General features: G+C 32.5%; 6 protein-coding genes and 1 pseudogene across 9 annotated transcripts; 6 read left to right on the plus strand and 1 right to left on the minus strand.

Moving 5' to 3' along the window:
* Positions 1-5,251: 5,251 nt before the first annotated feature.
* Positions 5,252-9,431, plus strand: LOC114915988 (uncharacterized). Of its 2 annotated transcripts, none has more exons than XM_029271675.2 (6): positions 5,252-6,035; positions 6,475-6,704; positions 7,305-7,439; positions 7,534-7,665; positions 7,877-8,275; positions 8,942-9,431. In XM_029271675.2, the coding sequence occupies exons 4-6, from the start codon at positions 7,568-7,570 to the stop codon at positions 9,078-9,080; spliced, it is 636 nt and encodes a 211-aa protein (XP_029127508.1). In that variant the 5' UTR covers positions 5,252-6,035; positions 6,475-6,704; positions 7,305-7,439; positions 7,534-7,567; the 3' UTR covers positions 9,081-9,431. The 2 variants fall into 2 exon arrangements, with proteins under 2 accessions (XP_029127508.1, XP_082916698.1); XM_083060572.1 differs by having other exon boundaries at positions 5,256-6,035; positions 7,534-7,669.
* Positions 9,432-15,900: 6,469 nt separating this feature from the next.
* Positions 15,901-17,570, plus strand: LOC145949583 (secreted RxLR effector protein 161 pseudogene; annotated as a pseudogene).
* A 61-nt stretch (positions 17,571-17,631) lies between these two features.
* On the plus strand, positions 17,632-21,854 carry LOC109799156 (protein LIKE EARLY STARVATION, chloroplastic). The gene is made up of 4 exons (XM_020359690.3): positions 17,632-18,179; positions 19,135-19,832; positions 20,132-20,322; positions 21,248-21,854. Exons 1-4 carry the CDS (start codon positions 17,735-17,737, stop codon positions 21,681-21,683), a joined length of 1,770 nt encoding a protein of 589 aa, XP_020215279.1. The 5' UTR covers positions 17,632-17,734; the 3' UTR covers positions 21,684-21,854.
* Positions 21,855-24,378: 2,524 nt separating this feature from the next.
* LOC109798185 (2-methyl-6-phytyl-1,4-hydroquinone methyltransferase, chloroplastic) lies at positions 24,379-27,794 on the plus strand. Its single transcript, XM_020358438.3, has 4 exons — positions 24,379-24,844; positions 25,081-25,398; positions 26,005-26,311; positions 27,295-27,794. Exons 1-4 carry the CDS (start codon positions 24,597-24,599, stop codon positions 27,448-27,450), a joined length of 1,029 nt encoding a protein of 342 aa, XP_020214027.1. The 5' UTR covers positions 24,379-24,596; the 3' UTR covers positions 27,451-27,794.
* A 3,855-nt stretch (positions 27,795-31,649) lies between these two features.
* On the plus strand, positions 31,650-34,312 carry LOC109796426 (calmodulin-1). Its single transcript, XM_020356104.3, has 4 exons — positions 31,650-31,837; positions 32,281-32,438; positions 32,563-32,643; positions 33,861-34,312. Exons 1-4 carry the CDS (start codon positions 31,762-31,764, stop codon positions 33,996-33,998), a joined length of 453 nt encoding a protein of 150 aa, XP_020211693.1. The 5' UTR covers positions 31,650-31,761; the 3' UTR covers positions 33,999-34,312.
* An 11,360-nt stretch (positions 34,313-45,672) lies between these two features.
* LOC114915942 (uncharacterized) lies at positions 45,673-51,468 on the minus strand. 3 transcript variants are annotated; one of them, XM_029271468.2, is made up of 7 exons: positions 50,981-51,468; positions 50,791-50,850; positions 49,430-50,692; positions 48,931-49,134; positions 48,315-48,518; positions 47,779-48,125; positions 45,673-47,685 (listed from the first exon to the last, which is right to left on the minus strand). In XM_029271468.2, the coding sequence occupies exons 2-7, from the start codon at positions 50,831-50,833 to the stop codon at positions 46,339-46,341; spliced, it is 3,408 nt and encodes a 1,135-aa protein (XP_029127301.1). In that variant the 5' UTR covers positions 50,834-50,850; positions 50,981-51,468; the 3' UTR covers positions 45,673-46,338. The 3 variants fall into 3 exon arrangements, with proteins under 3 accessions (XP_029127301.1, XP_029127298.1, XP_029127299.1); XM_029271465.2 differs by having other exon boundaries at positions 45,674-48,125; positions 50,981-51,466; XM_029271466.2 differs by having other exon boundaries at positions 45,675-48,122; positions 50,981-51,464.
* Positions 51,469-58,142: 6,674 nt separating this feature from the next.
* LOC109797154 (uncharacterized) lies at positions 58,143-59,498 on the plus strand. Its single transcript, XM_020357093.3, has 3 exons — positions 58,143-58,296; positions 58,374-58,502; positions 59,092-59,498. Exons 1-3 carry the CDS (start codon positions 58,227-58,229, stop codon positions 59,322-59,324), a joined length of 432 nt encoding a protein of 143 aa, XP_020212682.2. The 5' UTR covers positions 58,143-58,226; the 3' UTR covers positions 59,325-59,498.
* Positions 59,499-71,717: the final 12,219 nt, after the last annotated feature.

Here is a 71,717-nt window from a genome sequence, read left to right on the forward strand (position 1 = left end):
GGTGCTTCAACGCCTGGAATGCCATCTTTCCTCTTGAAGATCCATTTGCAGCTTATGACCGTTTTCCCTGTTGGCAAACTAACAAGCTTCCAAGTCAAATTCTTTTGTAGAGACTCCATCTCTTCATGTACAACCTTCATCCAATCTTGTGCTTCACTGCTTTCCATAGCCTCCTTATAAGTCTTTGGTTCAAATCCTTGCACTTCATTTGTAGTATTAAGAGCATAGCAAATAAGGTTAGCATAACCATATCTGCTAGAAGGTTTAGGAACTCTCCTTGCTCTATCTCTAACCAATTTATAACTTGATATATCCTGATTTCCAGCAGCTTCACCTGAACTTGAAGCTCCATCAGTGGTTTCTTCAGAATTTTCAATTTGATTTATTTCTTAAGAGTGTGTGGAAGACTCCACCTCAAACTGAACATGATCTTTGTTAGAGCTCTCTTCCATTTGTTGTTCTTCAAGTATTCCTAATTTGGTCTCATCAAAGGTAACATCCCTACTGATTATGCATTTTTCTCCACCTTTTTCCAACTTCCATAGCTTGTAGCCTTTTACTCCATCTGGATATCCTATGAAAACACATTTCACAGCTCTTGGTTCTAACTTACCCTCTTTCACATGAGCATAAGCTAGAGATCCAAGCACTCTCAGATTGAAGTAATCTACTGGTTTTCCATACTAAGCTTCCATATGAGTTTTATGGTTCAATGTAGAAGAAAGACACCTATTTATGAGATATGCAGCAGTGGTAGCAGCTTCACCCCAGAATTTCTTTGACAATCCTGAACCAAGAAGCATGCATCTAACCCTTTCCAAGATAGTTCTATTCATCCTCTCAACAAGCCTATTTTGTTGAGGTGTATGAGGGACTATTTTATGTCTTTTAATCTCCTGGTTCTTGCAAAACTCAACAAACTGCTTTGAAAGAAACTCTAGGCCATTGTCAGTCCTTAATATTTTTAACTTGATTTCAAGTTGGTTTTGGATCAAAGTATACCAATCCTTGAATTTTTATATGTTTCAGTTTTATCTTTTAGTACATACAACTACACTCTTCTAGTAAAGTCATCAATGATAGTGAGAAAATAAGAACCTCCACCTAGAGTTTTAACTCTAGAAGGTCCCCACAAATCAGCATGAACATACTCAAAAGGCCTACTAGAAACATGTATACCAGTTCCAAACTTTACCCTGTGAGACTTACCTAACACACAATGTTCACAGAATTCTAACTTATCAAGCTTATCACCCTTGAGCAGATTTTGTTTTTTTAGTTCAATTAGGCCTCTCTCACTTACATGTCCTAGTCTTAAATGCCATAATTTTGTTTTTATTAATGTCATTTCTAGCTATAGATGCATGAGCCATAACCGTAGATCCATCTAAGACAAACAAGCCATTATTCTTATCTTACCTTTAGCAATCACAAGAGACCCATTCAAAATTTTAAGTACACCATGTTGTGTCTTAGTAGCATAACCTAGACTATCAAACATGCTTATAGATATAAGATTTCTCTTGAGATCAGACACATACCTCACATCTTTAAGGATGTATTCTCTGTTGTCAAACATTTTTAGCCTGATTGTGCCAATTCCTTGTACCTGACATGGATGATCATCTCCAAGCAACATTGTCCCTCCTTTCTTAAGCTTCAAGGTTTCAAAATAGTCCTTCTTGGGACACATGTGATAAGAACACCCTGAGTCCATAACCCAGTCTTTTTGTGTTTGTGAAGTTGTGACTACAAGAACATCAGCACTCTCATAGCCATCAGATATTGCAGCTATGTCAACAGAATCAGCTGATGATTTTTGGTCCCTATTCCTCTCAGGACAGTTTTTCTTGAAATGACCAACCTTGTGACAATGGAAGCACTTGAATTTTGACCTGTCACCAATTTTATATTTTGATCTAACTTTCTTTCCTCTCTAACTTTGTCCCTTTTTCTCACTTCTGCCTCTTGACATGTTCAAACTCTCCCCATTATCATCTGTCTTGTTATCTTATTATCTTTGTAACTCTTTAGTCCTAATTGAAGTTTGCACTTCATCCAAAGTAATGTCCTGTTCTTTGCCATAAAGAATGGCATCCTTGAAGTGTTCAAAGTTCCTTAACAGTGAGTTCAAAAGGAGCAGAGCCTTGTCTTCATCTTCCAGTTGTACTTCTATATTTTTCAAATCATCCAAGATCTTGTTGAACTCAGCTGATTGATCCACAATTGATTTTGTTCTGTCATCTTGAATGAGTACAATCTCTGTTTCAAACATAATCTGTGAGCTAATGACTTTGTCATGTACAAAGACTCCAGCTTAAGTCACATAGCTGCAACAGTTTTCTCTCTAGCAACCTCCTTGAGAGCCTTGTCACCTAGACATAGAATTATAGCACTCTTAGCCTTCTCAATCATGTTTGTTTTCTCCTTTTGAGTTAAAGAACTTGGCATTTTTTCTTCTCCTTTTATAGCTTCTGCACACCCTTGTTGAATCAAGATTGCTTCCATCTTGATCCTCCAAAGCCCAAAATCATTCTCACCAGAAAACTTCTCTATGTCATACTTTGTATTTCCCATTCTTGATGGTGTTTATTCCGATAGACGGCGCCACTTGTTGGTCCTTTAGCTTCTAACACCTAACAAGAAGATTAAAAATAAAAGAACTACAAAATATTGGTGCACACATATGCACATAGATGCAAGAATGTTTATAAAATGCAGAAATTAAAAGATGAGAGAAAAAGAAAGAAGAACACCAAGCTTTACGTGGTTCAGCCATGAGGCTTACATCCACGGGAAGAGCAACATCAATTCACTATGATCTTTAAGCAATACAAGTTACAAGTCCCACAAGAACCTTCACCATGTTCTACCACTCCTTGTAAATTACATACAAGAGAGAAAGATAAGAAAAGGAAAATATATACAAAATACAAAAGAACCCAAGATTAAACCAGAATCATAGCCAACTAACAAAAAAGAAGTTAGTTGAGAAACTATTTTTATTTTATTTTATTTTAGAGTCACACAGATCAACAGGAACAAAAAACCAATAAAGGAAAACAAAATTTTCAAAAGCTATGTAATTTTTTAAGAATTTCTAAACTTGTATGCTGGTCGTTTATTTGTCAAATTTTTTGTATCTTTCTCAGTACAATTACAATAACAAATAATTAATGATAAAGTAAAGAATGTAAATCACCTAATGTACGCAAGATAAACTAATGGTATATCAAAAGCTCGTAATTAAAACTAGATTATGTTGACTGCAGAAAAAGTAATTAAAACTCGCAAGTTCTTTTGCATTCTTTTATAAAAGGTATAAATTGGATTAAAAATTAGATAAGTTATCTTTTTGATGTTCAATATGCAATTAATTTAATTCATATTAGTGGTCTTAATGAGTGAAGAACTCAAAATTATCTCCATCATTTACATGCCTCATTAACGGATACTCAATCTCTCATTTGCTTTAAATTGTTTGTCGTCTTAACGTTCAAATGTTATGCAAATGAAAACCAAGTATAATTTAATCTGCTTTGATTTATTCAATATGGCTTTGAATTCTCACATTAGTAATCTATCTCATTTTTCATTATAAATTTCTCCTTTTGCACACATATTACCGACAAAAATTAGTTATTGTCAATAATTTATACTACTAATAACATAACTATAAAGAAAAATACAACAATTGCAATCACTTGTGTTTGTCTATGAATACTGTATCTGATATTTTCCTATCATCAATGAGAATCATTGTTCATGGGTCAGTCTTATTCATTTATCTACAATTAATTCATTACAGATTATAGGCATACTTCCTCCTTTTTTTTTTTCTCTAATTATTTTCTTGTGACACGTTAGGCCTTGGATTTTACCTTGAAAAGTAGGCAGAACTATTAGCTGATTGAGCTGACAATGTTTCAGTATGTAACTTATTTTTCAGTGCAAACACGTATACACATGTACAGTATGAGCTTTAGGCATACATGTATGATAATTTAACATCTTAGAAACTTTCTAAACTTTTGGCTGGTCCATTATTTGTTTTTCACCTGTCACAGTAATGTCCTTGTTTGTTTTCTTTTTGAGGAGGCATGTACTTGTATCATTTTGAGACATGAAACATAGTACAAACTGTGTAATTACAAACAGAATCAATCCAGATGTTTAGTACATCTACTGTAGCAACCAAAAAATAAACATCAAACATCAACTAAGTTCTTATTCTTTAACTTTATTTTTAGCTTTATAATTAAAAATAGTTTATTTTAATTTTTTACATATTTTTTTTTAGTTTATAGAGTTTTATAAATTTTATTTTTTAATCTTTATAAAAATAGACGATAAAGATTAAAAAAATAATATGTATTAAGACTAAAATAAAATATTTTTAAATTATAAAAATTAACAAATAAAATTTATAAAACTATAAGAAAGAGTAATTAAAATTAAAAATAATTTTTAAATATATTTCTAGCTCTAAAATATTAATTTCTAGTAACGTGATTCTAATAAAATTTTGTAAATTTTTTATTCAATTTTATTTTTATAATTTGAATATAAATATAAAAACTTTCAATTTATCATGATTCACTATAAATAAAAAATATGTTTACTAAATTGAAAATTTTCGTATATATAATAAAAATTTTAAGAAAATATATATTGAAATGAAAAATATAAACATGTTAAAAATAAAAAATTCTAAATCAAATGGTCAAATATATTTTTTTTAAAAAAAAAGTTTCAAAACCCTTTAAATATGTAAAGATAGTGTAGAATTTCTCTTCTAAAATTGTTCATATGGTTAATAATATAAACATGCAGTTATTTCTTTTGTGAATTTACTTAATATGGTGACAATCTTGAGCTTGAAAACATGTGAGAGTACAATGCTTGAAATTTGAAAACATCATGAATCTCCTAACTCTGAATCATAGTAAAATTTAGCTTTCCAAGTGAGGTTTCATGAAAAACAGATGGGTCTCTTCTTAACTCTTTACGAGTGAAGATGTGAAAAAGAAAATGGGCCTACGAGGTAATCACTATGGGCTTGGTAAGGGACACAGCTACATGGGCCTCAAAATACACCATCGGAGTCTAACAGTCTTCATGTTAGAAATCTTTTCGATTTCTTTTTTTCCTGTGCAAACCGGTCTGAACCCGCCCGAGATTTTTATTAAAATGAAAACGGCGCCGTTTTGCTTAAAAAATTAGAAAACAAATAAATTTGAACGTCACACATAGGTTAGTGGTTGATTCAATTATAAATTATCAATTAACGAAGTTATTCTGTAATTTCTGTTGTTAATTATAAAATTTTAATTGTAGGTTGTTGCCTGCTGTATTTTGTTGTGTCATGTTTAACTGTTGTTGCCCCAACGTAATATGGCACTTATGTGTTTTTTATTTGTTTGGAACTTATGTTTGCAACTTGTTTTATTTGGTTAGAAGTTAGAACTCATGAATTTGCTACTAGTGTTTTCACTCTAATTTCTTTTGTCTTTTCCTGTATATTTTATTTTCACCCTGCACAAACCGGGTTACAAATTATGGTAAACTTACACGTGACAACCTTAAATTCCAATGTTTGTAGTGACTTTGCTAAGACTTAATGAAATGAAATTTGTGACTGAATGACATGCACATAGTTTTGTAATTTAAATTACCAAAACTTGGACACGCTTTCTCAATTTTTTTACTATGGAGAAAGAAGAAAGCCACGGTTACTTCATTGTTGTTTTGGTATTTTTCTGTGAAATTGATTTCATTATAAAATCTAATGCAGGGCGTTGTTCCTAGTATTATAGCTGGGGTTTGACCATTCCTACTTGGAATGTAAGCTTGTTATCTTTTATGTTTCATTTCTGAATAATGTCAACTATTTATTTTCTTAAATACTTGAGATCTAGAATATATGGATAATGGAAGCTTTAGACAGACACGAGATATGGAATGGACATGCAGTTTACATGAGGCAATTTGAATTACCTTTCTACTTTTGAAATTTTAGTGCCTGCGATTTCTTGGTAAGGAAGAACCTTAGTCATCTTTCATTTATAATAGCAAAATCTTGATTATTTGCTTCATGTTATGTATTGTATGTTATTGATTACCTTTTGCCTTATTTATGTCAATAGAATTTTTTTTCCCATTCTTTTCTATATGTATTTATTTCGTTTATATATAGAATTTGTTCTAATGGTTACTGATTACATATTCAATTACACAGCTATGACTTGGACAATACCAAGAAGAAAGAGATGCTAGCAAAATTGTTGTTGTTACTTTACATTTCTAGTATGAAATGGGTGCATAGTTTAGTTGAATTATAATTGATCATGGTTTTTCAATTAGCAGGCGATTCGATAAATTTTCTTATCAATATGTGAAAGTTTGTGATGTGAGTAATTGTTGCTAAGTTTCTCATCAGAATCTTTTTTACTAATTGACTTTTGTTTTTTGCAGGATTGGTAAAGCATCATTGATGAATTAGTATGTGCAAATCTTGGATTTACATACAACTTCTTGGGAATATCTACGTAGGTCTTGGAGCTGGGAAGGTTTGTGTTGGTACCTGTGTTAGAAGGAACGCGAAACAGAGCAAGGTCTACTAGTGGCAGGGACTGTGGGTGGAGTTTGTTGATTCCCACGAGGGCTTCACGTCTGTCTTTGGTTGAATGTAACTTCTTGGTTTGGTATGAGTTGCTGTAGTTCTTAGATTTGATGTGTGATTTTGGATGTAGGAGTAATACTGGATATGGGTTTGGAAAAATTATTACTATAAAATGCATGCATTATTCATTAGTTATTTAGTGATAATTGAAGAGGATCAAAAAGTATTCTAGTGTTGATCGATTATGCTTATTTTGTATTCACTAGGTCTCAAAAAAATTTGTGTTCAAGTATGGTTTAGTGTGTAATCTAGTATGGCTTGTGAAAAAAAAATATTTTGTGGTCGTTTTAATCTGCCAAAAATTGTTGAAAAAATATATACAAACATGCTTTGGGGGTCTAAAACCTGCCATGATATTATATGTAAACAGAACTAAAATGTATTTTGTGGCGTTTTTGAAACCGCTAGAAAATGTTTTTTCCTAGCAGCAATATATGTCTATGCCTTTTCTATATCTATGGTTTTTCTTTTTACGCATATGTAATATATATAGGGATAATTCTGCATTTTAGGTGGGGACATTTATGATTTTTCACCCCCTCCTGATGTTGCTGCCAATGATCCTTACAATTGTTTTTGGATTTTGGTCCTCCGTTCAATTGGTTGATATTTTAAACTGCAGCTTTTGATCTATGGAACACAAGACGTGGGGATGTTCTTCAAGTGAAGATAGTGATGATGAGGTCCACTTGCAAAATGCAAGTGATGAAGAAGAGCTTCACTTTTCATCTGGTTCTATGCCCAAGTTGCAGTTCAGGTCAAACATCTGTACACTGAAAATTAGTTACATATCTGTTTCCCCTGCTTAAGTAAGGTTTTCAAAAGTGGAGATTTTGCATTTCGTTTGCCAGTAATGTGAAATCCAAAAGCTGTTGAATTGAAGAGATGGGAATGGGAGAAGTCATCGAGAAGAATGGCAAAACGTGGGTATCAACTGGAATAGTTCGCAGTGGCAAGATTTATTCTTCGATTGAGGAGACTTTGTAGGTGATATGCCGTCTTTTTATATGCACTATGTTGTGACATTTAGAAGTAGGAAAGTAGCATAATTCTTAAAGCCGTAGCTTTATGTGAAATTGTGAATAATAAACAATGTAAGTAGGCAATACACTTGTTTGTGTTAGAAAGTAGTATATCTCAGAATTTGTAATGTGTTTTGAGAACTTGTGACTTATGTAAAGGCTGATTTGGCAGGTATCTTATGGAACTAGGAGCCTTACATCTCTTGGATAATGGTGGTAGAAACATATCTCTAACAGAAATGTATGAAAAGGTCTCTAGCAAGAAAAGTGGGTGTTGTTGGAAGCTGTTTGAGGTTTATAGGCATCTCAAGTCTCTTGGCTACATAGTTGGGCGACATGGTGTCGCTTGGAGTTTGAAGAGTATTAAAAGTTCACATAAACCTGTTGACCTTGAAGTTACTGAAGAAAGAAAACTAGTACACATGGGTTCCAAATCTGAGCTTTCCATTAATAAGTTATTTGGTGAGTTGCAGATTAATGATTTGAGGCCAGATTTTGATGTTTATATTCCAAACAGCAGGTTTAGAAAGTTTTCCCCTGGTGATCCGAGTTTTCTGCTGTACTTGTCTAGGTAATTACTTCATCTCTCATTGCATGATATGATCACTTTAGATTTAGAAATATAATTGGCAAGTGGTCTTTATACTGTTATCCAGAAATTTATGGAATAATCAATAATCGAGAACATTTCTCAGAGGAATTTTAGCATATATCATGACTTGTAGTTTTTGCACTCCATTGTATCAGAGGAACTCATGCTGGCACAGGCATGCTGATGCTACTTAATTGTGTTTGTGTGTGTTTTTAGAATTTTGTTGGAGTACAATCAAAGTTTTACATGAGTTTTTAAACACATGTCATAATATTTGTTCACTTTGGATTTAAATCCTCGTAATTATTTACTTATTTTGATGATGTGGGTCTTTGATTGAACTCAACATATTTAAAAGTAATGACAATGGGAAGATGCGGTTTTATCTCTTAAGATATCTTTTGTCATGATAGGCATTTGGACATGGAGGAATAGGTCTAATTCCTGGGTGAAGAAGAGTGAGGAACTAGCTGTTGTAGACTTGTAGGTATTTATCTATTAGGATCACTTAGGCACACATTATACTCATTCATTTTAAAAAATGAATTGAAAATGAACCACACTGATTATGCAAATTTTTCCTTCAATTTTATTATCAGTTTATGGAAATCTACTTAATCAATTATAACTTGTATCTTCTGTTAGGGGTCATCTACCATCTAGAGCAGAAATTGAAGCTCTTGAAAGACAGTGTGGTGGCATTCCTTTGAAAATCTGCCTGGTCGCAGAGGGAAGGGTCAGTTTCTTTTCCTTTGACAAGGTGGAACTTCCCGTTCTACCTTGAAACTTTTGGTAAAAATCCTACATTTCCACTGAGTTGAGGTGAAAAGGAAACTAAGAATTGTAACAAGAGAATGGGGAGTTGTAGCTTGTTGGATCCTATGATATGCAATAAACCTGCAACCTTTTTCTGCAAATGGGCTTAGTGATCACAACCGAAGGCCCAATCTTGACTCTTGTGAAACTAATCATGATTCTGATGTGCAGGGACGGAGCCAGGATTTCAATACTGGGGGTGCCATATAGGGGGTGCCATATAGTAATATACATATGAGTTTATATTAAAAATATGAGTTTATATTAAAAATAGGGGGTGCCATATAGTAATATATATGTATATAAAAAAAAATTAAAATTGTTGGGGGGGCCGTGGCACCCGTAGGTCCCCCCTTGGCTCCGTCCTTGCTGATGTGGGAGTATGCTATATCGTTGATCATAACAAGACCCTGAACGCAGTAACTTAGCAATACATGCATCACTTTATCTAAACCTATAGAGAACAAGAAAAGCATTCTGTTGGATTGATTATGTATAATCACTGAAGGACTTGTGATTAGGGTAACAAATAGGATATTGCATACGTCATTCAATTGAATATTTTAATTAAGGGACAATCTTATCTGCTTTCTCACTGGTTTTAGAAGATTTGAAATCTATAATCACTAATGTAAAATATTGTGCTTACTTTTTGTTTCTTAAGTGAAATCCACTTTATAAAACATAACACATTAGATAGTATACGTAAATCAAGAGAATGTGATGACGGGATGCAATATGATACACACATTTTTCTCCGATTTTTCTTTGAGTAAAACAGACAAACAAATAAATATCAATCAATAATTTGTACATTCATTTAATGTTTTAAAAGGATAATTCATAATTCATTTATTGTGCTGTTAGAGTGTTAGGTAAACTTGATTAAAAATTTATTGAATAAGTAGTTACTTATCATAATCATTTTTATATAAATTGTTTTCATAATAAAAACGAGAAAAAAATCAAAGTATTTTTTATCATGTATGTTCATGTATAAATAGAGTCCATCACTTACCTTTTTAAAAATTGAATATTTTTAGTGGAATTACGGATTGTGTAACTAATTGTGCCACCTGTGTTAGACAATGTCAGATCTTTACAATGAAGTGCAGAAGAAAAAAAAAATACTGATTTTTTTTAGAGGATAAACAATAATTTACATGTAATTATAAGGATAAAATAGTAAAAATAAATGTATTAAAAAATATTCCTTTTATTATTAATATATATATATATATATATTAAATACGTTATGAAACACATTATTTTATTATAGATATTAATCTAAATTCAAATATAAAAATAAAAAAAGTGTATGCCTTTCGTATTTATTAATTAATATTTATTATTTATTTATTTTTAAATTCTATTATCAGTCTTTCACATATAAATATAATACTCAAATTCCTTTTTTGATTTTTTCATTATATGAAAAATAATTTAAATAAGTTAAATAAAAATTCAAAATTAAAAACCCTAAACTGATAGTAAATTAATATATAAAAAAAAAGTTGAAAGGCTAAAAATAGAAAAAGTTAATAAAAGAAAATTAAAAGAAATTCGAAAAGATAAAACTTTGATTTGAAAAGCATAAGTGACAAGTTTTAATAAGGGCTTTTGTATTACAGATAAATTGATAGATGTATATAATAATTAAAAAAATTGTAATTTATATATTGTGCAATGCATGTGATTATGTTCTGGAATTAGGTCATGGGAGAAGATTATGACATTTTAGACTTTGCTAAATATGAATCCTTACAAAGCTTTGAAAGTTTTGGACAACTATCCTTCATTAGATTCCTCTCCTTCAAAGGCTGGTTGCTCCAGAACCTTCCCTTCAGCAACTTGGGGCTGGGCTTCAAAATCCCAGCCTGCAATCCCAATCAATCTGGAGCCCATTGGGCCCTTCCTCCAAAATCCGAATCCTATTATCGTAATTCGTAACACTCCCTAGTGGGAAGTGGCGCTAATAATTAATAATTAATACTCATTCCCTTCTCGTCTATTTTGTTTGAGAATTTAGCAAAATAATTTATGAAATGCAATATTTATTTATTTATTTTATCTTAATAATTTATGGTGAAATGAGAAATTATAATACGAAACATGAAAACTGGTATATTAAAATATTGCAAAAGCTACACAATAATAGTTGGTCCAGTGGGTGGCGTTCTATCCGGCGGAGTAGTCGGTGGCACAATATCCGGTCCCGGGGGACGCGGCGGAACCACATCCGGTGGGCGTTGCGGCAGCGTCTCCGGCGGCTTCGGCAGCGGCGTCTCAGGACCGGGTGGGGATAGCGGCGGTTTTGGTGCATCTGGTTTGGGATTGGGGTACGGGTCAAAAGTAGGATCCGTGACTATTTCGGGTGGCACTCTGGGTTCTATTTCCGGAACCACGAGTTGCTCTTTTGGAATGGGAGGAGGTTCGGTTTTGGGCAGCGTCGGGACCTCGGGTGGGCCCTTTCCCGGGTATTCGGGTACATGGTTCGGGTCACGGCTCATGGAGAGAATCGTGTGGGTTGGAGTTTTGGAAGTGAAAAACGAGTTTATGTTTGTGGGAGAGAGAGGGATGGCGCTTCTCTTCACTCTGTGGAGCGAGCATGAGATTAACGTTGTCACTGACGACATTCTGCTATTTGCTTCTTCGCCAATGCTCATTATCATATGCTACCAAATTTAATGGGAATTCGTTGCATGCCGCCAACACTTGTAACTTATACCACACTCCAACATCTTTCTATCAACACGTGCCAAATCGAATTTCCACGTGTCAGACAACATCACTCATACCACATGATTCATCCATTCTTCAAATCATCGTTTCTCTCTAAATCTATTATTAGTTATTACAACATCTTTACAATAATTAATTAGTAGGAGATATAACATTACTAGCGTATCAAAATCTACAGTTTATATATCTGCATGTATGCAACAAATCAACAACCAAATCGGATTACGAATTTTTTACTGAAATAAAACTTTTTTTAAAAAAAATTTACCAAAACAGCACCCGATCTAATTTATTTACAAAATTAGTACTTTTTACTGTGCATACTCAGAATTTGGTTATGTGGGAATCGAATTCTGAGTAGTGTTTAATTTTGTTTTTCTTTTCTGTTTGTAGTTCAGGTTGTGTGTTAATGTTGTAATTAGAATGGTCTGTTCTCCAAGTAGAATGGGTCGTTCTGCTTGCACGTATAATTTGTTAATTTTGAAACTGGAACGTCCAAACAGAACGGTTTGTTTTGATCCATTCGGCATATGTGTATTTTTGCATTCGGAATGGCTTGTTCTGAAAGGAGAACGGGTCGTTCTGGATCCACAGTTTTATACCATGCTCAGATCCAAAACGCAAAAAAAAAAAAAAAATTTAAAAATTTAACAGCTCAGAATTCGGTTTCCCAGGAACTGAATTCTGAACGTGAACAGTAAAAGGTGCTACTTGGGTAAATAAATTAGTACAGATGCTTTTTTGGTAAATTTTTTTAAAAAAATTTTATTTTAGTGGAAAATTCTCGGATTACATTCCTTGTGAAACTCGCCTGCTACTAAGGGTATCTGTAAAAGAAGCAACTTATTTGAGTTGTTTCATACATTAGAAAATAAAAAAAGTGATCTCCAATATATCATGTCAGCATTAACCCACTTTATTATATTGTCCAAAACAAATGTTTTTTTATTATTATTTTACATTAACAATTTTTAATAAACACTTTTAATTTATTTAATTGTGTTATGAATAATAATTAATGGTTTAATTAGTGAATGTCAATATTCATTATCAATCATTACCATTTATATGTCCGTTATGTATTATTCCCTTTATTGTGTAATTGTTCAGTTACCACATATACTTATAAATATGTTACTTCTCTCCCAAAGATAATACACCAGTCAGATTCTATTCTCCATCTCTTATTATCTTGTTTATTCTCTCAACTTTTTCTTTCTTTTATAACACGTTATTAGCACGATAGTCTTTTATCTATTGGTGTTGCAACTACAAGACAAAGCTGTGAAGAATTTTCTTGAAGAAAGTCATATTTTTCAAGACAAATATTTTAAGAATGGATATTGACCATAGCATCAATATTGAAGATATGTGTCTCGTTGATAGTGCAACGACTCACACAATTCTCAAGAAGAATAAATTCTTTTCAAATTTAGTGATGCAAGAAATCAAAGTTAGTACCATATCTGGTACTACAAATATAATTGAAGGTTCCGGAAGAGCTAATATATTGTTACCGGGAGGAACGAAGTTGCATATTAAAAATGCATTATATTCTTCTAAGTCTTATAGAAACTTATTAAGTTTCAAAGATATTCGTTTAAATGGGTTTCATATTGAAACAAACAATGAAGAGAATGTAGAATATCTTTATATCACGAAAATCCACTTGAATAAAAAGGAAGTATTGGAAAAATCACCTGCTTTCTCTTATGGACTGTATTGCACGTATGTTAATACAGTTGAAACAAATATTATTGTAAACCAAAAGTTTACAAATCAAAATAAATTTGAGGTTTGACATGATTGATTGGGTCATCCTGGGACTATCATGATGCGAAAAATAATTGAAAATTCATGCGGTCATTTATTGAAGAGCCGGGAGATTCTTCAATCAAATATTTTTTCATGTACCGCTTGTTCCCAAGGAAAGTTAATAATTAGACCATCACCAGCAAAAATTGGGCATGAATCTATCTTGTTTTTAGAACGAATACAAGGTAATATTTGTGGACCAATACACCCCCATGTGGACCATTTAGATATTTTATGGTTTTAATTGATGCATCAACAAGATGGTCACATGTTTGTTTATTATCAACTCGCAACCAGGCGTTTGCGAGATTATTAGCTCAACTAATTAGATTAAGAGCTCATTTTCCTGATTATCCAATTAAGAAAATTCGTTTGGATAATGCTGGTGAATTCACATCTCATGCTTTTAATGAGTATTGTATATCCATTGGAATTGATATTGAACATCCAGTAGCACATGTTCATACACAAAATGGACTTGTAGAATCATTTATCAAACGTTTAAAACTAATTGCAAGACCATTACTCATGAGATCAAAACTTCCAATGTCAACTTTGGGGCATGCAATCTTACATGCCGCAATATTAATTCTCATCAGGCCAACAAGTTATCACAAATTCTCTCCTTTACAGTTGGTTTTTGGTGAGCAACCTAATATTTCTCATTTGAGAATCTTTTGGTGTGTTGTATATGTTCCAATTGCCCCTCCTCAAAGAACCAAAATGGGTCCTCAAAGAAGGTTGGGAATATATGTTGGGTATGAATCCTCATCTATAATAAAATATCTTGAACCATTAACAGGCGATTTATTTATAGCTAGGTTTGCCGATTGCCATTTTAATGAGTTGATTTTCCCAACATTAGGGGGAGAACAAAAACAGTTGGAAAAAGATATTAGTTGGAATGAATTATCACTATCTCATCTTGATCCTCGTACAAAACAATGTGAATTAGAAGTTCAAAAGATAATTCATTTGCAAAATCTAGCCAACCAATTACCAAATGTATTCACAGATCCAAAAAGGGTGACTAAGTCATATGTACCAGCGGCTAATGCTCCAATAAGAGTCGAAGTCCCTATTGGACAACTTAATACTACAAACGAGTCACAAATACGCCTGAAGCGTGGTAGACCAATTGGTTCCAAGGATAAGAATCCTTGAATAAAAAAGGGAGCTAAAGAGCAAAATGACCAAATTGAGGATGTAAAAACTCAAAAAGATTCCTCTGACATAACTCATATTTCAGTTCCAGAAGAAACTCAAGTACTTGAAATTATTGAAAATGAAGAGATCTCAATAAAGTATGTCATGAATGGAATATGATGGAATCGAAACAATGTCAATATTGATGACGTGTTTGCATATAATATAGCGCTAAATGAAATAAATGATATTGAGGATCAAGAACCAAAATCCATCAACAATTGTCGACAAAGAAATGATTGGCCAAAATGGAAAGATGCAATTGAGGCAGAATTAGACTCGCTTGCTAAACGAAAAGTTTTTGGACCAATACTACGTACACCAAAAGGTGTAAAACCAATTGGATACAAATGGGTTTTTGTGTGAAAACGAAATGAAAATGGTGAAATTGTGAGATACAAAGCAAGACTAGTTGCTCAAGGTTTTTTACAAAGACCCAGTATTGATTTTGAAGAGATATATTCACCTGTAGTGGATGCAAACACTTTTCGATATTTAATTAGTTTGGTTGTACATGAAAAACTTAATTTACATCTAATGGATGTAGTTACAGCATATTTATATGGCTCTCTTGATGCTGACATTTGTATGAAACTCCTAGAAGGATTTAATTTGCCTGACGATACAATTTCTAGAGAAGATTATTTGATTAAATTAAATAAGTCCCTATATGGGCTAAAGCAATCAAGTCGTATGTGGTATAATCGACTAAGTAAATACTTGTTACAAGAATGATATAAAAATGATCCAATTTGTCCGTGTATATTTATTAAAAGATCTCAAAATGGATTTGCCATAATTGTAGTTTATGTAGATGACATAAACATTATTGGAACTCCTGAAGAGCTTTCAAAAGCAATAGATTGCTTAAAGAAAGAATTTGAAATGAAGGATCTAGGAAGGACAAAGTTTTGTCTAGGATTGCAAGTTGAATACTTAGAAAATGGAATTGTGCATCAAGAAGCTTATATAACAAGGTGCTTAAAAGGTTTTATATGGACAAATCACATCCATTGTGCACTCCCATGGTTGTAAGATCTTTAGATGTTAATAAAGATCCATTTAGACCCCAAGAAAAGGATGAAGAAATACTTGGTCCTGAAGTACCATATCTTAGTGCTATAGGAACACTAATGTACCTTGCTAATTATACACGACCTGATATAACATTTGCTGTTAATTTGTTAGCAAGATATAGTTCTTCACCTACACGAAGACATTGGAATGGAGTTAAACAAATACTTCGTTATCTTAGAGGTACAATGGATATGGGGTTATTATATTCAAATGTTTCCAAACCAGAACTAAATGGTTATGTAGACGCATGTTATTTGTCGGATCCTCATAATGGTAAATCACAAACAGGATATTTGTTCACAAGTGGTGGTACAGTCATTTCATGGCGATCTGTAAAACAAACCATATCAGTCACTTCATCTAATCATGCTGAAATTTTAGCATTACATGAGGCAAGTCGTGGATGTGTTTGGCTAAGATTTGTGATTCAACACATACGGGAAACTTGTGGTTTATCTTCTAGAAAAATGACATCGACGGTTATATATGAAGATAATGCTGCATGTATTGCACAATTGAAAGATGAATACATAAAGGGAGATAGAACAAAGCATATTCTACCAAAATTCTTTTTTACTCATGATCTTCAAAGGAATGGTGATATAAATGTTCAACAAGTCCGCTCAAGTGACAACCTAGCAGATCTCTTTACAAAGTCACTTCCAAGAAAAGTTTTTGAATAGTTGATACACAAGATTGGACTCCGTCGTCTTAAAGATTGTATGCATGAGGGGGAGAAATAAATATTTATGAATGATGTACTCTTTTTCCTTCACTAGGTTTTTATCCCACAGAGTTTTTCCTAGTAAGGTTTTAACGAGACACATTCTAAATATTGGACATCCAAAGGGGAGTGTTATGAATAATAATTAGTGGCTTAATTAGTGAATGCCAATATTCATTATCAATCATTACCATTTATATGTCCATTATGTATTATTCCCTTTATTGTGTAATTGTTCAGTTACCCATATACTTATAAATAGGTTACTCCTCTCCCAAAGATAATACACTGATTAAAATTTTTTCTCTATCTCATACTGTCTTATTTCTTCTCTCTACTTTTTCTTCCTTTTACAACAAATTGTATCACTTTACTTTTTGGTTTAATCCTACTTTATGTTCTGAACTTATTTTTTACGAATTTTACCCTCAAGTTTATTTTTATTTTTTTTAATATATATTTTCTTTGTCTAATTGTCACCGTCCATCTTCTTGGATGTCACGTACCTCATCTTCTTGAAAACCGTTAAAAGTGGAAAATAATCGGAGTTCCTGTGCTTGGAATGGATCTTATCTCACCTTTAAAATCTTAATCACAAAAATATCTCATTCGATATGTTTTAATATAAATGTAAATTTAATGTAACAATTATGAAGCATTGGAAGAATGATATGATATCACCATCTTACAGTAGTTTTCACGAAAAAAGAAAAAAGAAAAAAGAAAAAAGAAATCTCAAGGTACATAAATAAATAGGAAGAAACATTTAGTTGTAAAAAGAGATGTATTTGTCTGGTTCCTCCCTTGCAGGCGAAGAAAATGTCCCTTCCCTTTTGTTTCGAGAAAGAACCCTCCGCGTTGGGCCTTATTCACGTCACTGCCACTGGCCAATGACTATTTTACCCTTCCCATTTCTAGGAACAAAGCAGCGTATAAATACTGGGAAGCGTCACATTTCACTTTCACACACTGCTATTTTCATTATCACGATCCTCACTCCTTAGTCACACACTCTCACACACACTGTTGATTCCGCTCCCTTCTGCTTCTGCTTCTGCATGAACCTCGGAACATGCGCCGCGGGTGCACCGTACCCATGGGTGCACCTTCTGCAGCAACAAGGAATCGGAAAGAGAGGATGCGCGAGAGTGAGAGTGAGAGTGAGAGTGAGAGTGGGAGCGAGAACGAGCGGAGGAATAGAAGGAGAATCCTCGTACCTGGACATGTGGAAGAAGGCGGTGGAGAGGGAGAGGAAGAACACGCAATTCAACACAATCGCCGACCGCGTCGCAGCGCCGCAGGACGACCACGACGCCGATTTGGACAAGAAGACCACCGAGTTCCAGAAGCTTCTCCAGGTCTCCTCCGAAGAGCGCGACAGGGTTCAGCGCATGCAGGTCATTGATCGCGCCGCCGCAGCAATCGCCGCAGCCAGAGCACTTCTTCAGGAGCGCAATACCGCCGATCCCGACGCCGCCACCCGCGACGGCGACATACATCACGGTAAAACTCAATTTCCTCTTTCGATCTCCTCTTAGGGTTTTCACTCTGCAAATTACGCTATTCGCACGACAATCGAGGAATAAGTACTTCTGCTGATTAAGATCCTCTGCAGAGTCTTTTTCAAGCTGCATGCATTGCCTTTCGAATAATATATTAATTATAAATAAATGTGTGCATTTAGTAAGTAAAAGGTGATGAGTCTAATTATCTAAACTGCACAGGGTGCACGGTGCAGTACATTTTTCAACTCTACAGGATCCATTTTCACTTCTGCTGACACTTCCTTTCCGTAATGAAAAGAAGAACGGAAAAGGAAAAATCAATATGAAATTCAATACTTCTATTGTTTTATTTTGTTTTTTGCAATTAAATAGTGGCTGCCTTTTTGCTTTATTTTATTCTTCTGTCAAAGTTTGTAGTCGTTGTTGACATATCGATACTTTCTTTCGAATTTTGATAATCAAGAACGGAAAAACAATAAGGAAATCAAAGTTTCTATTGTTTTATTTTTTTTGTGCGATTTAGTTTTGGCTGGATTTATGTTTTATAATTTTGTTTTTTTTTTTTTATATCAAAATTTGAAGTTACTATTGACATTGAGGTTACATGGTTTACAAATTGCGTGAATTTTATAGTTTCTAATCACACATGCTTTGAAGATGCTATTGCTGAGTTTACTCAATGTTTTAAGAACAGTCTGGACTGCGATTTCAGCTGCAATGTCAAGGTTTTATCGGTTACCGTGACTGCATGGACAGTATTTGTTTGCAATTTCCTAAGAAACCACATTTTAAAACCTTGAGTTTACTTGTGGATTCTATTCCTTATGAAATTGAATGGCTTTTTTACTTTCTTTTTTTTTTTTTTTTTGTAAATGGATGTTGTACTTGGGAGATGTTACTGTTAGTGTTGATTTTTTATGTATTGATGTATTCTTGTGTTTGATGTGTGATAGAATCGGATTCAGGAATGGGAGTGCAGAATAGGGGTATTCTTGTGTCAGAGTCGGAAAGTCAGATAAATGGTGTGCCTGGCCCCGATTTTTGGTCCTGGACACCCCCTGTGGATAGTGGCGTTCCTTTAGATGATAGCAGTGGGTTGCGGTTAGATACCAAGTCTTCTGTTCTTCCTACCTTGCCCAGTGCACTTAAAGAGAAGGAATGGACACCACAATTTCTCTCTATTCCGTTTGAGACTGTACTTTCCCAAAGCAAACATAGTGATTCTCTTCCACCCTTTGAGTCATTTTTAGATGTTGAGGAAGTGAAATCTGCATCCGATCCAGAGTCTCTTTCCGAGTCACCTTCCTTGTCACTTCCCTTGGAAGAGGAACAGATACACGATACATCTTCTTCTGACTATGCAGCAGAAATAGCACGTGCCCTTAGTGAGGCCAATAAAGCGTCACCTATTGGAGTGAATCCGGATGGAACAAGATGGTGGAAAGACACAGGAATTGAGCAAAGACCTGATGGTGTGCTTTGCAGGTGGACAATGATCAGAGGTGTTAGTGCTGACAAAGCTATTGAATGGCAAGAGAAGTACTGGGAGGCTTCTGATGATTTTGGCTATAAGGAACTTGGTTCTGAGAAATCCGGACGTGATGCAAATGGAAATGTTTGGCGTGAATTTTGGAGAGAATCCTTCAGTCTGGTTAGCAAAATTTGACACATTTTAATATGCATTTAAATGCCTTTCTTAATATAAAGTTTCATTTAGCGTGATTAGCATATTTCTAGTAGTTAACATTCCTGCCTCCATTTACACGTATTCTGCTGTGGAATTGGGCATATTTTTTGAGTTCTTGTGTAATTGGTCTCTAGTGTATCTTGCCAATCATTAATGCATTATCTGTAGTTAGCCTCAACATCCATAGGTCTGACCTATAGAGTCTTGGATTACAGATTATTTCATTTCAGTAAAATCATACCAAGAATGGTTTTCGCTTGCAGGAAAATGGGGTTATGAATTTCGAGAAAACTGCAGACAAGTGGGGAAAAAATGGTTACGGTACCGAGTGGCAGGAAAAATGGGGGGAACGCTACAATGCCTCTGGTCAAACAGAAAAATGGGCATACAAGTGGTGCAGTATTGACCCAAACACACCACTTGATCCTGGGCATGCTCATGTTTGGCATGAAAGGTAATTGTCAAGAAAACTATATTAGAATTTGAATAAACTTTTCACAGCATTTAATCCTTACTGTTTTCAAATGTTTGATAATCTTTTAATGTGTATGTTTGTTTAAGATTCCTTTGTCTGCAAATGGTACTTTGCATGATTTTTGAGAGCATTTGATATAAAGAACTGAAAGTTTCTCTTGTCTAATGCAGGCTTGCATTAGAAAATAAAATAAAATAAAACAAACTGGCCATAAGCCTGTAACATGATGACATAGACTGAATTATTTTGAACTCAGTTTATGATTTTCATGCTACCAAAACAAAAATATTTAAGTCTTCAATATAGTTGTATGAACTCAAGGAAATATGTTTACGGTCAAGATGTCTACTCTGTCTAAACTATGAATTCCATCAGAGTATTTTAGAAAATTTTATATGTATATATTCAAATTCGATGCTCTTATCTTTTGTTTTGTTTTTTTCCTTTAAGATTGATTTTCTCAAATGATATCACTGGTGAAAGGATGTAATAATAGTAACCTCTATTCTTTGCTTGCATTCAATTCTGTCTACTAGCTGGTCTGTATTGTATTAAATTTGAGAATTCCATCTTGATATTTTGATAAAAACAAATGGAATTTTTACAAAGAAGTTGCGAGTGAATGAAATTTTAGCTAAAACCTGTTCGGATATTTCTATAAAAACACTTCTAAGAAAGCAAACTAGGAAGGAAAAATTAAATAAACTTTTTCAAAAACTAAAATTAGTTAATGCATAAACTAATTTCTAAAAGTTCTCAATTATTAACTTTTTCAAAGTCTTATTTTTAACTGATGCGAAAATTAGTTTGTTTATGGAGAAATTTATTTTGATTTTGTTTCTCCAAACATGCCCCTAATGTTGAGCAATAAATAGGGAGTAACTGTGTTTTTTATGTTTGGCAGGTGGGGTGGTACATATGATGGGTATGGTGGGAGCATAAAATACACTGACAAATGGGCTGAGCGATCAGTGGACGGTGGATGGGAGAAATGGGGTGACAAATGGGATGAGAATTTTGATCCAAATGGTAATGGTGTGAAGCAGGGAGAGAAGTGGTGGGCAGGGAAGCATGGAGAACGATGGAACCGAACATGGGGTGAGCACCACAATTGTTCTGGTTGGATTCACAAGTACGGCAAAAGCAGTTGTGGGGAACACTGGGACACACACGTAAGAGAAGATACGTGGTATGAGAAATTCCCTCATTATGACTTCTCTCACTGCTATGAAAACTCCGTCCAGCTCAGGGAAGTTCCTAAACCATCTGAAATGCAGCAGCAAGTTCAGGAACCTTCCCTTCCAAAAACATCTGAAATACAGCAAGTTCAGGAACCGTGATTTCCATCGTCTTGAGTTGAGCATGGGAATACGCTAACTTGTATGATGAATGATATGATCATATCTACAAGTTTAAGGACTCAATAATAAGTTCCTTCTTTCCAATATAATAGTTATTTATATACGTATCTATACATATGTATTTCATCAATAGATGTTTTTTCGATTTCACACTCTGGGCTTTAATCTCTTCGGCTTAACACCTCTCAACATTTCCGGAGCCCCTGGGCAAGGAAGAATATAAGTTTTAGTGAGGAAATTTCTTGTTTGGTTTGGTTCGGTTCGGATCAAAAGGAGGTGAGGGAAGACTGGATTTTTTGTTAAAGGGTCTATGTCGGAATTTCCCACAACCACAGTAAGTCGCAATATTAAAGGAAACACTTGCAGGAGTTTATTTTAAGGTTTTTTTAAGTATTTATATAAGAGAAATTTTAAAATTAAACTTTTTTATAAGAAAAAATTAGTTTATGTATAAATTAATTTTTTTTTATTAATTTTTTAAAATTTTATTTTTTATTTTTAAGTATGTATAAGTTAATATTAATTTACATATATATATATATATATATATATATTATTTTTTAAAAATTATTTTTGAAAAAGTTTATCCAAATAAAAAATATTAAATTAAGCAACATTTACTCATTTAATATTCGAATAATAATGTAAAGACATCAATTAAATTTAGTTTTGCCTCTGAAATCTGAATTGAACAAATAGATTTTAGATTTTAAAAGATTAAGATCCATATATTCAATATATTAAATTCAATTTAGGGTGAAAATATTTTTATATACTTATAACCTAAGCTTGAATCCATGAGTTTTGCTCATACGAGTTAAACTGGGTATTTCCCGTCAAAGTCGGGACGGGTTCGGGTATTACTCGCGAGTACGGGTATGTTTGTCATCCCTAGTAGTTTCTCCTCTCTTTCACTCTAAGAAGTTTATTAAGGCTCATTTTGAAAATGAATCAATAATATTGATCTATACAATAAAAGGATGTATATCTTGTGTATATTTTTTTTAAAGTCTCTTGGAAACACTTTTAGAAAATAAAATATTTTTTTTTAATAATTTAAAACTAATTTATACATAAACTATTTGTAAAAAAAAACTTATTAATCCTCCAAAAAATTATTTTAAATTTATAAAAAAAATTATTTCAAATTTTCTTCCTATTTTTTTTTCTTTTAAGAGTATTTTAAAAATAATAATAAACCTTAAACCATTTTGTCTCCATAATTACTTCTTATCCACTTTTTCTTTTTTATCATTTTTTATTTAATTCTTACTTTCTGCCTTCTCTATTTCTTGGTAAATTTCTTTTTCAAACATCTCACTTCCACCGAACAAAAAAAAATCTCACTTTTTAATGAACTACTCACTTCATTACCTCTTTTATTTATTATTTTTATTTTCAAATAAAGAAACACAAAATATTTTTTTCTTTAATAATAATAATAATAATAATAATAATAACAACAACAACATAATTAAGATAAAAAAAATAGCAGGAAAAATGTCGTAGACTTATAACCACACTTAAAGAATTAGGTTTAATGGAATATGTTTTTATGATAAATTGATAAATATATTTAATAAAAATTACAAATTAGAAAAAAATTATTTTATCTATCATTTTTAATAATTTTTTTATAAATATATGATTTAGTCATTTATATTAATTTATAATTTTTTTAGTATCATGATATTTTATATTTTATATTCTATTAATTTAAGATTTTTCTATTCTAATTGTAAAATTGTTATATCATGAAAAAAAATATGTAAAATTGTTATTGATAATATATATTATTATATTTTATTAAAAATTTAAACTTAAATATTATATTTAGACTTTTACATGCACTTTAAATATTAAAAATATATAAAATGATGATTTGTTTTACTTTTAACGTTATTAAATTATGATATTATAATATCATTTTATGTATTATTTAATTATCATGATTTTTATTAATATCAATTTAGCTATGATTCAATTACGTTTAAATGATTGAATTTTGAATCAATATTTTGATCATTTTAATCATCAAACTTATTTTAAAAATATTAATTTTTATTGTTATCACTCAAATATCAACTGATCTAAATTTCATTGATAAACATTCTACTTATTTTTCACGCAAGTTAATTAATACATTTATTGATAAATTAACAATACAAATGAGTAAAAATTTCCTTTAAATCAAGTGTAATGCATTACCATAATTACTATCATTTAATTTTAAAAAAATACTTTAGGAATAAAAAAATATTGTGATATTATTAATTAAAATTTATTATTATTATTAATTAATGAATTAGTTATTTTTTATATAAAGAATCGTATTTAAAATAAATAAAATCATAAATAAAAATAAAAATAAATGTTTAATTCAAAAGAAGTCACACAAGTTAATAGGAAACAAAGTGACTTAAAAAAACTTTTTTATCCTCTTAAAAAAATATTTTAATTCAATAATAAGAATTTTGATTTATAATATAAACATAAATTTAAGAAACAAGACTCTATTATTGTAAGAAGTCACTGCATCTTATCTAGTACTAGTACTAGAACTAAACTAGTATATAATGAAAATCCAAAGCTCTTCCAATTCATGTGATGGGATGGCCACAAGTGGCGATCATCAACTAGCGCTAGGATTATGTGGTGCATATCCACCACCAATTTCTCTCTTTCTCTCTCACCGCATAATCCTTACTTGCACCACATTACCACTACCACCCTTTTCCAACACTCTTCAATTCATCCTGTTCCTGTTCCTGTCTTGTTTTCATGACATAAACTATCAACAGTTGCTGTCCATTTTGGTCACCGTTCCACATAATGTGCCATTTATTGCAAGTCTAACATTATAACCTTTCTTCATATTATATATAGCATTCCATGGCCTCCTTAATGCTCAATGGAGCTCAAAATCTAAACCTCATTAGTGGCATAGCTCCACCTGGTTTAGGCTCAACTGGTCTTACTCTTAACTTTAAGGACAAGTGCTTCTTCAAGAAGGGTGTGTTGTCTCATAACAAGTTAAGGGTGAGAAAAAACATGACCCCAACATGCAGCATCTCAGCCTCTAGGCCTAGTTCTCAGCCTAGGTTCATCCAGCACAAGAAGGAGGCCTTTTGGTTCTACAGGTCGATGAGTTTTTGCTTTGTATTTGTTTGAGGAGATATAGTTTTTCAAGAATAGCATTATATGTTGTTGTAGGTCGGGTATTCACACGTCTTATTGCCCTCTCTATACTTAAACACTCATGGATTTGCTTTTATTCATCAACTAAAAGACCTATAATGAAACATTGTGTGTACTTATAAACTATGCCGATTCTCTTGTTCTAACAATGGGAGACTTTATTTGTATTTCAAAAAAGGTTTCTGTCAATTGTGTATGATCACATCATAAACCCGGGGCACTGGACTGAGGACATGAGGGATGAGGCACTGGAGCCTGCTGATCTCTATGATCGCAAGATGAGAGTGGTGGATGTTGGAGGAGGAACTGGCTTCACCACTCTTGGCATAGTGAAACATGTGGATGCCAAAAATGTTACAATTCTTGACCAGTCACCTCACCAGCTTGCCAAGGCTAAGCAGAAGGAGCCCTTGAAAGAATGCAAGATAATTGAAGGGGATGCAGAAGATCTTCCATTTCCAACTGATTATGCTGATAGATATGTTTCTGCTGGAAGGTAACAATCATGGCTCTGCCATTTTTTGCCTTTGAAGGGCTTTTCAGTTTTTTTCTCTTGCTGTTCTGCACTTAGGAAATTTATCTGATCTAAGGCTGCCAATGAGCTTTTTGGTTTGGATATGGATAATATTGGTGGGAATTTGGTCTTTAACCGAGCTCACTAGAGTCATGTGAATTGTGATCTATATAGTAATTATCAACCAGTGAGATAAGAGTTTCTTGTTGTTAGAAATTTCCCAATTGATGTTAGTCAAACTATAAGTACATCTTATACTTGATGATCACTAAGCAAAAAAGGAATAGTTGAGAAATGGGTAAACCTCCACTTTGATCTGAAACTTTAATTTTAGTTGCTAACTTTACAAAATGTTGCAAAATATCATCCACCTTCGTCTTAATGTTAGTTAAAATAAACGAATAAATATACATTTTGGTATCTAAATTTGAAAGATTCTGTTATATTAGTCTATAAAATTAAAATGAATAAAACAAAGGATTAAAATGAATGATACATTGTAACATATTACAAACTCAAGATTAAATTTCGTTTGGCAACATCAAGGACAAATTGATAAACACTTATAATAATCAATGTGTTGTTCAGTATTGAATACTGGCCGGACCCACAACGTGGCATTAAGGAAGCATACAGAGTGCTAAAGATAGGAGGCAAAGCTTGTGTTATTGGTCCTGTGCACCCAACATTTTGGTTATCTCAGTTCTTTGCAGATGTGTGGATGCTCTTCCCAAAGGAGGAAGAGTACATTGAATGGTTTAAAAAGGCTGGTTTCAAAGATGTTAAGCTCAAAAGGATTGGTCCAAAATGGTATCGTGGGGTGCGCAGGCATGGTCTCATCATGGGTTGCTCAGTCACTGGTGTCAAGCCTTTGTCTGGAGACTCTCCCCTCAAGGTAATGCATTTTCTTTCTTCTCCTTTTCATCTCTATATTCATATAAGATTACAGGTTTTGATTTTGTCAAAATAAATGCATACTCACTATTCTCAAATAGTGAAACACATACCAGTGGCTTTGTGTAGTGTTGACTTGGGAATTGGACTGTTTTAGACAATGTTACATAGAGTTAGAACCTTGGTGAAAAGAATTTCTTTGCTCTAGGCATATAGGCTTTTACTAATAATTTTTGCTCTGTTTTGCCAAAAACTCCACTTTCATTAAGAATCAAGGTCAAGTGCAGTTTATACACACCCTTCTCTCATTATTTACTTGAGTGCCTTTTAAAAGACAATCCTGTAAAGTTTTAAAAGCAGACGATATCTTGGATGCAATGAGTCTGATGTGCACATCTTAGTTTTTTTCCATTGTACCTCCATGTGTTAATTAGTGCAATTACTCCCTTATCTCTTTAAACTTGTATCTTTTTTTTCAAAAAATAAAAATTCAATTACTCCTATTCCTCAAAATAGTGGTGGTGAAGGTGGCAGCAATAATTGTGGTGTTCCAATGTATGTTGCTCTATGTTTCAAGAAGGGATCCATGAACCATGGATAGGATAATGGGGCAATTTGAAAGATGCGAAATTTCTCAAGGGGCAAATTCGTCATCAACTAAGGAGAAACAAAATTTATAACTGAGTTACTGATATTATATCAGTACACACTAGCCCCAAATCCATTAGTTTGTTTAATAAACCATCAAAATCACATTCAAGGAACCAAAGTGCAATAGTATACACATAATTTAATGGAGGCCGAACAAAAGGAGTATTATGGAATGGATAACTAGTAAAACATCCCCCAGTATTCCCTATATATAATGGACACTAAATTAGTATCCACATAGAAGCATGCATAATTTACTCTATTTGGAAGACTGTTCTCTTGTTCTAATTTGAGTACAACTTTTGAAGTATTGTTTGATTTGGGTTTATGCAGCTTGGTCCGAAGGTAGAGGATGTAAAGAAGGCTGTGAATCCATTTGTGTTTCTTTATCGGTTCATTCTTGGTGTAATTGCATCCACTTACTACGTACTGGTGCCAGTTTACATGTGGATTAAAGACAAAATTGTTCCAAAGGGCATGCCCATCTAAGATTGGAGAAAGTGCCAATTTGTGAGCAATTGATTCTTACTTGCATTTTGCCAACATAGTAGGAAAGAGTTACTTGAGGATGACATTCTTGCTTCAGAAACCATTAGCTTAGTTTTGTTTTGTGCAACTGCTAGCTTCATAGAATGTGTGCCATTGTTGCTTTGGCAGAGAAATGTAGAATGTGTGCTGGATGCCTCTTGTTTGATGAACCATGTCAGATCAGCAAAATATCTTGCTTCTTTTGCTTTTTTTTTTGTACCAAATGCACATTTTTTTAGTCCTTAATATATCTATTGAATCTTAACAAGAATTGTTCAATAAAGAAGTGCGAATTATAGTTTGTACATGTTTGCTTCAGTTTTTCTATGTATTGCTATCTTAATTCTTGAGAGAGAAGTAAGATCTGTATGCTAATTATTAGTATAACCATGATGCTTTTGTTTTGAAAACCTTAATTTATAATAACAAACAGCATTCAGGAGACATATTTAAATATTTAGTATTTAATTTTTTGTAAAAGTTGTACTAAGAGTTTTTATTTTTATAATAATTTTTTGTTTAAATATGTGTATTTTAAATTTAAGATAAATTTGTTTTTAGTTTCTCAATTTTAAAACTAGTTTTTTTAGTCACTAACATTTGATAACATTTTGTTTTATTCCTTATGATTAAATTTTGTTAATGAATTTATAAAATACTATGAACAAGTATTTTTATAAGTGAAGACATCACATTAAATTCAATTAATGTTGAATTATTATTCTAATGTTATTGTTAGATATATTACTAATTATTTAAGAAATTAAAACAAGTTTATATATATATATATATATATATTATAAGAACTAAAAAGATAAAATTTAAATTTAAGAGACTAAAATCAAATCTATTCTTAATTTAAGGAATTAAAAACATATTTAAGTTATAATTGTTTAAAAATTATATATAGGCTCTAATTTGTTCCACGGTCTATTTTTTTTTCATTAATCTTATTAGTGGAGCATAAAACTTATAACTTTAAATCGAATATTTATTTTGCAACAATTCGTATGAACAATCATGAATATTAGTTAAATTTAACTTCCATCCGAAGTAACATGTGATGAATGTATAATTAATAATCTATTTTCTTCTTAATAATAAATAGTTACAACATATATGTACAAGAAAATATATTATTATATCTTAAAGTTTTCATTAGTAGTGTTTTTATTCTAATTTCTATGAATAAAAAAATTAATAACCAATGGATGAAGAAAATTAATCACTAGAGAAGAATTATTATCTCCGGCTAATTTCTAGCACACATTGAACCATTTTCCCCCTAATTTTCGGAACTCACGTGTGAATCATAATTGAATCTGGTTAATATGTACTTACGAAGAGGAAGGCTCAATGTTTTGAGTTTAAGTAAATATATACACTAAAAATAAATAATAAAAAAATCTGTAGAGCTTACAACTAAAATAGTTTAATTAAAATATTGTGTAGTGTATGACAGCATTTTATCATTAACATAAAATGATAGTAGATTAATTTTTATTAAATAATTATGTAAAAATATGTTACATGAAAATATAAATAACGCATTGTTATGTCACTTCTCTTTTGAGTCAAAGTCTCTTCACATGAAACCCACGCCAAACGGGTTTATGTTTATCCCTATGAAATTTTAATAGGGTTTATTTTGGTACCTAAATCCAATGAAAATTTAATAATATTTAGGATAAGGTGAAATTGATACCACTTATTAATGTAATATATTAATTTAAACATTATATCTAATTAATTGTAAAATTAAAATATTAAAGTTAGTGGCAATTCTGGCCACAGGTCAATACAACTGTTTAGAACCTTATTGTTGGAGGATATAAAAATATTATTTAATGTATATAATATAAAAATATTATAAATTAAATTATTATAAATATTTTGAAAAAAATAAATTAATTATGAATAATTAATTTTTTTACCAGTAAAAAAAAGCCTATCAATAATTTTAGGAAAAATAAATTGGTAATATTGATTTAGTTAATTTTGTGATTAAATCAAAATTTTAATCAATTATTTAATTTAAAAAAAAATTATATGCATATCTCTCTTCCCTGTTTTTCTTATATCAAACACTTTTATTTTTGTTATATTTTTCTCTCCTACTTTTTGTTTACGTACTCTATTTTTTACTTCTTCTTTTCATTCTACCAAATACATCCTAAGTCTAAAATTATTAGAACATTTTACAAACTCATAGCTATCCTTCATAATTTTATATGTAGAAAAATTGAAATGATGTTCCTCAAATAACTGTATCAAAAATAATATATGTATTTTTCTATATAATTTATGATTATAAAACATTTTTTAAAAATTATATACACACTAATATACTTTATGAAATAAATTAACACTACATGTTCTTAAAAAAATTAGTGAAAATAAAAGTATAAATAAATCAATAAAGTTAATGTTCAATTTGATCATTCACTCTGGAACTAGGCCATGAAATTAAGAAAAACTCAGGTAAAACTTTTTCAAGATTTCATTTATGTAACTTAAACTAACCACTTTTTTCTTCTTTTTTTTTTTTTTTTTTCATTTTGATCCCTAGTCCCAGGATGTTCTAAGACTTATTAAATTTTCTTTTAAGTTTAGAAACTAACATGAAAATGAGTTACAATTTTAAAGATCGAATTAGTCATTTACACGAATTAATATTATATTTCTTGCTCCATTTTTTATATGAAGGAAAGGTAAATCAACAAATTTAGTGAACTATACACAAATAATAATTAATTATTATTACATTTTTCTATCATAATAAATCAAATATGAAGAACTAAAAAGTTGCATATAAGTGAATAATGTCTTGAACTTAGAATTAAATTGTTTGAAAAATATTCGAATTCCACATATTTCTTTTTTAAATTTAATTTAATTTTTAATCAGATCAGACTAATTTAAAACGAAATCTTAGTACACCAATAGAAAGAAAAAAAAATCGAAATCTTAAATCAAAGGAATCAAATTAATTAAGGCACTCCTTCTCGAGTCTTGACCCCTTCCAATGACAGTACATTCTTCACACGTACAAGGTTTTTTTTTTTGTTTCCTTTGGAAATTAATTACAACACAGCGTGTTTTTCTAATTCTCAAAGCGCGTTGACAGTGATCTATCAATTCAATATCAAAGTATATTCATACGATCCCAAAAAAATATAGTATATGCATACGATACTTTAGGAAACCTAACATTGAGATATATTATATCCTTAAACAAATGTAAATTTATCAGTAATATATTCCAAGACTTAATGGTGATACCAAGTGTAAAAAGTTTTACAAGTCAACCAATTAAAATTGTAACAATTTTAATGTAATTGCTACAAAAGTTAATAAAATTTATTATTTACATAGATTGTAATTGAATAATTATATAAAATTATTTTAAACATATTTATAAACAAAAAATTTAGTAAATGATATTTGTAAAGAGAACTAAATCGATTATTTTAAATATGACCTTTTATTCTAATTATTTTTTTTATTATAATAGATAAAAAAAAATAACACTCTCAAAATTATCAAATAGAAAATCAATAAAATATTAGAGATTCTTGCACAAAACAACCATATTTCTTTTATTTATAAGATTCAAATCTAAAACTTTATTTTAAAAAATAAAATAACTTCAAAGGAAGAAATTGTTAAAATCTTGTGATATATTTAATGTTTAGAATTGTTCAAATGAATTTCTAAATTCTAATCCTTTCTTCTAGGTCTTATAGCCATAGCATGGTCTAGGTGGGTGATGTTGATTTGTTGAAGTTTGAAATTGATGAAAACAGAAGACTGTGCACACCTCCCCATAGTTCTTAGTCCATAGTTCATAGTCCATACCCTTTCTCTTCTCTCTTACCCTTTCAATTAATGCCAATTTTTGTCTCCTGAACATTAAACCCTTCCAGCTGTCCAAATTTCATCCCCGATATATTATATGCTCAATATATTAAAGAAATATGAAGGGCATTAAATCTGCATGCCCCACCATCACCTTCACCTCATGTATTTGGATAGAGATCATAGGGTTGCAATCTGATTCTTTTCCCATAATAAAGCCACAACTTATCACCAAAACACAGTCATAAGCGTGGTTTGACTCTTACACATTTTAAATTGCAATTCAAAAAGAAATATTGTTGGCCCTTTCACACTGAAGCTCTACAAATACCCCCCCAGCTAAGATTGAGCTAGCTATATACTCAGCATACACATTTCTCTCTCCCTCTCATTTCAAGCACGACAACACACACCATGGCAGATGTTCTCAGTGAAGAACAGATTGGTGAGATCAAAGAAGCCTTTGGCTTGTTTGACAAAGATGGAGATGGTAATCAACTTTTCTCCTTTATTCACCATCTATCATTTTCTATAAAATAAGATGATATGTAGACACCTCTATATATCAAACAGGATAACACTATTTATATTTCTTTCTTTATGTCTCGTCTTATCACATCATATCACACCACGTCAAATATGATACATATTTTTCTCCCTCTTCCTCTCTAAGTTTTAAATAGGATTTGGAGTCCATAAAATATTTTTCTTCTCCCTAAATGGGTCTCCCTTTTTTTAGTTGAAATCATGAAATCCTTCTGTTCTATGATTAGTTATGCCAATGTCCTTCATGCTTCATTTATCTGTGAAGAGATAACTTTTAATATACCAAACTCATTTTTTTCCCCTCTATTTATGTACAAATGCAACTTTTCATTTGAGAAACATAATAAAGGTAAGTTATATGTGTAACTTGTGTGTATGTTTTAATAGGGTGCATTACTGTGGAAGAATTGGCCACGGTTATTCGGTCATTGGATCAGAACCCCACAGAAGAAGAGCTTCAAGATATGATAAATGAGGTCGATGCAGATGGCAATGGAACTATAGAATTTGTTGAGTTTTTGAACTTGATGGCCAAGAAAATGAAAGTAAAATATGCTCTTAATCTTATTCCTTCATTGTTTATTTAATATACATGATATGGTTTATTTACTAAAGTTCCGAAGCAATGATTAATATCTTAATTCCTACTATGTTTTCTATCTCATTTAGGAGACTGATGCAGAGGAAGATCTCAAAGAAGCTTTCAAGGTGTTTGATAAAGATCAAAACGGTTACATTTCAGCTAGTGAGGTATATAATTATATAAAACTCTATTACTTATAATTTCTGTTCACTTTTTTATTGAAATTTTCTTTCTTTGACGGCAATGACAATTCAAAAAAGTATTCACAATTTCTGACAAAGTAAGGGTTTCTTCAAACTTGAATAAAGCAGGTAGGGTCAAGATGTTGCAAAGTGCAAACTAGATTACAACTCTTGAATCTCTTCTCTTTTTCCATTTCTTAGTACTTTTTTCTACAATGGTGCATTTACTTTTCTGGCTACGTAATAGAGGCTGCAAATTCATTTTCTTTTTCTTATGAAATTTCTACTTCAAGTTTCAACCGATCTTAGTCAATTTTCCTCCTTGAATTATTCATCTATATGTGTTTTCACTTTCTATTTTGAATTATTTTTATTTAACATAAGTTCTCTGTTTTAGGATTGGGATAACTCATAGATGAAATTTAAGCATGCATATACCTGCACTTATTTTGAGACATATGTACGACTCAATCAATAACAGAATTATTATTCATGAAAAAATATTTATTTAAATTTTCTTAGAATTATTATCTATTGACACTAGGTATAAATATAAATAATAAGTCTTATATATTTAAAAAAAATTTATATAGTACAAATTTAACTAATTGAATCATATGATATTATACTTAATATTATATATATCAAATTTTACTATATATATATATATATATATATATATATATATATATATATATGTGACTAAAGACCAAATCTAATTAATGTACTCAGATCAAATTTAATTATTTTAAGTAGGAACATGTATAAAAATAATTTAATTAAATTTAAAATTTGTAAAATATCAATAATCTTAAAATAAAATATCAGTCATAAATAAAATTTTCATTTCATTATTATTAATAATACAACATTTTCCATAGTTGCATATGAAAAGTGGAATGAAAGAGGTGTGTACATAAATTCATATATGGCGATGAAAAAGGTACAACAATTTCACGTGCACGTTCAGGACAGTACTTTATACCTTTCCGCATCCTATGAATAATAGCTATTTGATTTTTTATAAATAAAAAAAAAAACATTGGAGTTTGACATTTGAATAAGAAGAGGAAGAGAATCTTACTTTTTAGCTTTCACTCTCTTAATTTATTAGTATCAAGTAATGAGTACGTATATGCATTATGCAGAAAGACATGCACATGTGCCATGTATATATATTAAAATGTTTGCGTGTTATGCAGTTGAGACACGTTATGATCAATCTTGGGGAAAAACTAACTGATGAAGAGGTGGAGCAGATGATCAAAGAAGCAGATTTGGATGGTGATGGTCAAGTTAACTATGATGAATTTGTCAAGATGATGATGAACATTGGATGAAACTTTCAACCAACATATTCTTATTCGAATTCCTTTGGATCCCAATTTCCCTCCCAACAAATAAGTCTTCCTATTAATATGTTTGTTGTATTTTATTTGTAGATGATGATGATGATATGAATGGCCGATGCATTAGAGTGGCTTCTCAGCCAAACCGTTTGATTTGTTCAAACTCCAACCCATAATTATTCTTTCAGTTTTAAATTAATTAGAGTTCATTTCTAAGAACCTCTTAAGTTAGACACTTTCTTTCTTGAAAGATTAATGTATGCTACAATTTATTTTATTTCATTATAAATGTCTCTTGATATTAACTTTTTTCTTTTACTTTATCTATTAGCAATTACTTTTAAGTTCTTGTATAAATTAACTTTATTTAAAAGAGGAAACGAGAATTCCCGATTAAGTTTTATAGTCAATATATAGCATGAATAATCAAAACATTATTTCATCTATTAAAATTTAAAAATAATGATATGTTTAAAATTATGGGTATCACACGATAATTATGGATAAGATCAAAATAATGTATATAAATAAAGGATAACTATCACCTCAAGCTGATTTTGTAGCGTTAAACTTGACCTAAACCCTTATTCTAATTAAGATAATATGAGAGTCTATCTTAATGATTGTTGTTGAAAACATTAGGTGATCACTTACTACCTATGGATATTCATTATTAATCACTCATGAGTATTTAGTGTTGCAAGCTTCATGCTCAAGATGTTTAGACCTCAACATGAGTGGTGTATCCGAGATTATTCATCAACTAGTAATAAGTAGGGATGAAAATAGGTCAAATTGTTCAACCAAGACCTATGACCTACTTTATATCAAGTCCGAGCCAAACTTTTGTTTTAGAAAATATGGGTCAAGTCTTTTATAAAAACTTATTTAGTTAAAGAGACCAAGTGCTACGTCATTCAAAAAATCTTTTAGGCTTAACAAATTAACCTATTTAAATATAAATAAATAAATTTTTGTTGTTGATATCGTTATTGTTATTATTATTATTGTTATTATTATTATTATTATTATTATTATTATTTGTGTTATAATATATTGAAATTATGAATTTATTTATCTTTTTAAATGTTAAGTGTCTCAACCTTAAGTCTACTAGCATCATTAGAGTCACTAAGCTTGAGATGTTGTCTATTTTAGCACTCACGAAGTCATTATAGTTTTTGTTGAGATTTCCGTTGAAGTACTCTTATTTATAATTATAGATTAGGTTACTTCCCTCAACGGACTCAAACACGGCAAGTATACCGGCCGTACAAGTAGTAAAAATATCGTATCCACAGGGATTAGAAGGTAAACTAAGCATTCATTGGCTACTTGTGACTTGAGAACAATCCCAATAAATATGAATATGAATTTAAGAACAAAACTACTGGAATTGTTAAAACACAAATAAATGAATTAGAAATGAATTGGGGTGAGAAATGGTAAAATGGACACTTGAAGTTGTGGGGGTTTGATTTCACCAAAGAAACACTAGTGAATCCTATGTCTCTTGTTACATTCATTGTTCAGTCAACCATAAATTTACTCAGACCTAATTCCTTAGAGAAAGAGCCTAGGTGCAAAATATTGAATATCAATCCCTTGAGTACTCAATACCTCCACCCGCATTACCGGTTAGGGTTTTAAGACTACTAATGGGTCAAGCCCTATCCCTAGGTACAATTCCCACTAGGCATATGTTCATAACTAGTTTCAAGGATATTTCCCAATACTCAATGAAACCTTAAATCATGCAAAGGGTGATCAAGCCAAAGCAAGCATTAAGCATAGAATCATACACAACAAGGAATGAAACAAAACATATATATCATTAAACACAAAGGGATTACAATAGAGTCTGTTGGTTACATCAAAACCCCAATACAATGGATAGAACCTCTCAAAACAAAGAGGGGAAAACTAAAATAGAGATGGAAGAGGAAAGGAAGAACCGAAGGAATGATCCACCGTGGGAGGCTTCCGAAGCCTGAGAATCCCTCCTGCAGCGCTCCTGGAGGCGCCCCTGGGCGAATGAGGGAGAAGACCCTCGACATTTTCCTTTTATGCAGCCCGAGGAGACAAATTAGGGTTATTGCGCCCGGCGCGTTACACTTCGCGCCCGGCGCGGGCTTCCCCTGATGCTCAATGTGCTCTCGGCCTTGAATTGAGCCCGGCGCAATTATAAATTGCGCCCGGCGCGAGGTTCCCAAAGGCTGAGAGTACTCTATTTTATGCCCGCCCGGCGAGATTAATACGGCGCCTGGCGCGGTTGCCTGCTCTGCTCCTTAATTCTTTTGTTTTCCACTCCTTTAACCCTTTTTTTCCTCAATTCTCTACTTGAATACCTGCATATACAAAAGAAACCAAAATGAGAACAATTATATGCAATGATACAAAGAATGGAAGAATTTGATCATTAAATCTTGTATAAGTCTCATCCAAAAAGAGGTAAAATTGAGACTTAACAACTCCCCCAAACTTAGAACCTTGCTTGTCCTCAAGCAAAAGGTAATTAATCAAGCAGATAACAAGCAATGCATGTGTGTCAAGTTCCTTATTCTTGGTTCACTTACAATTTCATTTCACAAGCATGAACCTTAAACGAATTTTCAGCCACAATTATTGCAATGGAACATGACAATGTGCAAACAAAAGTTTCAAAAGAGATCAAAGAACTGAGAAAAGCTAATGACTATCTATGAATGCATCCTCACTAGGAAAGTGTTTCTCTCATATGCACACTAGTGTATAGGGGTGAGTGTTTCTCTCATATCTACTACTCACGCCACAGGATTCAACTTTGCTCTTCGTTTCCAAATGAAACCAGTGGTAAAACAAATGCAGACACTTATCACAAGGTCTTTATTAGGGCAATCTGGGTCAAGCAGGGTCAAGCGGTAGCAGTTTTATGGTTTTTCAAGGATTGAAGGTGCTATAGCTTAAGAGAGCAAATAAGATTTTTCAATGATGTCCCTCTCCATACCCCATTACAACAATTAAGCACATGCCCTCAACCAATTCCAGCCATTAGCCTTTATATGATGCATCTGTACACTTTTGCATCTTATTTCAATTTTTTTTTTTTTTTTTTTTTTTTTTTTTTTTTTTTTTTTTTTTTTTTACTGACCACATACTTCTTCTTTCTCAAGTTTCTTCATTCTTCAACTCCCCCAAACTTATTTGATGTCATCAATATACTCTCTTAACCAAAACAAGGATTTAAGGTTAATTTTTCAAAGTTGGGATAAGTGGAAGGTTGAGTGTTTAAGCTTAGGAAGATATGGGTCAAAAGAAAAATAAATATGGCTTTTTTGGCTTAGATGGTTATCAAAATATAGAAATGCCTTGATCATGTAAATACACTACACTAGCAAACCACCTGGGAAACTCAAGCAAAGTCTATCATGCAACATAAGTGTAGTTTCTCTCATCAGTATTTAGGCTCAGACCTCACTCGGTTGGCATCCACAGATTATCACACTCAGCTCAGTTCTATGATCAACATTGAAACCCGTATGCAACTAATCATGAACTAAAGCTCTAATATGACTTGAAAATGTCTAAAGTACACACACCATAAACATTAAGCAAACCTCAATCCAAAATTGATCACATACAAAACAAGTATTCAACAAGATTAAAAACCATGCTCTAGCAGGATATTCAAAAAGATGTACCAACCAGAGTAATCCAAAAACAATTAAAATACTGAAAATAACAACAGAAAAATAAATTGCAAACAGAGGTGAACTAAGGTGAGCTTCATCTATTTCCATCAAATTTGGTCATCTTCCTCAGTAAGTGCTCAACCGCATCTGCATCAGCAGCTCCACTCCCCCACATTTAGAAGCCTGGTCCCCAGGCCAACCAGTATATGCCTGCAAGTCCTAGTAACCAGAAGTTGTGAAAGAGTATTCATGAAGAACATGGTGAGCATAGTATACAATGATGACCATACAATTATATCAAAAATGAAGAACAACCTTAGACCAAAATTAACCACAAAGAAACATGCTTGAAAACAGAGAAATATAGGTTCAGGAGAGTGCTCGCGCCGGGCGCAGCACAAACTCGCGCCAGGCGCCATCTCAGTAAAAGGCCAACGAGGTTCAAATTCTGATACCGCGCCGGGCGCAGCACAAACTCGCGCCGGGCGTGGACTCTGAAATGGTTACATTTTGCCTAAATTTGCTTTGAAGGGAACCTTGTAACCAACCAGAACCAGAATTACCTCATATCTCACACTCCAAACAAAGTATAACCTATATTTACTCATTTCAAACATGATTCACACACTTAACAAATAACACAAACAATACATAACACAAACAACATATAACACAAAACATATTTACATATAAACAAGCAAGTCACAAATAGCTATAAATACTCAATTTGCCATTCTAATCCCCGGCAACGGCGCCAAAAACTTGTTGAGATTTCCGTTGAAGTACTCTTATTTATAATTATAGATTAGGTTACTTCCCTCAACGGACTCAAACACGGCAAGTATACCGGCCGTACAAGTAGTAAAAATATCGTATCCACAGGGATTAGAAGGTAAACTAAGCATTCATTGGCTACTTGTGACTTGAGAACAATCCCAATAAATATGAATATGAATTTAAGAACAAAACTACTGGAATTGTTAAAACACAAATAAATGAATTAGAAATGAATTGGGGTGAGAAATGGTAAAATGGACACTTGAAGTTGTGGGGGTTTGATTTCACCAAAGAAACACTAGTGAATCCTATGTCTCTTGTTACATTCATTGTTCAGTCAACCATAAATTTACTCAGACCTAATTCCTTAGAGAAAGAGCCTAGGTGCAAAATATTGAATATCAATCCCTTGAGTACTCAATACCTCCACCCGCATTACCGGTTAGGGTTTTAAGACTACTAATGGGTCAAGCCCTATCCCTAGGTACAATTCCCACTAGGCATATGTTCATAACTAGTTTCAAGGATATTTCCCAATACTCAATGAAACCTTAAATCATGCAAAGGGTGATCAAGCCAAAGCAAGCATTAAGCATAGAATCATACACAACAAGGAATGAAACAAAACATATATATCATTAAACACAAAGGGATTACAATAGAGTCTGTTGGTTACATCAAAACCCCAATACAATGGATAGAACCTCTCAAAACAAAGAGGGGAAAACTAAAATAGAGATGGAAGAGGAAAGGAAGAACCGAAGGAATGATCCACCGTGGGAGGCTTCCGAAGCCTGAGAATCCCTCCTGCAGCGCTCCTGGAGGCGCCCCTGGGCGAATGAGGGAGAAGACCCTCGACATTTTCCTTTTATGCAGCCCGAGGAGACAAATTAGGGTTATTGCGCCCGGCGCGTTACACTTCGCGCCCGGCGCGGGCTTCCCCTGATGCTCAATGTGCTCTCGGCCTTGAATTGAGCCCGGCGCAATTATAAATTGCGCCCGGCGCGAGGTTCCCAAAGGCTGAGAGTACTCTATTTTATGCCCGCCCGGCGAGATTAATACGGCGCCTGGCGCGGTTGCCTGCTCTGCTCCTTAATTCTTTTGTTTTCCACTCCTTTAACCCTTTTTTTCCTCAATTCTCTACTTGAATACCTGCATATACAAAAGAAACCAAAATGAGAACAATTATATGCAATGATACAAAGAATGGAAGAATTTGATCATTAAATCTTGTATAAGTCTCATCCAAAAAGAGGTAAAATTGAGACTTAACAGTTTTGTCCTGAAAAGTTGCCCCAATGAATTTAGGAAGAAGAGTGTTTATAAACAACTATTGATTTCGATTTCTAAGTAATGCGAGACTTTTTGACATACCAAAACAAGCAACATGTGCAAAAAAATTTGTACAATCAATACATTCTTGTTGTGAGTAACCTTGTGCTTCAAAACGAGTTTTGTTTCTCACACTCTTACCTATTTCGTCCAACTTGATTTTGAAGATCAAGTGAGTTCCTATGACTATCTTGTCTTCAAGTATAAGAACTAGTTTTCATACATCACTATGTTGAATTGCTCTAGTTCTTTCTTTCATGGTGTTTATCCATCTTTCATCCTTTAAGGCTTCATCTATAGACTTTGGTTCTATTTTTTAAATCAAAGTTATATGAGATCTTTCTTTAAAAGTTGACCTTGTTCAAACTCTATCATAAGGGCTTCCAATATTTTCTTATCTAGCTAGATGATAATTCTTCATTTCCCAATTGTCCAAAAAGCTATCATCGATCATTCATTGAATGATCATATACATCATCTTCAAAAACTTCTTCTTCCTTAGGCTTATTTGCATTAGGAGCAATCTTTAGTGTCATGTCCTTGGGAGCAATCTTCAGTATCATGTCCTAAGCATTTGAGGAACCTATAATATATGCATTAAACAATCCTCCCCCTCAACCTCAAAGGTTTTCCAAGATCAATTCCTTTCTCCTGAAACTCAACATTGTATACCTTGTTCAAAATTCTCCCTTTGAAGTGTCAAGGGTAGTATGGTCATGGTAATCAAAAAATGGGTTGATACTCCAAATATGGTTGCTTTATCGACCTATCTTGCCTTGATTCAGGCTTTCTTTCTTGCTCTCCATTTTCTCTCTACAACTTAATAGTATTTTCATAATTAATATACTTTTTGGCTTTTTTAAAAAATTCTTCCAAGGTAATAGTGGTCGATCATGTCTTGGTAATGGATGTATGAAAAAGAGTTCTCTCTCGAACTTCATCTTTGGCCAACATCAAAACAATCCAAGTAAAAGATTGCTTGTCATCCTAACCTTTTAGTTGAAATAAGCAACATATTCATGAAAAGGCTAACCCATACCCTAATGAATTCTTTTGTGATTTGTTTTTGGTCTTTAGCCAAGCCTTACTAGTTATGAAAACAGCTCTAGACAATTCTCTAAAGTTGACCAACCTTGACTCTACAGATTGCAAGCATTTCAAGATGTTATGCTTCAAAGATAGTTGAAAAGCCCTACACATCAAGGGATCTATTACTCTTTTGTAGGACAACATTAACATAAACTTTACTATATTGGATAGGTCATTCGACATCCTTAGACGCTGAAACACCCTTAAGACTCCAAGTACTCCCCACTTGGCATCTTAGAATGCCAAAGCATCTTTGTTTGTATATCTAGGCATTCCCCATTCGACATCCTCAAATGTGGAAGCATCCTTGTTCATTCATCCAGGCATTACTCGTCCGACATCCAATGATGCTGACACATCCTAGTTTGCATGTTCAGGCATGCTTGTTCAAAGCCTTGCATCCATTTGGCACCCCCTACTGTCAACTACCTATGTATGCCCATTCAGGGCTTTGCACCCATTTGACTCCCTCGACTGTTGATTGCTTGTGTCACTGTCCAGAGTGAATGATTTCCCATTTCTTATTGAGATAATTAAAATGATTAAAGTCCAATCACAGTACGAAGCATATTATCAATGTATTACCTAATTGGTAATCCTAGGTTGAGGCCCATTAGAATTTGAGTCCATCACAATTAGTATAAATAGTATCGTATATCGAGGTAAAGTTACTATTCACAATATATTTGTATTTATTACTCCAAGTACAATATTTACTTGAGCATTGGAGTACCTTTTACGAGTACATCCCCCTCGATGTAACTAAGCAACCAATTTAGAGAGTGACGAGTAGAGTTAACATTGAAGAAAGAGAATTAAAAGTATCTAGATATAGGTACATTTACCAAATGAACATTTAATATTACTCTAGAGTTGAGAGTTGTTAGAAATGCTTTATTCATAACCCTAATAGGAGAAAAAAGGGTGAAGTGATGAAATTATCTCCTCGCCATTATGAATAATAACCATAACCATTAGAGCAATGGATTGCACTAAGGGAATAACACTTCAAGAAAAACTAACGTACAGGTGGACACTAGTTGGTAAGGATGATAGAAGGTTATCTCTGAGGAATAAAGATTTCAAATTGCCCCTAATAAGGTGACCTACTCCTAATGGTGGACTAGAATGGTCCTCTCTTTTCCTTGAGCTCTTCAATCAAATGTCTTTATTGATCCATGGTATCAATTATTGTTGAAGCAATGTAACACCCTCAACCATGAAAATAAATGACAGAGTAAATGGTAAAGCTCTTACCATAATGGGGTTCATTGGTGAAACAGGAACTGAATGATCAAAAGTAACAACATCTACACACATTATAAGTAGAATAAGGGAAAGTATGGGAGGAGCCACACTCTCCTTTGGTGTTGTGAAAGTCTCCACTCCATCCTTAGGTAGTAGAGGAAGGAAGGGCATTGGAACATAACAAAATAATTTGGTGATCGTACAAATTAACCATCCTAACCAAATAGGAAAATTGTTTCTCACAAACAACATGTTCAAATAGGAAATATGACAAGTATCTCAAACAACAACTCTAATGAAGCAACATACCCAAGCAAGGATGGGCAAAGCTAGAAACCACCTGTAAGCACTCCAATGCCTAAGTCACTTAGAGAATCAACAAAGTGACAATATATTTGAGTATCTAGAAGAACATAACCAAGCATGTTACATGAGTCTTTGTTTATAGCATTTAGAACAAGAATGAGATAGTTTGTTATAGAGTGTGTTTGGTAACATCATGTGATCAGCTACCAAATCTCAATCCCAACATGACTGTGTTAGCTTAAACATGGTTAAGTCAGTCTGGGATGTATGACTAAGTCATTTGTTTTGTGATTATGTATTGGTTTTTGAGTGACTATGTCAAAATGCTTATTCACAAGTGAGTTGATATGATAGATAAGATTGATTGCTAAAGATATTTTTAGAATAATTACTCCCCAAATATATATAAAGCTAAAATTTTATGTCAATTTATTTGAGTTTGATCTTAAGATATTTATCATTAACTAAAATTCTTGAACTTTAATCTTAAAATAATTTAAAAAAAATTACTAAACATAGCTTGATTAAATGTTACATTATAATTATGAAAATCAATTGCGGGGTTTTAGCATATCCAACATTTTTGAATGGGAAGTCCTTCGGCTCATATTCTTGGACTTTGACCTAAAAATCACTTGTTGGGTTGGAGTTGGACAGACGTGATTTATTATCAGAAACAGAAACCTTATGGTGTGAGTTTTTCATTTTCTTGACTTTCAGCAACAACGGACTTGTTTCTTTTTTCCATCTTTATGGGGTAGAATATTAAACTAAACAAGTGCTCATCAACCAACATTGGCTTCTCAAAGATAAAGATACGTATTTTTTAATCAAATTACCTACGATTCGAATTTTGAAATTGAATATGAAATAAATTGTATTAAAAAAATTATTCATCTAGTGTATATTTACTATTTTCAACAAAGATTATTTTCAACATACATATTTTATATTAATATTATAATTTTAAAAAATAAAAAGTCTCCATCATATAAGTTGTTACACTGTCTTTATGTTTACGATCTTTCTACAAAGTAAATTAATGCATATATACAAATACAATTCTCAATAAGTGGTTATGTATGGTGCCCTCTTTAAAAAAGAAAATTCCAGTTGAACTATAGAGAGTTTGCAATTAGCTGTCCTTAGCTAGGGCACACCTAAATAGTCTTCTCATATGTGTCATTAACAGCAGAGGCCACTTATATATATCTCACACTTTGTTGCCTTTGACTCTTTTTTGGTCACTACCTTTTTATTTTTTGTAGCATCCTAAATTTTAAAAAATAGATGAAATAAATAAAACTATGTTTTTGAAAAGTAATTAAAAAAATTGTTAAAATGAGAAGGGTTTTTGAAAATAATAATTACAGTATGTGTTTTTAAATTAATAAAATGTGTTTTCTAAAATAAAATAATATTTAAAATAATTTAGTGTGTTTAATTAATTAAGAGAGTTATCGTAGGTTGGCACAAATAGTCTAGGATCCAGTTTGACTTTACGTTCTCTATGATATAAGTTTGACACCCCTATGACCATAAAAATCCTATTTTAATGAGGATACTTACCGAAGGAGATCCTTTAGCGTCAAAGGTGAAATTTCTATAGTGAGTCTCTATTAACCCTCACTTCAACAAGAAAGTCCTCAGTCAAATTAGGCACTATTTTCAGCTAACCAATAAGTGGACGATAGTGTTTAATATGAGGATCTCTAACATATCATTGATCCCTTGTTCGGTGGTCATGCAAGTGTAATCCCCTATCCAGCATTTTTAATACTAAAAAAATTATTGAGAGAAAAGCTTTGAAAAATTATAATGTTTATTATATAATTAATGGGAGAGATGTGTATTTTATTATAATGTATTTTGTTTAAATTAAAATATGAGGGAAGTGAAGTTTGAACAAGGTTTGCCTTTTAACCCAAAGAATTAGGTGTTGGTTAGGAAATTTTTTAAATAAAGGTTAAGACTACGGTTTTTTTCTACATTTTGAAAACTCATGCTTCTTCCGTTCTCTCAAAACTCAAGAAACTCTTGAGGAGAATGTAGAGGCTACTAGCTAGAGTGTATCCCAAACATTTATGTCCTTTGTCAAATGTCTATCAAGATAGAGGGAGTGAGTTATCTCACTCTAGAATGTAGGGTAATTGTTTGGGTAGCAAGATTGGCCTCCTAATCTCTTTATTGTGATTTTGTTGTTCTATATGGGGACCTTAAGAGCACCTTATTGGTTTGAGATAAATACGAGAAATGTTTGGTGCCATCTGTTGCTCTGGAGGGAGACCTTGGGAACCCCCTTATTTGGTTATTTGAAGGAGATAGTTGTTTTTTTGTATTGAATTATTGATCTTGATGACATGTGAATACCCTTGAATGTATGTTTGACTTTATGCACGGGATATCATGAATCTTTGTGAAAACCCTTAGGTTCTTGTAAGAGACCCAATCTGCAGAGCAAGATAGAGATAGAGGAATATGACTTATGGTTGAGTAATTGGTGGGTAATTCAAGTTATTAATAGTTAGTAGAAATTTATTTGATGGTGAAAATAATATTACTATGTGAAATTTTTGTATGAACATACCTTAATATTTACATTATTTCTTTCTATGTGATTAATCAAATAGAGTTTTGTTTGTTGGGATTGAAAAGTAGGCATTTATAGCTACAATTTAGACTCGAAAATCAAATAAAAATACTAATAAATTTCTATTGACAACTAAGGTAATGTAAACCATTAGAAATGACTCAATTGCATCACTTTAAATGATCATACTCACATATGCATCATTTATATATGTAATTATTAAATGAGATATATTAATTTTTATCCGATAAAGACATTTACATATATATTGATCTATCCAGATTTAATTATTGATGTCTCGTACATAACAATCCTATTGCTTCTCATTATCATAATCTCTATTATGAAGACAAGTCTATAATTTTAATCAAAGACTTTATCAAATTATCTATTTATAAAAATAATAAGTATGTAATGAAAAATAATAACACTATTAAATCTTATATGATTACGTGATGAATTGGATCTTGATTATACTTAATTATTCTCCAACAATTATGTGAGTTAGAAGATAAGTCTCGCATCTAATGTGTGAAAAGTAACTTCTTTACATTGTAAGGCTTGTGAGGAGACTTGAATGACCGAATTAAGTTTTGTGATAGTATGAAGAGTTGTATTATTGTATGCGAGTTTCAATGGCATTGGAATCACCCAAAAAAGAGATCTAAAAAGAGATCTACAACTCAATGTATGATCAAATGTCAACTTATCAAATTTAAGCTTAAATGTTACGATTTTATAATTTCTAAAAATAATCATTGAAGTTAAAATAAAAATTATATATAATTATCTTAACTTTCTAATAAATTTAAGATCAACTTATATCATAAGTATAATTTTATAAATTATGTTTATACCACTCTTGGTCATAAAAGCTTTAAGATAGAAAAAAAGTTTGAGTTATAATGGTGAGCTTTAAGAAGCATGAGAAATTGGTCTATTTTTTGTTGGCACAGGGACGAAAATCAAACACCATAATGAGTTTTTATCAGTATAAATCTCCAAGTTCACTGTGAAAAAACAAAATAAACAAATGTTGCAACATACAATAAAAGACAGAAAAGTTGCTCTCTCTACATTTGTGAAATCTCTCAAACAAGGAATCACTTCATCTTGAACTTGCATCAGAAAATAATCACAGAAACGAATGATCATAGCTGATGCAGTGCACTCACTGTTGGTTGAACTAACCATGATGCCAAATTGACGATCAATATTCTCCAGATCAAAACTTCACTTTCAGATTAAAACCTTGATAAATTAGGAAGGAACTCACAACACAAAGGAGAAAAGTAAAATAGAATGGTAGGTGTAATTCTCAAGGTACAGTTGCACAACACATGCAGCTGCTGAAGAAGGAAGACCGAGGCTTTCGCTTCTCTTTTCTTTTAGGTGAAGTAGATGACACTGCATTCTTTGTGCCAACATGGTTATCTTGTATCTGTGGCGTGTCTAGAAGATGAGTCTCTTCTTCTTCTTTTAAGAGAGCTATGAATGGAGCTTTAGATTTCTTAGAGTAACTTCTCTCCATGGTAACTATTTTCTCTTCCACTGGCATTTCTTCACTATGTAACATGCACTGCTCATATTCATCATGAGGCATTGACTTCATGAGATTTAGACCAGTCTGTTTTGACAAGCTTTCGTTTTCTGACTTATCATGTTGAAGCAATGGAGTTTGATCTGATTCTTGTGGCCTTGCTTCCTTTCTGAGGTTGAGATTGAAGCTTGGTGACTTTTGTATCTGACAAGAGATGTTAGGATGATCAGGGTTTGATTCAGTACTGAGCCTTGATACACTGTCCCTTGTTTCATAACCACCATTTGCAAATATATAATTGTTTGAACATGGTCCAATGGACTTGGTAGCTGTTGAAATTGTTAGTTCTGTCGCTTCAGATGAAGCTTCTTCTGTGTGTTGCGGACATTCTTCTCCTTCTTCCTCAAGTGATTTATTGCCAACCAAGTCCACAGATGGAACTGTTAACTTAGAAGAATCAAATGTGTTGCTCTCATTTGTTTGCTTCCAATCTGACTTAGGCATGCTGGTAGCAGTAAAACTTTTGGTCTGCTTTACATTGTCCTGATGGCAATCACAGATATGCAACAAAGAGGAATTATTTTGCAAGGGAAAAGATTCTTCCTTATTTATAGCTACCAGATCAGAATTGCATTGGTCTGACATTTCTGTCTCCTCATAAGTATTCACCATGACATGTGAAGCTTCTGGCTTTTCATTTGTTTCTTCAATTTTATTCTTATAATTCTCTCCCTCCTCATGTCTGCAATCAGCAACAGTTAACCCTGGAACAAGAGAAATCCTTTTGGCTTCTGAAACCACAGAATGTTTTTCTCCTGAAGCACCACCACTTTCCTCTGAAGCCTTGCTGGAGTTGTTTACATAAGCCTCGTATGGGACTCCATTCTCAGTGACTTTAGGTTCTTCACTTTGATCATTGGTGACAAGCCTGGAGACATCAGAATCATGTAATATATTTCTTCCTCCATTGCAGTCTCCATTAGACCCTCTTGCCATATCACATGTATACACCATGCCAGACTTATATTCTTCCAATGAGTCTTTCATGCATTGACCCGGCTTGTAATCATGTGAATTCTCCTTTGTTGATCCACGTCTTCTCAATATACTTTCTTCATAAAGTACCTTGCAATTTTCCTCATGATCTAAGTTAAGTGGATTATCCTCAAGGAAAGATTCAATGAATGAGTTTAGGGAATCCTCAGTAGCATAATTTACCTTGCTCAATGAAATACCATTAGTGTTGTTGTCAATACTTGAGGAATCAGGTGTTGCTCCAGAAGAATCTATCAAACAGCTCCCAAACTCATTTCCATCTTTTCCATCTAACTTGTCATGGGATTCCATTTCTTTTTCTAGACCATCATCCTTAATCTGCTGACAATGAGAATTAGTATCTAGCAAATTTTCTTCTAGGACTGATTCTGTGCCAAGGAACGATTGTTCAGAGAGAAAATTGACTGCCTCATCATGATCAGAATGTACACTTGATGACTCTTGAATATGTATATTATTTGACATGTTCACATCATTCATCATTAACACCGTTGTTTCCTCTTCATCTGCTAGAATTCAAAACAAGACAAAGAATAGATCTTAATTCTTAATTTTTTCATCATGTTTACAATCTCTTATAATTTAGAATCATATTTTTTAAATTAAAATCTAATAACGTTTCAACAAGTGGATCAAATCTGAGACTAATCAAGTAAATGTGGATAAGACTATCAAAATATTAACAGAATTGTACTAACCATGTTGAATTGAAGGCTCGTTATTAAGGTGATGATTATATGCTACTAATTGATGTTCTCTCAAGCATGACTCTTCTTGCTTCTCATATTCTTCAGTGCCTTCTAATGAGGAACTTGACAAATTCTCGGAGTTTCCATCTTCAGCTTCAACTGGTCCAGCATTTGGAGACTTTTCAGGTTGACTGACTTCAGTTATTTCATCCCCTTTAAAACAGAATTCTGAGTAATTTTTTTTTATATAAAATACTCTAAAAATTTGGACTTAGGTCCTAACTGAAAACAAGTTTGTAAAGTGAGAATTTCCCGAGCCCCAAGCCTCATAAGGACTATATTGGTTATATCTCTAATCTATATAGGATTTCAACACACCCCATCATGGCCAACATTAGACATATGGAGTGTACACAAATGAGAGTGTTCCAATCACAGCACTCTCTCATAGGATTCAAAACAAGACAATGGATAGATCTTAAATTTTCATCATATTTACAAGCTCTGATAATTTTTAGTCTTAATTTTTAGAACTAAAATCCAATAACGTTTCAAAGTGGATCAAATCTGGCATTAATCAAGTAAATGTGGATAAGACTGAAAATATTAATAGAATGATCCTAACCTTGTTGGATTGAAGGCTCGTTATCAAGGTGATGATTATAAGTTACTACTAGATGTTCTATCAAGCATGACTCTTCTTGCTTCTCATGTTCTTCAGTGCCTTCCAATGAAGATTTTGACAAGCTTTCAGAATTTTCATCTTCAGCTTCAACTAATCCAGCATTTGGAGACTTCTCAGATTGTCTGACTTCAGTTATTTCATCCCCTATAAAACAGAATTGCAAGTAAACTTTTTATAAATTATTGATAAAATAGAACTCCTTATAAGTACTATATTGGTCATATCTCTAATCTATGTAGGATCTCCACATTCCCCTTCACACTCTTTAGAATAAGCTTTGGTACCACCTTAAAATTTGAATTTAAGGTTTAACTCAACTTACAAGATCAGCCTGTAAAGTGAATATTAAGGACTATATTGGCCATATCCTAGTCTATGTGGGATCTGAACAGTTGCTAATTGTTATTTGATGAGTATCATTTCGAAATAAATTACTGACCTGCACCTTCAAAAGAACTTGTCAAATTCAATGGATCATCGGATACGGAGATGGTAGTTGTTCCTTCATCATCTATACCAATGTCGACAGGAATTACTACATTTCCATCTTGTTTATCTTCCTGCAGTTTATCTTCAAATTCACTTGTTTTATCATCGAAATCCAACCTTGCTGCTACGTGATCATCTTTGCCTTCAACTGTTTGATGCTTTTGATGGTCTACAATACCATCATTCTCGTGATTATCTCGTTTCAATAAATCATTTTCAAATGAAATTCTTGTGCAGTCAGAAGCCATCCCTGTAGCTTTCTCCTGAACATCTTCAAATTCAGAAGCTGGATGCATTTTATTTTCCACATTCATGTCGCTTTTGCTAGTATCTTCTCCCAACAAATCATTTTCAAATATGCTTGCTGTATTGTTAGGATTGAGCACTGAAGCTTCCTCCTGAACATCTTTGGCTTCATCTGTTGGAACCATTTCCATTTTTTCTTTCACACCATCTACTTGACTATCTTCTTGCAGTGTAACTCTTTCAATCTCAGCTGTTGCATCCTCAGAAATCACTCCTGCAGCTTTCTCCTGAACATCTCTGGCTTCATCTGTTGGAATCATGTCCATTTTGTCTTTCACATCATCTGCATGACTATCTTCTTGCAGTGTAACTTTTCCAAGTTCAGTTGTTGCATCTTCAGAAACCACTCCTGAAGCTTTCGCCTGAACACCTTCAGCTTCAGCTGTTGGAAGCATTTGATTTTCCATATTTTTATCACATGCATGACTATCTTCTTGAAGTCCAAATTTTCCAAGTTCAGTTGCTGCATCCTCAGAAACCACCCCTTCAGCTTTCTCCTGAATATCTTCAGCTTCAGCTGTTGGAAGCATTTGATTTTCCATATTTACATCAACTGCATGAGTATCTCCTTCCATTGAATCATTTTCAAGCATGCTTGTTGTATGGTTAGAAGCAAACCATATAGCTTTCTCATGTGTGTCATCATCTTTGGCTTCATCAGTTGCAATTGTTTGAGTTTTCCCTTTTACATCTTCTGAATGACCATCTTCTTGCCATGTATCTGGGCCAAGTTCATTTGTTATACCACTGGAAGCTTTTTCCATAACATCTTTGGCTATAGATGTTGGTATATTCTGATTTTCTTCCTTGTCATTGCCTGCATGAATATCTTGTGACACCCCATTTGCAAGTTCACTGGTATCCTCTTGGAAAGTCTTTCTCTCGGCTTCACTTATGTTATCTTCCTCTGAAAAATGGCAAATGAAATTAAAAGAGAGAAGGAAAGTTAGAAAAAAAAAATAGAAATCTCAACCAAATTTTCTTCAGCATTCCAATATCGTGTACCTTTGATAGCTGATGTATTGTTATTACCCATTTCGTTGCCCATGCTCAGCTTTCCAAATCCTGCAATATAACCAATCTAAAGAGATTATGCTATAATTCCCACACTATTGATTTGCTTATAATAGAACAAGATATATCAATGGAAAGGCTTAAAGTTCAACTCTCCAAGAACAACAATGCTGTGCCATACCATGATAGTGATACTGATGATGTTATTCACATGCTCCTATCTTTAGTCATTTGAAGACAGCTTGATTTCTGTGACATTGCCAGAGTGTTTATACTTGATCCAAACAGCCAGTAACATGGTCTTGCTTACTCCATATGCCTCATTTTGGGTCCTTTGTCTTCCTAATAAGCATACCCTTAAAGTAATTGAACATATATAATACATCATCTCTTTTTCTTTTCTATCTGTCGTTGCTAACTTAGACCATGTTCTTCATAATCTAAGATAATGTGACCAAATAATGTTCACTTTCGGTGAGTCCATGATTATTAAGTAGCCTTAGTCTACCATTGGCCTATACTTATGAATATGCTTTAAAATGCTCTTAAACTATTGTTTTGTTATGCAGGAACCCGTGATGGTTTGGCTTAACCCTCCTAAAAGAAATTTGCACACACATAATTGAAGAGTGGGGGCATTACAATTTAACAACTTATAAATTATAATCATCTCTATTCTTATACTGCTTGTTGTTGAGCTTTTGGGAAAACATGTTCAACCTCAAACGGCTTTCCATGTGTTTTAGAGAACTTTCCAAGTGTTTTTGCCTTTTCTAAAGTAAGGAGTTGAGGGTTTTGTTGCACTGTCTGAAAATGACTACCATGGACCAATGAAGTATGAACCATATATGAGACAGGTAGGCACTGGGGACATGCACTTTAACAATTGGCAACAATGAGGTTCACAATGCCATTGGCTATTTATTTTTTCCATTTGTGAAGAGAATGGTGTGATGATCATGATTAGGTTTAAGTACTTGGGTATGTTGTTTCTTCATTTTTTTTACTTAAAAGTTTATTCTTTGTATGCAAGGTGGCTTGGGAAACACGTACCATAGTTTGTTAGTATTGGTCTCATGATTGTGTGCATTATTTTTCGGTACTTCCTACTTTTCTATATGATAAGAAGTTTAACAACTCAGACCCTTCTCATTTCTTTTATTCTTCGAAAGGAAACATAAAGAAAAGTTGGTGGCTTTTGTGAAACGAGTGATTTCTATGGCTTATTTAACTAACTTTCATCTAAAATATCCTTTAAGCAAACTAATTATTCAAAGAAATGAAATAAAAGTGATAATAAAGACACCAAATATGATTGTAGCAGATTACATGACTCTGCTTGCAAAATTTTCTTTCCATTCTTTTGCCGAAATGATTGTAGCAGTTTATTTAATCCAATAGCCCTAAGTGCTTTGTTTGCAATTGGAGATTGATTAACACTATTTACTGTTCGCTGGGTATTTTATGGCAGATTTTGTTCCGTAGAACTTTAGTTACGAGATAAGTTGTATGAGTACCGAAACCTAGTTTATGTAGGTTCTGATTTTCACTTCTATTTAAAAATTATAAAGAGCCAACTATTATATTAGAGTTGCGATAGTTTTTTTTTATACTCTATTTTTATTAATTTTTCCACTTTGCATGCTACCCCTATTATTTAAGAAAAATGTTAGAAAGAGACTCTTTAATACTCTATTAAATCATAAATTCTAAACTCATTTATACTCTATTAAACATACTTTTTGTTATTTGTTAGTTAAAATATATCGGTTAAATTGTACTTTTTATTTCTTTATTTTTATCAATTTGTAATTTTAGTCTCCTTATTTTAAAATAGAAATATTTAATTCCCTATTTATAAAAATATAGAATTTTAGTTCTATCGTTAATTTGATATTCATGGATAATTAAAATTTAACGTTGTTTGGTGATCTGTCATCATTTAAGTGACGTAATATTTAGTAATGACACATAAAAATAAAAAATTAAAAAATAACATACAAAAATCTTTATTTTTATATATTTTAATAAGTGGTTGATATTTATTTTATTAATAAAACTTATTTGCATTTTTTTTTTAATGTTATGTCACTAAATGTTACATTATTTAAGTATGAGTAACGTTAAAACTTAAAGATTTACAAATATCAATTTGACGGGCAGATCAAAATTTTCTATTTTTAAATTATAAATTATGGTGGATCTCACTTCTAATTATTATCTTTGTCTCTATATATAAGACATTTTTTACTTTTTAACTTGCCCACTTTTATAAAATTTTCTTCTAACTGTCAATTATATTATTTATATTTTCTCTAAAATACCTTATTTAATTAATAATTCTTTTAGACAAAAGATAATAAATGCTTGAAATTAATTGGATAAAAATACTCTCTTTCTTGATTAATTAATCAGGAGAAAAATGATTAAGTGGAAAGAAAAAAAATTTTGGAAAAGTAGTTTATGGATAAATTTTATGTTCTTAACTAAATTAACTACTTTTCTTAAAGGATGTAATTTTGTTGAAAAATTCATATAATTAGAGACAAAGGCGGTAGTTAATAAGTCTCTTTCTGTTTTTTTTAGAGATAAGTCTCTTTCTTGATTTTGTAGTTTTTATTAAATTTTGAGAATGTGTTAATTTTTTGGTAACAATGTTATTATTATAAAGTATAAACTGATTTTACTAATGACTAATCTATGTCAAGATACTTGACTGTCCACCTTTAATGAAGTCTTTCCTTCCAACCACTTTTTTTTTATATACAAGACTCAAACTTAAGACCATTTTCTAGTATCATTTGAATCAACAATTTATTGATAGAAAATATGTTAATTATTAGTTTTCCTTTTATTTAAATGTTCAATGTGATTCTCTTGTTGCAAAAAAATATGTAACTTTATCTTTTCTTTTGTTGTCTTACTAATAATGTTAGTCCTATGTAGTACTGACATGTTCAATGTGATTTATTAGCATTTCTTTTCTTAAAATGTTTAATGTGATTCTCCTATTACAAAAATATATGCAATGCTATCTTTTCTTGTGTTGTTTTACTAACAATGTTAATCGTATGTAGCAGTGACATGTCCATTTTTTATTAGACTAGGCTAAATGATACATTACACTCACATGTGTGTGATGGTTTATGTAATACCCTTCAAATTTGATATTTTAGTGATTTTTTTCATAGAGTGACATTTTACACAGTTTTTTATTGGTCAAAATCTTTCATTGATCAAAATCCTCGATGGGTCGCCCATTCTAAGATGTCTAATCACCTTCAGGATTAACGACTATCCACACAAACAACACAATTCTTTTCAATGTATTTTGTCCTTATATACTTTCTAAGAAACTTCTCAGAAGATTACTCATCGTTAAATCACTTTGGGTCAAGCATACTTTGTGGAGTTCTTAAGTGATGAGCTACTTAAAAGTATATACATATTGTTGGTATTGGTAAAATAAATTAATTAATTTAAGTCATCATCAACTGCACAGTCTCACACCTATATAAAACTCTAGATCTCTAATTCTAATGTGTCTGAGCTATTATAGTTTAGATTGTGTTCAAGACACTCCAATCTCTAACTTTGGGGAAGATCCACAATCTTAATTACAAGCGTTCAAAAGCTTGAATAGCAACTTGAAGTCTTAGAGTTTTTTTTTTCTAACTTGTTTCTAGAAATATTGAAATATAAACTTATGAAGCTCTTTTTTCAAATTTTTCTTATATGTTTTAGCTCTCCCCATATCAACTCTTACATATTTAAGTTATATCTTAAGTCTAGGATTATATCAACACTAACTTATATCTCACAACAGATAAAACAACTTAAACAACATCAAACAATATACATAATTGCATATATCATAAATATACATAATTAGGAGAATTATGATATTACAATTAACAATATATACAAGTAATATTGTTAAAAAAATGTAATTAAGTAGAAATCACATTCTTAGTGAATTAATTAAATATGATTAATATCTTAAATTATTTTAATATATGTTGATAATTATTATTACATTAAATGAGTTTTCTAATATATTTAAATTAAATTTGAATATTTTAATTTTATAAAATTTTCCAATTTTTTAAACCCATAGTCAAATTCTCCATTTAATAATTGCTAGATGTATATCAAAAAGTTAAAAGTTTATTTTTAATGCATTAAAAGTAGTATGAAGGTTTTAAAATAAATCCATTAAACTACGCATAAAGAAATATTTTTAATCATATATGTTCCTATTTATTATATCATAAGAAATAAGAAATAATAACTCTATTTATTAATAAAAAAAATAAAATGTAATATTTTAAAATATCATTTAATGTATTAAAATATTTTCTTTGACAAAAATAATAGTTATATTAATTTTTTTTGTTGTCAATTGATGGTATTATGTGCGAAATGTTTTTTTTTTTAACAATACTCCCAACATTTTAAAGTTTCTTTACATAACTTAAAAAATATAATAAATATTTCACTTTTTTACAATTCTATTATAATAATTTATCTTATCAATGAATATATTATTTTTAATTATAATAGTTGAATAATTTATATAAAAAAATCAATTAATACTACATTAAAAATGATAACATTATTATTTTTTAAAACAATTTTTGAATGAATACGATAAAGGGAAAGTAATTAATAATTTTATGAATGAAATAATTTTAGATCAATATTTAGTATTTTACTTGACATTACGTAGGTCAATGGTATTATGTGTGACATGTTTTTTTTCATGTAATAAACTCTTAGTTTAGTTAAAAAATAATAATGACTATATGTTATAAATATTTAATGATGGTTGTTAATTATTACTATTTATATTTCATTTAATATTATGATTTTATTTTTAATTATTTATGCTTATAAATAAGTTATCTCATTGTTGGAAATAGGACAAGAAACTCTACATACTCTCCTTTATATTGCTTTCTCTGTTTTCTTTTTATTGTTTCTATATTATAGTTTATAACTTTATATTAATTTTTATAACATGATATTAGCACGACTCTTTACAACAAAACTCAAAGGCACAAAGGTACATGCTTATATAATAAATCTTATTTAAGTAAAGTTATATTCTTGAATTCATGTTTCAAAATTAGAATATCTCATTAGTAGTATTCTTTTATTCATTTTTTTTGTATATTGTTGTATTATGTGAATATGAAATGCATTTAGATGTAATTGGTCTTGAAGACAATATCAAAATAATAAATTCTAAGAAATGATCTTTTTATGTAAAAAAAAAATATGAGAATAATGAACTTGGGAGATGCAAAACATGCCTTGAAAATTATGGATTTTCACAAACATCTAACTTAAAAAGACATCCACATGTAGTGAATGTAAGTATTTTTCAATACCAAATAAGTTAGGATATATATAAAGAACTCAATTTACTTCTAATGTATTTTACAAGCATTTTCGTGATACACTTGATGGAAAAGTTTAAATAAAACTCCTTAAAAGATTTAACATATCAAAAACATTGGTGCAAGTTCTTTAAAAGATTATTCAATCAAATTGAGTAAGTCACATTGTGTACTAGAATAATATGTATGATGTGGTATAATCATCTTAACGAATATATGTTAAGAGAATCATATGATTTTTTCATGTATTTATAAGAAAATATATGGAATATTGAGTTTATCATGATTTCTATTTGTGTAGATGACATAAATATTTTTGGAACACTGGAAGAGATTCAAAAAGTTATAGATTTCACAAAGATGAGATTGAGACAAAGGATGTAAAATAAATAATTTTTGCTTATCATTACAATTTGAATATATAAATTATGGTGTTTCCTGTGCATCAACAAGTTTATATAACAAAGGTTTTTAAAAAGATTTATATGGACATATCACATTTATTGTGCACTCCAATGATTGTCAGATCTTAGTACGTGGATTCTAAACTTATGATCATTCTAAATCTCAAGAAAATGGATAGTGTTACTTAGTCATATGAGCAATGATATATCTTGTTGATTATACGTCACTTGATATATAATTTGTTATTAATTTACTTGTAATATATAGTTTTTCACTTACATGAAATATTGTTGGAACAAAGTCAAAAACATTTTTTTATTATCTTAAAGCTTTTTTGGTCAAAACTTTTGTTTACATGTGATAGCATAGTCATATATGAGAGATTGTTGCATTTATTGCTTAGTTAAAAGAAGAATGAATTAAAAGAAATGGAAGAAAACATAGTTTTCCTAAGTTCTTTTAAACTTATGATCTTCAAAGGAGTAGTGATATAGTTATTCAATAAGTTTGCTTATGTGAGAACCTATCAAATTTTTTTATAAAGTCGTTAACAAGTACAATTTTTGAACAACTAATACACTAGATTGGTCTTTTTCTTAAGGATGATTGTCTACATTAGAGACATTCTACACTTTTTTTCCCTTCATCATGGTTGTCTCACTAGGTTTCTCTCACAAGGTTTTGAACAAGATAGTATATGATGTTGTATTAAAGAATGATATATTTTTTTCCTTCACTGAATTTTTGTCCAACGGGATTTTTCTTAATAAGGTTTTAACATGGCATATTCTCAAACAATGGACATCCAAGAGGGAGTGTAATGAATATTTAATAGTGATTGTTCATTATTTTTGTTTATATTTCACCTAATACAATAATCTTATTTGTAACTATTTATATCTATAAATAAACTATCTCCATGTTAAAAATAAGACAAAAAAATTTATATTTTCTCCTTTATTATCTCTTTATTACTTCTATATTACGGTTTATAACTTTACGTTGATTTTTTAACATTATTCGATTTTTATGTTATATGCAAATATTATAATCATTTCAAAATTATCTTATTATAATTATGATTTAAATATATTTTTAATCCCTTAAATTTAGGGTAAATTTATTTTTAGTCCCTCAAATTTAAAATTAATGTTTGTAGTCCCTATAATTTCAAAAAAAAAATTTATTTTAGTCCTTATATTTAAATTTTGTTAAAAAATTTATCAAATATTATTGCATAAAATCTATCTATTGGTATCTTTATTACTGAAAATATTACATTAAATCTAATTGATATTGCATAATCGTTTTAATTTATTACTTTAAGATATGTTATTGGTGATCTGAGAGATTAAAATAAGATTTTTGAAAATTATAGAAATTAAAAAACAATAATTTTAAATTTGAGCGATCAAAAATAAATTTGTCTTAAATTTAAGGAGGTAAAAACATATTTAAACCTATAATTATATGTATATGTTTTAAAAATTAAAAATAGCTATAAAAATATTAAATTACCAAAAAGAAATGGGAAATTTTGAGACTTTTGAATATAGATGTTATCCGGGTGCAGCGTGTGTGGGCAGCGCAGTGCGAAGAGATAACGAAGGCAGAGGCAAAATGGCAACAGCAACAGCAACAGCAACTTGTGCGGTTTCATTCAGGAACAGCTTCGGTGTGAGTAAGCCCTGTAAGTCAATTCTTCTTCTTCACTTTCATTTTCATTTCCTCAAATGTCAAATGAAGTATTCATTTCACCCTTTTCAGCGGATCTTGGGTTCGTCACCTCTCAGTTGAGCGGCCTCAGAATCTGCAACCCCAAATTGCTTCCCACACCCCTCACTCTCACTCTCACTCTCACTCTCACTCTCACTCCACCTCTCCCTATCGTTGCCAGTAAGTCAATTCTCTAGCTACTACTCTTGATGTTGTTCTCCAATTCTAGTTAGAGTTTTATCCCTAATTAATTCATCTGTACACTCACTCCCTGTGGTTTCTTCCAAATTCACAACATAACTTGCATATACCCTCCTTATAGGCACACTGGACCTGCTGTAATTTGTTTTTCGAGTAACATTAGGTGTGACTATAACGTATTTCAAACAATAAAGGGGATTAGTGTAAGAAAACAAATGTAGGAATATCACGTGAATTTCCTTGTTTCTTAATTTCACTGTTCTGTAAATTTTTTTAAAACAGAAAATAAAGTAAAAGTAACTGGACGTCTTTTATTTAAAATTGAAAATAGAAAATATATTTTTGAAACCAAACTCCCTCTTAACTTTTTAATTAGAGAACATGCATAACTAACAATATTATTTGACATGCATAACTAATATTATTGCTTGTTTGTGTGAATCTTCACTAAACATAGTCATTGGTTTGCGAGGCATCCAACTGCAATTGTGATCATTATTTTGAAACAGTTTTAACTAGCAGCCTGGTGATTGATTCTTATAGTGCTGTGATTTTATTGTTTTTTCAGGGAGAGTGTGTCCCCTCACGGGAAAGAAATCAAACAGGGCCAACAAAGTATCATTTTCAAACCATAAGACTAAGAAACTGCAGTTTGTGAACCTTCAGTACAAGAGAATTTGGTGGGAAGCAGGGAAGCGCTATGTAAAGCTTCGTTTGTCAACGAAAGCATTGAAGACCATAGAGAAGAATGGACTTGATGCAGTGGCAAAGAAGGCTGGAATTGATCTCAAGAAGAAATAAGAGTATCGAATTATGATTGTAACAGAGTGGAAGAATACATTCATATTCCTTGGTGTTAATTGTAGATTTTTCTCTTTCGTATATTATTTTTCAAAAGCAAGTTGTGTTTGTAGAGAAACAAAATATGGTGAGGTCATGAGCCATGAATTTCACTAATGGAAATCTCTTTGACAACCCCCTCATGGTGCTTACAATAGCCATGGATAGGATTGTTAGTAGCTTGATCAAAGTGAATTATCCTACTAAATTGGTATTTTCTTGTATTTTGATTTGTAGTCACATCACCACAACCACAATAGCTGTTGCCAGAATCATTGTCTTTGGGTATGGGTATGACAATTTCCCATGCAATGAAGTGAATGACAAATAATCGGGCTTTACTATCAAAGGTAATTACATATATCTTCCTCTCACCTATCAATAACATAGACATGTTACATAGATTAGTCATCAGTGTCATATGCAGAAAGCAGAAAATGTTTGGTTTGGAAATTTCCATTGGTTTTGTAATTCTTTTAGCTAGGAAAATAAAGAATGGAGAATTTAAAAGAGGATTAGAAACTATAGTCCATATTGGGTGGTTATATTCAAAATTACTTCTGTTTTTTTCTTTTTCTTTTTGGGGGTGGGGAGAAGGGGGTGTCGTGTGATTGTCTTCATATATGTAACTTTTCGAAGTTCAGTTGTTGAATCTTCAGAGTCCAGTACGTTTCTGAACATCTTCAACTTCATCTCTTGGACTCATTTCATTTTTTTAATTTACGTCATTTGCATGAGTATCTCCTTTCAGTGAATCATTTTCAAGCAGGCTTCTTTCTCCTAAGAATCTTTGGCTACATCTATTGTAATAATCGAGTTTTCTCCCCTTTAACATCTGCTTGACCGTCTTGCGGTATTTCTTTTCCAATTTCAATTGTTATATCATTGGAAACTTTTTCATAACATCTTTGGCTATAGGTGTTGGTATATTCTGATTTCTTATCTTGACACTGTGATAAAATGTCATTTGACTCTTGACAGATTTGCAGTAAAATAATAAATATAAGGGGAATAATTTTCGAAAACACGGGTGAGGGTAGTACCTAATAAAAACAGAGATGACAATTAGACTCAAAATTCATGTTATCCACACAAAAATAGAGAAGGGACAGTACCTTGTAAAATGACAATTAGACCCATACTTTATGTTAATTTAGAATATATATATATATATATATATATATATATATATATATATATATATATATATATGTGTGTGTGTGTGTTTATAATACAAAGGAAGATTGATTGCTAAATGAGTTCAGGTTTAAGTATAGTATTTACTTAAAAAAATTATGGGAAATAGTGTAAAAGTCTATTTGGATACAAGATAAAAGTGTTTTTGAAAGTTTCATTAGAAATAAAAAGTATTTTTATTAAAGAAACTTTCAAAAATATTTTTAAATTTATATTCAAATAGATTTTAACACGAGAATATTAGTACACATCACTTCTATAGTCATATTTCAGTTTACATTTAGTTGCAACTCTAAAATTGTATTTGTACTCATCTAAAATTGAAAATCCCAAGGCAATGCTTTTATCTAACATCCTTGTTCCATGGCTATGGGATTGAAGTGATTGAGAAAGCTATATCATGTAGTCCAAGTGATGGCTAAAGGGTTCAAGTGCATATCATATGCACATGAAGTACTCAAAATAGAAAATCATGATACTGGGTACTCATCAACAACTAGAAGATGACTCAATTATTAGCCTTGATTGGTTCGTAGGATACTATGCTAGCTGGGGTAACCAAAGCTGTAAAAGATTGCAAACAAAGCAAGGGTGAAGCTCAACTTAATCACAAGTGTGGATGTTTTAACTGCAATGGCTATAGCTTCTGAATGCAACATCCTTAGTCCTGATGAAGAATTCAACAATGGAATTGAAGTTTTGGAACTACACTACAAAGAGAATGAAGTTGATAAAGGCAGAGTCCTTAGCTGCTCTCGCCAGGTCATGTAGAAGTCCCCCTTATCAGCAACAAAATTCGCAAAACATTGATTTTTTTTTGTTTTGTCACGGGTAGCTCATAATCTATTTGTCTAGAGATTAATCTTGCTTGTGGTAATGTGAGTATCACAGATTGGGAAGTTTTTTTGCACACAACGGACATTGAACACTCTTCTGGATTTATTCCAAACTTCTACTATTCTCAAAGGAAGGAAGCTGAGGGAAATATCTTAAAGTTACAAAGCAGAAAATATTTTGGGAAATCACGTGTGGCATTGTGATTCTTCTGATGCTGATGGTGATTCTTACTATTTTAATTTCTCTATTCATCCTTTAGTGGCTTTTCGAAATTCATTAATATATGCATTTACCCAATAAAAAATATATAATATTAAGTTATGAACTGTTCCTCTCTCACTTTCTCTTGTTAGTATGCTTACACACAGGGATATTGCTGTAAGTGGGTAAGGGTTTAGCTTGTCTCTTCAATAAAATAAATAAATTTGATTTAATATTTAATGAGTTAAACTCAATGTTAACGGATATGACGCAATAATCAACGACTTGAATGGAGATAAAGGAAATTGTTAACATGTTTCAATGAATTTGAATCCTTTCTATATTCTCGTTAAGGAGTTAATAATAAATAAAAAAATATTGAAAACTATTATGCATTCATTTTCAAAATCAAGAAAAAAATTGTGAATTTGGTTTTTAACACAATTTCAAAATACTTATACATTCATTTTCAAAATCAAGAAAAAAAAATTGTGAATTTAGTTTTTAATTTTAAATTATAAATTATTACATTCTTGTAAAATTTGTCGATGGTTCTTCACATCATCATTTCCACCTCTGGTAAAAGTAATAATGTTGTCATTATTATTATTGACACCGTTATCACCATTATTGATATTATTGTTATTATTTTAAACACTATTTTCACTACCATAATTATTAATACTATTATCATTATTGTCATCACACACATGTCCTTAAACTAATTTTAACAAGATAAGAGTCTTTTAAAATTTATTTTAAAACTTAATATTAGAAGGAAAAAAGTTAACTAAACTAAAAATTAATTGTAATTTTAAAAATTTTAAAACTTAGTGCTAAAATCACCTCATCTCCAAATATATTTAGAAAATATGAATATTTCATTTGAAATTGACACATATATAAACCTAAATTTTTACTCCTTAACATCTATCACTAGCTCCATGCCTGAATATAAGTACATTAAAAGTTGGTAGGAAGAACTTTATTATAACTTGCCTTAATTTTCTTACTTAACGTAAATATACACCAATCAATGAACTCGCCAATTGCAATACACGGATATAAGATATTTGTCTAAAGCAAACTTGCAAAATGCGAACTTTTCAAAGATTTGACCACCCCAAAACCTTTTTTGTATTTTTCATGACCACGTGACCTTATTGTTCATCACAAAACACTTTTTTCCATGCCTTATCTCATCATTGTTTGTTTAGTTCCAAAGGACGTTGAATGTTGAAGAGTGAAAAAATCAGAAGGCTCTCCTCTCCAATATCACTAGAAAGCCGAAAGCACAAAATGCAACATCAAGAAAAACACATTTAGACAAAGATTTATCATCTGATTAAGTTGTTGGTCTTTGGTCAACTCATTCTATGAGCAACTTCTTCTGGCTGCTAGCAATACTCTACATTGGGATTTGACTATAAAATAAGTGAAAGTAAAATAAATAATCATAATTAATGAAAAAATTTACTGTCAATATTTCAACACATGCATTATTTGTTATCCATGTAAATATATAATCTGGTTCTGTTAATATATGGGTCTAGGGCGAACTAATAGATAAGGATTTATTTTCCTCTTTCATTGATATATATTTAATAAACACTAAATACCTATTTTTATTAAAAATGATGTATTTTATTACATATATACATTTTATGATTTTAATCTTTATCAAAAATGTTGTTGATTTGTCCCTTGTAAAATTTTATTTTATAATTTTAATCTTTGACACTATTATTGATCACGTAACAAAAATCTATTGAAAAAAATCAATGACTAAAATCGTAAAATAAGATATTATAAGAATCTTATTAAAAGTCTATATCTTGTAGCAATTTAAAAAATAACATCAAAAAACTAAAATTAACAATTAAGATTTTATAGAGACCAAAATAAACCTAAAAAATTATAGGAACTAGAAACATAAAACAAGTATATTATAAAAACTAGGGACATATTTAATTCATATTTCTTTCGCCCATAATTAATCAAATAAATATGGATAAAAAAATATAACGTGTGAACTTATGTTTAATTTTTTGGTATCTATTAAAATTTCATTAATTTTATCTTGATAAGTTAAAATTGAAGTGTTATCGTAAAAAAAATGAATTTTTTTATATTAAATTTTTTAAATGATTACTTAATTTTCACTTAAGTTCTTGTTAGAAAACTTAAATGCACTTTTATTTAGATACAATTTTAGAAGTGTTTTTTAAAAAAATTACTAAAAAATACACATATTTTTCAATAAAAAATCTTAAAAGCACTTATAATCATATATATCACAGGAACCATGGATATACGAAATTCCATCCCAAAAGGAAAAGAAAAAGAAAAAATCTTGATTGAAGGGATAATATTGGGCTTTGTATATATGTGCAATGCAGAGATGGAAGCATAATAAAGCAAAAAGAATCATATTGGATTTAAAATCTCTCTTTTTCTCACAGACACACATGGAAATCCAGCAGCCTCGGCTTTGCAGCTCATAGGCCCATGACCACCCCAACCCTTTTGTCAGCTCCAATAAAGCTATAAAGTATAACCTAAAGCACTTGCAAAAGTTTCGACCACTTTCAATGAAAATCATCTCACATTTTTTATTTTATTTTTACACTTTAGCAAATCATAAACCTCATCTTCCCCATCATTGTTTTGGAACCACACTGGTATACTCAAAGTAACATCATTAACAACATATATGGGAAATTCACTTTGTCTTGTTCTTTCATTCTTAATATATGCATGTTCTCATTAAAATTAAAAATTAAAAAAAAAATATGTCCCACCATTTAAATTTTGTTCCTACTTATAATTTGTTACATGCAGCACCCCCTCTGGGCATTGGCTAAAATTTTATAATCTTGCCAACTTTATTCTCTTTTTTTTGGAATGGTTTTTGCCAACTTTACAATAAACATTGTATTTTGGTCTGTGGGTAGCCCATATTACTGTACGAAACATGAATTATATGGCCCCTGCAAAAAGATTAATTGGCCCATGGACTTTAGGACAGTTGTGGGGCCCAAATAAAACACCTAAAAGACAAATCTATGTCCTTTCTATCTTTGATTTCACCTTGAACCTGTCCCACTTTTCTTTTCTTTTTTTTTTTTTCTAGAAGAAAAGGGTATAGGTGGGACTTGGGCTCGGGGATTAGTAGATGATAACCACATAAATAATAAATCATTTACTAATAAGTACACATGATAATAGAAAAAAGTTGCAGCTAATGAAGAGTGATAGCAGTATACTTTTTAATATATTTTCTGTTATTCATTAAAATTTATTAAAAAAATTATAAAGTTATGAATATAACTTGTTAAATAAGACTTGTAAAATTGTGTAATATTTAATAAATCTCAGCCCATAGTAATATGTGTTTATATTATTAACTAGTGATAACTAATAAAGTTAAAATAATGTGTATAACTTTGTATAACTTTTCCCTTTCAAATCAATTTTATAAGAGTATAAATTAGGTTTAATATACTATTTTTAGTCCCAAAGAATGAGATCTCCGGCATTAATCTTTCTTTGTTTCAATTTGAGAAAAACAATTGTTTTGTTTTCTAAAGTTAAAACTTTTTTTTAATAAGATAAAGCAAATGGGGCACTTAGTAAAAATGGTTGGTGTTGGTTTTGTCTTTTGAGATTTGTGGTTGTGGCCACTTAGTTTTATAATGGATGGTATCTAAGTTGCAGAGAACGTAGTTGGCTCAAATTTGGAAGGCAAATGCATAAATTTTACACACTAAAAACTTATATCGTTATTACATGTTTTTTAAATAATAAAACTATGTTTATGTGTATGTATGTATTCATTCCAACATATCATGTTTTTCTAAACAAAGTGAAATTTTAATATAATTTTTTGAATTCACTGGACTTAAGGTGAAAAGTTTATTAGAAAAAAAACATTAAAGTTAAACAATTAATTTCTAATGAAAAATTAGATTATACTTTAAGAAATTCATCAAAAAAAAAAAATAGTAGTGAAAAGTTTACGATTTCATGCAAGGTCAAGATAAACTACTAATTTCTTTGAAAAAAAATTTCGATAAAATTATATATTATTCACTCATCCTTAGTACAAGGATAAATGAAAAGATATAAAATATAAAAGAAAAAATGAATTTATCCTAAATCTTAACTAATAAAAGTAAAATAAATTCATAATTTTCTACACATGCTTATACTAATGGAAATGTCAAATTATTATGAACGTTGAAAATTAGTGTTTTTTTAACTTAATAAATTTTGTCACTTTTACCAAACAAAAATTTATAATTTGATACACATACATATATATTAATTATTTAATTTTATGTTTGATGAATTGATGCTAATAGGTTTATTTAGTCCATTTTGATTGAAAATAGAACGTTATAATCTTACAGCACTTTGTGGGGATTTTAAATTTATTGATACTCCAAAGAAAAATTGTTTACAATAAAATAACGAAGCTTTTGGACTAAAATTTCTTTCTGTTTTTACTTTATATTTAAGATGGAAATCAAACTCTATTCTTAATTAAAAAAAACATGTAAAACCTTATAATTTGGCTCCATGCATTCTTATTTTCTCAATTTCCTTTCATACTGTTATTTTACAGTAGTATTTAATAATTACTTGCTGCCAAGGATTAATTAGAATATTTGTTAGGGAATAAAACTTTTTATGGGTGAGATGACCAAATGATAAACAAACATAAAAATTGAAAACTAATTAAATAAAAAAAAACATATAGTTTAAAATTTAAATCATAAATACATGTTTCCAAAATATAGAGGGAAAAAAGGGCAGAAAGTGTTGTAGAGTTATTATTAACACAAATTGAGAAGGTAAGAACTGAGAAGCAAAAGCATGATGGAACGCGTGCGTTTCCAGACACAACACTAACCGAAAGACATTAAAATAATTAGCTTCTTTCATAGTTATATTATATGGTACACTCATAATTTAATAATAAAGAAAATCTTAATTACTGTAAAGAACATACATGTTGTGCATATGTGGTTAGTAAATAGGTAGAGTATCTCCATGATGGCAAGCATGCTTCTTCAATCTTCATGAGGGAGAATTCCATTAACATTCTTTTTTGTATATATAACTATTCCTTTAATCATAACCCCTCATCAAAATTAAACTTAATAGCTCACAACTTTAAAATATATCTTCTATTTCATGCCCAAATCACCACGCTTATCATTTTCTGAACATTTAATTCAAAACACAAGATTGATCATTGTACCTGCCTGAGGGTACACTCGTAATCTTCAGGGGAATATGAGGACCGAACGAGAGCTTTAGGTGGATTCTTCGGAGGGGGAGGTACCTGCAAAAGATACTCCGATGCTTAAGTCAGTGTGGGCACGATTTTCTAGGGTAATGAATGAACAGTGACATACCTTGTTGTGTGTGACCTATTTATAGCATCTGACATGGGCCTGAGCGTGATGGGCCCTCTCAGATATTTACCAAATTAGGTAATACGGTACTAATTGGTTGTTAGGCTTTAATCATGTACTTACCTTTCTTAATTGTGATTACCGTTATGACTTGTTTAACTCTTCGGCAAGAGGCCGAGCCGACTATTCAATACTAGTCGGAACGGCAAATGACCGAGCCGTCTAGTCCGTATACGACAGCTTGTATACTTTCCGGTACGATCTATGTCGGAACGGTACTTGACCGAGCCGACTCGATGAGTGATGATGGTCCATATTGGCGTTAACCAGACTGATGTCGGTTCTCGACCTCATGCCGAGCCGACGTTGATGGTGATGCTTGTACGTGGCTTACTATGCATGAGTGTCTGACGAAATGGCACGTGTTGGCCCACGTGACCGATACGGTCTCTCCGGTACACAAGCCCCCCAGCCTTTGAGGAGCGAAGCGACGCGAAAGGTTAATGGAATAAAAACAGGATTTCTCAGTTGGTGTGTTGAAGAAGAAGCTAAGGGTTACAACTGATGGTGGGATATGAAGGGTTGTAACCGTTGGGCATTTGATGGCGTACGCGAGAAGTTATGGTGGGATATGAAGGGTTGTAACCGTTGGGCAGTTGATGGCGTACGCGAGAAGTTATGGTGGGAAGCGAAGGGATATAACCGCATGCGAAGAGTTGCGCGCCCTAGACCGTTGGATCTAAATGATCCAACGGTAGGCACGAGGGGGTGTCTCTTCAGTTGCCTATTAAGAACGCCTATAAATAGATGTGTAGGAGGAAGGGTTTCCACATGCAAACTTACTAGCTGCTCCGAGCCGAAGATACTTGAGAGCGTTTTGAGTACTCAACAGCAATTGGTCAAGTTCAATCATCAGGTACGTAATGGCTAACCTGGACATTGTTCATGTTGACTCCTCTGGGGACGAAGAGGAATCTAGGTTAAGGACGACGCCGAACCAGGAGGTAGCGTCGGCTTCAGCTTCGAATGGGGGCGATTCCACAGAGTCGGCTTCGGGGTCCGATCGGTCGCAAAGCGGGAATGATTCGGCATCGATTGCGGGTTCTGAAGATCAGCCGAGTCGGGGTGGGGAATCGTCAAGAATTTTTCCTCCCATATCGACTCCCGGGTATTCGTGGGTACATGGTGAAGTTGGTAGTGTATACTCTCGGTATACGAGCAAGAAGTCTCTTGTGGACTTCGTATCGGCCATAAAGTTTTTAAACTTTCCCGAAGATGAAGAACCTTCTGCTGTCTTTTTTGAACCGTGCCGAGGTGACGGGGCTTCGAATCCAGACTTCGTTTATTTGAATCAAGGATCGTCCAAATACCCATTCTTTTACGTGTATGATTATATGTTCCGGGATCTGAAGATATCCCTCCCTTTTGACGATTACTTCATGAGTATACTTCGACTTCTTAATGTGGCGCCGAGCCAACTTCACCCGAACACCTGGGCCGCTATGCAAGGGTTTAGGCATTTGTGTCTAGCCCTCGGTCTCCAACCCACTCCACATCTATTCCTGCACTTCTATACGTCTCGGCCGACGAAAAAGGCTAAGTGGCTGTCATTGATTCGTCACAATGATTGCTTGCTGCAACCTTTTACCACCTCGTACAAAAAATTTAAAGTGGGATTTATGAAGGTGATGATTCGGCCAGAACCAGGAAAAAAGTATTTCTTTGATGCCGAAGGGAATCCCCTATTTCCCTTGTATTGGACCCGGAAGCCGCGCAAGTACGACACGGTTTCCAAATCACGCATGTCCCCGGAGGAGAGAATGAGTCTAAGTTTTTTAGACAAACTACCTCGGCCTCTACCATGTCGTCCTCTGATCCGGTTGTTTGAATCGGTCGATGTAGTCGAGGAACTAATTGGTATAGTACTTTTCTTATTTAATTAAATTTGTGTGTTATCATTGATTTTGACTAATAATGTGCAGGTATAATGGCTGCCCATGGAGATGACGATCTAGACATCCGTAACCTGATCCGGAATCAATTGGCGGCGACTACTGGAAACAAGACTTCAGCCCCGATGGGTGGGAATCAAGCTACCGTTCAAGCTGGTGGGGTAGGGTCTTCGGCTCGGAAAAAGAAACCCACTCGGCCCCAACCTGAAAAAAGAAGGCCGGATGCAAGGGCCGAGGAAGAAAGTCGCCGGGCCAAACAACACCGAGTGGCTAGCCCCCCTGTTCCAGAAGGTCTATCTTCGCCAAGTTTTTTGGCCGGGAACGTCAATGCTCAGGATTTCCTGAGTCAAGACTTAACTTCTGAAGCCGGCCAAGGGATGCTGAGTCGCATGAGCTCGGCTCAAAAATGGAGCTTCTTCTGCGAGTTCCAAGTGCGGGCCGTGGCAATGGCCCAAAGCATAGTTATGCAGCCGAACGGCGAGGCTGATGGGCTGCGCCGGCAGCTCGCTGAGCAGGAGAAGTCTCTTCAAGAGACGCTGGCGGCTTTAACAGACGCTCAAACATCCAACAGCAAGTACCAGGCTGAAATGGATCGCAGAGGGCGGGTTGCCGACGACTTGGCCTTGAAGGTTCAGCGTCTCGAACTTGCTTTGAAGACCGAGACCGACAAGGTTACTGCACTAGGGAAGGGGTTGGATGCTGAGAAGACCGCTTTCGAGGCCTATAAGGAGAAAGCGCGTGCCAAGGTCCTTAGCCAGCATCAGGCCGGCTTTGCCCAAGCGGCTCGGCAAGCCTGTCATTTCGGCGACTTTCCGCCAGACTTCCATCTTGACATGACGAAAGATTTCTTTCAAGGGAAGCTGGTGGACCTCACTTCTATTCCTCCTGATCAACAAGCCGACGAGGAAGCTCCGGCTCGGGCGAACGAGCCAAATGAGGATGTTACAATTCAGGAGGAAGAAGCGCCTGAGGCTGGTCCGATTCCCGGCGAGGCGGAGGTAGTTTCTTAGGTTTTTGCGTTGTAATTCCGGGCCAATAGTGCTCGTTTTTTTTTTTGTTGCTAGGCCGATAGTGCCTTTTAATAAATTCGATTTTTCTTTTCGTATACTGCTTTGAATTCTTTTCGCAATGTTTTTCTCATTGGCCGAGAGTCATCTCGGGTTAGAAGATCTAAAACTAAAGCTGCATCCTTGGCCGAGAGGCATCTCGGGAGGGAAGACGTAGGATTAAAAGTCACATCCTTGGCCGAGAGACATCTCGGGAGGGAAGACTTGTAGGATTGAGTCACATCCTTGGCCGAGAGACATCTCGGGAGGGAAGACTTGTAGGATTAAAAGTCACATCCTTGGCCGAGAGACATCTCGGGAGGGAAGACTTGTAGGATTGAAAGTCACATCCTTAGCCGAGAGACATCTCGGGAGGGAAGACGTAGGATTAAAAGTCACATCCTTGGCCGAGAGACATCTCGGGAGGGAAGACTTGTAGGATTGAGTCACATCCTTGGCCGAGAGACATCTCGGGAGGGAAGACTTGTAGGATTGAAAGTCGCATCCTTGGCCGAGAGACATCTCGGGAGGGAAGACTTGTAGGATTAAAAGTCACATCCTTGGCCGAGAGACATCTCGGGAGGGAAGACTTGTAGGATTGAAAGTCACATCCTTAGCCGAGAGACATCTCGGGAGGGAAGACTTGTAGGATTGAAAGTCACATCCTTAGCCGAGAGACATCTCGGGAGGGAAGACTTGTAGGATTGAAAGTCACATCCTTAGCCGAGAGACATCTCGGGAGGGAAGACTTGTAAAAACTAATGTTAAAAATGTATAGTAAGTCAAAGATAATTGAACTGTGTTTTTATTGATTGGATGCCTCATTAAAAACCATGCCGGCCAAAACCTCTTTTCACGATTTTTTAAGAGGAGAAAAGACCGGTTCAAGGAAAAGAGTGCATCATTATACATAGTTGAAATGTAAATACATGATGTTGATTCAACTGTAATATGTCTTCAAATGAGTAGAATTCCATGTCCGAGGAACGACCTTGCCGGACAGCTCTTCTAACTTGTATGCTCCATTGTTGAGGACATGCCGTATCCGGAAAGGGCCGTCCCAGTTGGCTGATAGCTTCCCTTCTGCAGAGTTGCGTCTGGCTGACCCGGTTGCTCTCCATACAAGATTACCTTCGTGAAATGTTCTCGGCTTAACACTTGAATTGAAACGGCGTGTCATGCGTTGTTTACATGCCTCGGCCACAATCTGTGCTTTTTCCCGTGCTTCATCGAGGACATCAAGCTCGGCTCGGAGCGAAGCATTGTTAGACTCCTCATGGAAGTGCTGTCTTCGGAATGATGGCTCTCCGACTTCAACCGGGATCATGGCGTCTGCGCCGTAAGTCAGGCGAAAGGGTGTCTCTTTTGTTGTTGATTGTGGTGTACATCGATACGCCCAAAGGACCTCTGGCAACTCTTCGGCCCATGCCCCTTTTGCCGAACCGAGCCGTTTCTTTAATTCGGTGAGGATAACCTTATTGGCCGCTTCGGCCTGGCCGTTCGACTGGGGGTGTTCAACTGATGTAAACCTATGCCGGATGCCAAGGTTTTCCAGGAAAGAGTTGAACTTTTTGTCCGTGAATTGTAGGCTGTTATCCGAGATGATGGCATATGGGATGCCGAAACGGGTAACTATGTTCTTCCAGACAAATTTCTGGACATTAGCGGCGGAGATGCAGGCAAGCGGCTCGGCCTCAA

The sequence above is a fragment of the Cajanus cajan genome, chromosome 7 (genome assembly GCF_000230855.2).
Source record: "Cajanus cajan strain Asha chromosome 7, NIPB_CcT2T_4, whole genome shotgun sequence".
Taxonomy (NCBI): domain Eukaryota; kingdom Viridiplantae; phylum Streptophyta; class Magnoliopsida; order Fabales; family Fabaceae; genus Cajanus; species Cajanus cajan.

Coding starts and splice junctions, on each gene's coding strand:
- LOC114915988 (XM_029271675.2), top strand. CDS start 7,568: ATGGGAATGGGAGAAGTCATCGAGAAGAATGGCAAAACGTGGGTATCA. Junction 7,666..7,876: donor TCTTCGATTGAGGAGACTTT/GTAGGTGATATG, acceptor CTGATTTGGCAG/GTATCTTATGGAACTAGGAG. Junction 8,276..8,941: donor TTTCTGCTGTACTTGTCTAG/GTAATTACTTCA, acceptor ATCTTCTGTTAG/GGGTCATCTACCATCTAGAG.
- LOC109799156 (XM_020359690.3), top strand. CDS start 17,735: ATGAACCTCGGAACATGCGCCGCGGGTGCACCGTACCCATGGGTGCAC. Junction 18,180..19,134: donor CGACGGCGACATACATCACG/GTAAAACTCAAT, acceptor GATGTGTGATAG/AATCGGATTCAGGAATGGGA. Junction 19,833..20,131: donor GGAGAGAATCCTTCAGTCTG/GTTAGCAAAATT, acceptor TTTCGCTTGCAG/GAAAATGGGGTTATGAATTT.
- LOC109798185 (XM_020358438.3), top strand. CDS start 24,597: ATGGCCTCCTTAATGCTCAATGGAGCTCAAAATCTAAACCTCATTAGT. Junction 24,845..25,080: donor GAGGCCTTTTGGTTCTACAG/GTCGATGAGTTT, acceptor ATTTCAAAAAAG/GTTTCTGTCAATTGTGTATG. Junction 26,312..27,294: donor CTGGAGACTCTCCCCTCAAG/GTAATGCATTTT, acceptor GGGTTTATGCAG/CTTGGTCCGAAGGTAGAGGA.
- LOC109796426 (XM_020356104.3), top strand. CDS start 31,762: ATGGCAGATGTTCTCAGTGAAGAACAGATTGGTGAGATCAAAGAAGCC. Junction 31,838..32,280: donor GTTTGACAAAGATGGAGATG/GTAATCAACTTT, acceptor ATGTTTTAATAG/GGTGCATTACTGTGGAAGAA. Junction 32,644..33,860: donor GTTACATTTCAGCTAGTGAG/GTATATAATTAT, acceptor CGTGTTATGCAG/TTGAGACACGTTATGATCAA.
- LOC114915942 (XM_029271465.2), bottom strand. CDS start 50,833: ATGGGCAACGAAATGGGTAATAACAATACATCAGCTATCAAAG. Junction 49,135..49,429: donor AAGTTCTTTTGAAGGTGCAG/GTCAGTAATTTA, acceptor TCTGTTTTATAG/GGGATGAAATAACTGAAGTC. Junction 48,519..48,930: donor CGAGCCTTCAATCCAACAAG/GTTAGGATCATT, acceptor TCTGTTTTAAAG/GGGATGAAATAACTGAAGTC.
- LOC109797154 (XM_020357093.3), top strand. CDS start 58,227: ATGGCAACAGCAACAGCAACAGCAACTTGTGCGGTTTCATTCAGGAAC. Junction 58,297..58,373: donor CTTCGGTGTGAGTAAGCCCT/GTAAGTCAATTC, acceptor CACCCTTTTCAG/CGGATCTTGGGTTCGTCACC. Junction 58,503..59,091: donor ACCTCTCCCTATCGTTGCCA/GTAAGTCAATTC, acceptor TTGTTTTTTCAG/GGAGAGTGTGTCCCCTCACG.